At 41.8% G+C, this 72089-nt stretch overlaps 1 protein-coding gene across 1 annotated transcript; it reads right to left on the bottom strand.

Annotated features, from left to right (window-relative positions):
• Positions 1-30229: 30229 nt before the first annotated feature.
• On the bottom strand, positions 30230-70905 carry LOC112245188 (C-Jun-amino-terminal kinase-interacting protein 2-like). Its single transcript, XM_024413181.2, is given in 15 exon segments — positions 30230-36842; positions 38643-38741; positions 38854-38924; positions 39386-39508; positions 39626-39735; positions 39907-40079; positions 40757-40832; positions 41490-41698; positions 41940-43211; positions 43214-44201; positions 44203-44246; positions 44697-44796; positions 44987-45293; positions 53626-53731; positions 70406-70905. Coding segments are annotated over 15 exon segments (3816 nt in total). The 5' UTR covers positions 70471-70905; the 3' UTR covers positions 30230-36769.
• Between the last annotated feature and the right edge of the window lie 1184 nt (positions 70906-72089).

Below are 72089 nucleotides of genomic sequence, written 5' to 3'. Positions count from 1 at the left end.
ACATCTACAGCCACAGTCATATAGCATTTTGAGCAGGCTAGTTGTGTTATTCAAGACATTCAATTTCACTACCAAATTATGATTTTACAAACATACTCATTGATGTTATTGGACTATCATATCCATTGACTCTAATCTGTATTGCCATTCCATCTCAGCCAGAGATAATCTAATAAACCTGATATACTGATGAATTACAGGTAATGAGTTTCCTCATTGCTGTCATCGAGCTATATCACAACACATTAATTGATTAATTGGAAATGGAAAAAAATATTTCTGGACAATGTATTGTCTTGGCTACTGGTACTGTTCCTCTGCCACATCCAATGATACTTTGACAGTTTTAACTTCAGACACCCAGAGAGAGGGAAGCAATTAGCATAAATATGGAAATTGCCCAATGAGCTGTGTTTTTTTACAGTCTTAACACTGAAATCTGATCACGGAAAGGGAAGAGGGATACGTAGTCAGTTGCACAACTGAATGCATTCCACTGAAATGTGTCTTATGCATATAACCCAAGTGTGTGTCTTCTGCATTTAACCCAACCCCTCAGAATTAGAGAGGTGCGGGGAGGTGGCTTAATCATTGAGATCAGAGCAGGTCTCATATGGAAGTGGATCTACAGTGTCTGCACTAGAAATCTAATGGAACTCACTGAATGAAACTATGGTAAGATTTGGCTTCCACATTCAGGATCACTTCCTGGTATTTTGTATTACATCACAGATAGCTCACTCTAGTCTTGTCTTGCCAAAGAAAAGCCAAATTATCTAAACTCTGTAGAGTATATGAATTGCTCTGGTTTATCTCATCTCCAAATGGTAATATAGCATGCTAACGTGACGCAATGTACAATAGCTCAATGTACAATAGCAATAGCTCAATGTACAATAGCTTAATGTACAATAGCTCAATGTACAATAGCTCAATGTACAATAGCTCAATGTACAATAGCTCAATGTACATTAGCATAGAACATATACAGTGGCAATAAAAAGTATGTGAACCCTTTGGAAATACCTGTATTTCTGCATAAATGTGTCATATAATTTGATCTAATCTTCATCTAGGTCATAACAATAGACAAACACAGTCTCCTTAAACTAATAACAGATGAACAATTGTATGTTTTCATGTCTTTATTGAACACACCGTGTAAACATTCTCAGTGCAGGGTGGCACTGTGATAGACTGCATCCAATTTGCTGAGTAGAGCATTGGAGGCTATTTTGTAAATGACATCGCCGAAGTCAAGGATCGGTAGGATAGTCAGTTTTACGACGTTACGTTTGGCAGCATGAGAAAAGGAGGCTTTGTTGCGAAATAGGAAGGCAATTCTAGATGTAACTTTGGATTGAAGATGCTTAATGTGAGACTGGAAGGAGAGTTTACAGTATAACCAGACACCTAGGTATTTATAGTTGTACACATATTCGAAGTCAGAAAGGGCGGGTGCGGGCAGCAATCTTTTGAAGAGCATGCATTTTGTTTTACTAGCATTCAAGAGCTGTTGGAGTCAATGGAAGGAGTGTTGTTTAGCATTGAAGCTCGTTTGGAGGTTTGTTAAAACAATGTCCAAAGAAGGGCCAGATGTGTACCTAATAATGTCGTCTGCACAGAAGTGGATCAAAGAATCACCCGCAGCAAGAGTGACATCATTGATATATACAGAGAAAAGAGTCGGCCCGAGAATTGAACCCTGTGGCACCCCCATAGAGACTGCCAGAGGTCCGGACAACAGGCCCTCCGATTTGACACACTGAACTCTATCTGAGAAGTAGTTAGTGAACCAGGCGAGGCAGTCATTAGAGAAACCAAGGCTGTTGAGTCTGCAGATAAGAATGCGGTGAATGACAGAGTCAAAAGCCTTGGCCAGATTGATGAAGATGGCTGCATAGTACTGTCTTTTATCGATGGCGGTTATGATATTGTTTAGGACCTTGAGTGTGGCTGAGGTGCAACTGTGACCAGCTCGGAAACCAGATTGCATATCGGTGAAGGTATGGTGGGATTAGAAATGGTCGGTGATCTGTTTGTTCACTTGGCTTTCGAAGACTTTAGAAAGACAGGGCAGGATGGACATAGGTCTGTAACAGTTTGGGCTTTCCAATCTTTAGGAATTTCAGAGGTTGAACAGACTAGTAATAGGGGTTGCAACAATGGTGGCGGATAATTTTAGGAAGAGAGGGCCCAGATTGTCTAGCCCAGCTGATTTGTAGTGGATTTATCAGTGGTGACAATGTTTCCTAGTCTCAGTGCTGTGGGCAGCTGGGAGGGGGTACTCTTATTCTCCATGGACTTTACAGTGTCCCAAATCCTTTTGGAATTAGTGCTGCAGGATGCAAATTTCTGTTTGAAAAAGCTAGTCTTTGCTTTCCTAACTGACTGTGTGTATTGGTTCCTGACTTCCCTGAAAAGTTGCATATCGCGGGGACTATTTCATGCTAGTGCAGTTTTTGTGCTGGTCAAGCGCAGTCAAGTCTGAAGTGAACCAAGGGCTATATCTGTTCTTTGTTCTACATTTTTTGAAAGGGGCATGCTTATTTAAGATGGTGAGGAAAGCACTTTTGAAGAACAACCAGACTTCCTCTACTGACGTAATTGAGGTCAATATCCTTCCAGGATACCCGGGCCAGGTTGATTACAAAGGCCTGCTCGCAGAAGTATTTTAGGGAGCGTTTGACAGTGATGAGGGGTGGTCGTTTGACAGCGGACCCATAACGGACGCAGGCAGAGGCAGTAATCGCTGAGATGCTGTTTGAAAACAGCAGAGGTGTATTTAGAGGGCAAGTTGTTTAGGATGATAACTATGAGAGTGCCCATATTTACAGATTTGGGGTTGTACCTGGTAGGTTCCTTGATCATTTGTGTGAGATTGAGGGCATCTAGCATAGATTGTAGGACCACTGGGGTGCTTAAGCAATTTAGGTCACATAAATGTAGGTCACCTAAAGATAGCTTCACATTCTCCTGCAAAATGTCTTGATAAACTTGGGAATTCATTTTTCCGTTGATGATAGCAAGCTGTTCAGGCCCTGATGCAGAAAAGCAGCCCCAAACCATGATGCTCCCGCCACTATCCTTTACAGTGGGGATGAGGTTTTGATGTTGGTGTGCTGTGCCTTTTTTTCTCCACACATACTGTAGTGTTGTGTGTTCCTTCCATTAACTCAACTGTAGTTTCATCTGTTGCCAGAACTCTTTTCCAGTAGCGCTGTGGAACATCCAGGTGCACTTTTGCAAACTTCGGACGTGCAGCAATGGGTTTTTTGGACAGCAGTGGGTTCTTCCGTGGTGTCCTCCCATGAACACCATTCTTGTTTAGTGTTTTATGTATCATAGACTCGTCAACAGAGATGTTAGCATGTTCCAGAGATTTCTGTAAGTCTTTAGCTGACACTCTAGGATTCTTCTTAACCTCAATGAGCATTTGTGGTCTTGCAGGACTTTGCAGGACGGCCACTCCTAGGGAAAGTAGCAACAGTGTTGAACTTTCTCCATTTATAGACAATTTGTCTTAGCGTGGACTGATGAACGTCAAGGCTTTTAGAGATACTTTTGTAACCCTTTCCAGCATTATGCAAGTCAACAATTCTTAATCTTAGTTCTTCTGATATCTCTTTTGTTCGAGGCATGGTTCACATCAGTGAATCCTTCTTGGGAATAGCAAACTCAAATGTTGTGAGTGTTTTTTATAGGGAAAGGCAGCTCTAACCTTCATCTCCAATCTCGTCCCATTGATTGGACTCCAGGTTAGCTGACTCCTGACTCCAATTAGCTTTTGAAAAAGTCATTAGCCCAGGGGTTCACATACCTTTCCCCCACCCTACACTCTGAATGTTTAAATGATGTATTCAATATAGACAAGAGAAATACAATCATTTGTGTGTTATTAGTTTAAGCACACTATGTTTGTCTATTGTTGTGACTTAGATTAAGACTTCGATGAAGATCAGATCAAATTTGATGACCAATTTATGCAAAGAATCCAAGTAATTCCAAAGGGTTCACTTACTTTTTCTTGCCACTGTACGTACTTATTCTTTTTTTGGGGTAAAAAAATTTTGGGATAGTCTGTAGATCATCTACTGATGGACCTTCAACTAGCAATATACTAACCCTAACCCTTATCCTAACCCTTACCCTACCACTAGCCCCAAACCTAACTTTAACCATTACTCTAAACCTAACCCTAACTGTAACCTTAGCAAGCAGCTGCTTATCAACAGATAGTTTGTTGATAGTATGACCACCTGTAGAGCATCTACAGATGGACTATCCAGACTATCCAAATAAAGTGTGACCTACAAATCAAACACATTGTTGCTTCTCAAAACGCAGTGCAACACTCGTCTTGTTAGTGCAGTATAACCAATGTAGCGTGTTGATTGAATGTACCGTATGTAAATTGACCATGTGATATTACAGTAATGTAGCATGTTAAGCTTGTTAAAATTGGTTATATTTATTCCTGAGTATAATAGGTGATATAAGCATTAATGTAGTAAAGGGAAGTTATATTATCTATCCTGAGTGATTCTGCAGGGAAATGTTTGAGTTATGTCCACTGAACAATTTACAGGGACGTTTATGTATATATGTAGAGTGTAAGTACGCATCTACTCTGCTTATTATTCCAGTGTGTATTGAGTAAAAAATACAACTAAAGGTGTGATTACATGATACAATATCTTGTGTAAGTTAATGTAGTTGTGATATGTGAGGCCATGATCAGTTTACTTGCACAGGCACACACACAGGCACACACAAACAGTTTAACAGCTGGATGCCATGTGGCAGCCTCTGACTAGTCCATTCATCTATTCTTCTTACATACTATCCTCTGGAAAAGATCCATATTTGTCACTAGAGATCTCTGGGGTTGTGGGTAGCGTCCATCGCTGTGGGTGAGGCAGGGTAAGACAGTGGAGACAGGGGAGAGTCCAGTAAAAGGAAAAAATCACATTTTAAGAGAGTCGTTTTGTTCAGGTAATAACAGATTGCTGGGTTAGATTGGTGAGTGGACAGGACAGAGGCTGTCCAGAGTGGTTTATAAGATTACTTGGCAGAGGCTGGACCTCTCCCACCCTTCATTGCTTCTCTCTCAAACACACACACATACACACATGCATGCATGCATGTACACACACACTAGGGGCGGTGAGGTTTTATAAGATTACAGGGCAGAGCTGGACTCGGGGGGGTACTGAGGACTGGTACTGAGGACTGGCTCAGGCAAGAACTGTGAAGCACATGTAACCAAGTATTCTTGAGGAAGGAAACCCCTGTGTATATACAGTGAGAGTAGGGGGAATAATTCTGTATGGGGAATAAGGGGACATGGGGGGTTTGTGGAGAGACGGAAGGAAGAGACTGGGGGAGTGTACATGTGTGTACAATATATAAATAATATCACCACTATTACTGCAGTGAATAATAGATTCATCTAATGTTTTGACAAAAAGCAACTCCTGAATCCTGCTGTAAGTACGCAAAGTGGGACTGGGAGATGTGCCTCAGCCAAAGTCTGTGAGTAAATACAGCAAAACACTGTCTCACCCTATTATGAAGGACTACTTTTGGCTTTCATCATGATTTCCTTACAGTTGAGCTGTGGATTGCATTTGCTTTTGTCAGGCTGTTTGGGACAAGGTTTGAATCCTACCCAACTTGCCCAGTGGTGAGTAGGCCTACATGCTGTGTGAAGGACATTAACATGACATACAGTAACTACTATAGCAGGTTAAAACCCTTGTCTGTGCATAGGTGAAGTTAGAAGGTAGTGGTGATCCTGTCTTTTGCGGGTAACTTTACTAAAATAGTTTGACTATGCATTGACAATGCACCACTATGCATTGACTATGCACCATATAACTGGTAAAACACAAACCAATGAGAATATTGTGATGTCTGAGAGAGAAATGTCAGCAGCTCCAGTACAGTAACAGCAAGAGTAAAGTATGTGAGCTAAGCACCACTACAAAGGTGCAAGTTACCCAAAAGAGGCTTTAAACATGTAGGAGTTCTCCAGCTCATGTTTCACTAAAAGCGGTTGTTAGATTTCGATACATAATTATATTCCGTGTTTGAGCAACGCCAGGCAGTTACCAAGGCAATGGATTACTGCCACTATATTAGCCATTACATTTATAAAATGGTGTGTACTGCTGTATGTACTTTATAAAAGGACAATTCATTTGATCAGATATACAGTTGAAGTCAGAAGTTTACATACACCTTAGCCAAATACATTTGAACTCAGTTTTTCATCATTCCTGACATTTAATCCTGGTAAAAATTCCCTGTTTTAGGTAAGTTAGGATCACCACATTATTGTAAGAATGTGAAATGTCAGAATAGTAGTAGAGAGAATGATTTATTTCAGCTTTTATTTCTTTTATCACATTCCCAGTGGGTCAGTGTAACGGTTTTCTTCATCTGAACGAGAGGCGGACCAAAGCGCAGCGTGGTTGTTTTGATTCATGTTTTAATAAATCCCTTTACATGAACAAACTAACAAAAACAAGAAATGTGAAAACTCAAAACAGTCCCATCTGGTGCAAAACACAAAGACAGGAACAATCACCCACAAACACACAGTGAAACCCAGGCTACCTAAGTATGATTCTCAATCAGAGACAACTAATGACACCTGCCTCTGATTGAGAACCATACTAGGCCGAAACATAGAAAACCCCAAATCATAGAAAATCAAACATAGACTGCCCACCCAACTCACGCCCTGACCATACTAACTAAACACAAAACACAGGAAATAAAGGTCAGAACGTGACAGTACCCCAAAGGTGCGGACTCCGGCCGCAAAACCTTGACCTATAGGGGAGGGTCTGGGTGGGCGTCTGTCCGCGGTGGCGGCTCTGGCGCAGGACACGGACCCCACTTCACCATTGTCTTAGTCCGCCTTATTGACCGCCTCCGTGGCTTTCTCACCATGGCCACCCCTCTCAATGACCCCACTGAACAGAGGGGCAGCTCTGGACAGAGGGGCAGAAGCTCTGGACAAAGGGGCAGAAGCTCTGGACAGAGGGGCAGAAGCTCTGGACAGAGGGGCAGAAGCTCTGGACAGAGGGGCAGAAGCTCTGGACAGAGGGGCAGAAGCTCTGGACAGAGGGGCAGAAGCTCTGGGCTGACGGGCTCTGGCGCCTCTGGGCTGACGGGCTCTGGCGCCTCTGGGCTGACGGGCTCTGGCGCCTCAGACTCCGGCAGCGGCGCCGGACAGGCGGGAGACTCCGGCAGCAGCGCCGGACAGGCGGGAGGCTCCGGACAGGCGGGAGGCTCCGGACAGGCGGGAGGCTCCGGCAGCGGCGCCGGACAGGCGGGAGGCTCCGGCAGCAGCGCCGGACAGGCGGGAGGCTCCGGACAGGCGGGAGGCTACGGACAGGCGGGAGGCTCCGGCAGCAGCGCCGGACAGGCGGGAGGCTCCGGACAGGCGGGAGGCTCCGGACAGGCGGGAGGCTCCGGCAGCGGCGCCGGACAGGCGGGAGGCTCCGGCAGCGGCGCCGGACAGGCGGGACCACCTGCAGGGAGGAGACAGAGAGACAGCCTGGTGCGTGGGGCTGCCACAGGAACCACCAGGCTGGGGAGACCTTCAGGAGGCTTGGTGTTAAGAGGAGGCAACTGAAGGACCGGGCTGTGGGGGAGCACTGGAGCTCTGGTGCGCAACCTTGGCACCACTTCCCCAGGCTGGACAACTACTCTAGCCCGGACCCTCCAGAGTGCAGGCACAGGTTGAACCGGGCTGTGGATAAGCACGGGAGATCTAGTGCTCACTACACGCATCTCTCCCCTAGGCTCCACTCCCACATTTGCCCGGCACGAGCGGAGCGCAGGCAGAGGACGCACTGCACCCTCCCAGCGCCCCGGAGACACAGCACGCAGAGCCGGCGCAGGATAACCTGGACCAAAACTGCGTACCGGCGACCAGACCCGCTGAGCAGGCACCATACGCCCTGGCTCAATGCCCACACTCACATGGCACTTTCGGGGGGCTGCCCTATAGCGCACCGGGCTATGGGCACGCACTGGCGACACCGTGCGCTTAACCGCATAACACGATGCCTGACCAGTAATGCGCTGCTTATAATAAGCACGAGGAGTGAGCTCAGGTCTGCTACCTGGCTTAGTACCACACCTCGTCTGCCCCCCCCAAAAAAATTTGGGGGGCTGCCTCTCGTACCTGTCGCACTGCCGTGCTGCCTCCTCATATCGCCGGCTCCTCTCTCCGGCTGCCTCTGTTCTCCTAGCTGCCTCCACCTGTTCCCATGGAAGGCGATCCTTTCCCGCCAGGATCTCCTCCCAGGTGTAGCAACCCTTGCCATCCAATACATCCTCCCATGTCCAGGAGTCCTGTGATGCTGGCCGCTGTTGTTGCCGCTGCTGCTGCTGTCGTCGCTGCTGTTTACCACGCCGCTTGGTCCGAGTTGGGTGGGTGATTCTGTAACGGTTTTCTTCATCTGAACGAGAGGCGGACCAAAGCGCAGCGTAGTTGTTTTGATTCATGTTTTAATAAATCCCTTTACATGAACAAACTAACAAAAACAAGAAATGTGAAAACTCAAAACAGTCCCATCTGGTGCAAAACACAAAGACAGGAACAATCACCCACAAACACACAGTGAAACCCAGGCTACCTAAGTATGATTCTCAATCAGAGACAACTAATGACACCTGCCTCTGATTGAGAACCATACTAGGCCGAAACATAGAAAACCCCAAATCATAGAAAATCAAACATAGACTGCCCACCCAACTCACGCCCTGACCATACTAACTAAACACAAAACACAGGAAATAAAGGTCAGAACGTGACAGTCAGAAGTTTACATACACCCAATTAGTATTGTCACGTTCGTTATAATGATTGGACGAAAGCTCAGCGTGATCTGGGTTGCACATCTTTTTATTTCTAAGTGAAACTCACAGAAAAACAAAACAATAAATCTCAACAGACCGTGAAGCTAACAATAGTGCTAACAGGCAACTATCCATAGTCAAGATCCCACAAAACACAAAGGGAAAATGGCTGCCTAAATATGATCCCCAATCAGAGACAATGATAAACAGCTGCCTCTGATTGGGAACCATACCTGGCCAACATAGATGCATAAATCACCTAGATAACCCACCCTAGTCACACCCCGACCTAACCAACAGAGAAAAAAAGCTCTCTATGGTCAGGGCGTGACAAGTATTTGGTAGCATTGCCTTTAAATTGTTTATCTTGGGTCAAACATTTCGGGTACTCCCTGTCTTAGGTCAGTTAGGATCACCACATTATTTTAAGAATCTGAAATGTCAGAATAATAGAGAATTATTTATTTCAGCTTTTATTTCTTTCATCACATTCCCAGTGGGTCAGAAGTTTACATACACTCAATTGGTATTTGGTAGCATTGCCTTTACATTGTTTAACTTGGGTCAAACGTTTCGGGTAGCCTTCCACAAGCTTCCCACAATAAATTGGGTGAATTTTGGCCCATTCTTCCTGACAGAGCTGGTGTAACTGAGTCAGGTTTGTAGGCCTCCTTGCTCGCACACGCTTTTTCAGTTCTGCCCACAAATTTTCTATAGGATTGAGGTCAAGGCTGTCTGATGGCCACTCCAATACCTTGACTCTGTTGTCCTTAAGCCATTGTGGAAGTATGCTTGGGGTCATTGTCCATTTGGAAGACCCATTTGTGACCAAGTTTTAACTTCCTGACTGATGTCTTGAGATGTTGCTTCAATATTTCCACGTAATTTTACATCCTCATGATGTCATGAAGTGCATCAGTCCCTCCTGCAGCAAAGCACACCCACAACATGATGCTGCCACCCCAGTACTTCATGGTTGGGATGGTGTTCTTCGGCTTTCAAAACCCCCCCTTTTCCTCCAAACATAACGATGGTCATTATGGCCAAACAGTTCTATCAGACCAAAGGACATTTCTCCAAAAAGTATGATATTTAATGGCTGTGTGGTCACATGGTGCTTTTACTTACATACTATTGTTTGTACAGATGAACGTGGTACCTTCAGGTGTTTGAAATTTGCTCCCAAGGATAAACCAGACTTGTGGAGGTCTACAACTCTTTTCTGAGGTCTTGGCTGATTTCTTTTGATTTTCCCATGATGTCAAGCAAAGAGGCACTGAGTTTGAAGGTAGACCTTGAAATACATCCACATGTACACCTCCAATTGTCTCAAATGATGTCAAGTAACCTATCAGAAGCTTCTAAAGCCATGACAACATTTTCTGGAATTTTCCAAGCTGTTTAAAGGCACAGTCAACTTAGTGTACGTAAACTTCTGACCCACTGGAATTGTGATACTGTGAAATAATCTGTCTGGAAACAATTGTTGGAAAAATGACTTGTGTCATGAACAAACTAGATGTCCTAACCTACTTGCCAAAACTATAGATTGTTCACAAGAAATCTGTGGAGTGGTTGAAAAATATGTTTTAATGACTCCAATCTATGTGTTGGTAAACTTCCAACTTCAACTGTATACACATGTATCAGGTTTGAATGTAAGGTCCAAATACAGACTGTGTCGAAGTAACAATGTTTTTTTACAGAAACAGAGGCAGGCAAACGACAGGTCAAGGTAGGCAGGGGTTGATAATAACAGAACTCATATGAGTTCTGTTATACTCACAGACATCATTCAAAGAGTTTTATAAACTTCAGAGTGTTTTCTATCCAATACTAATAATACGCATATATTAGCATCTGGGACAGAGTAGGAGACAGTTCTGTCTGAACACGCTATTCATCCAAAAGTAAAAATGCTGCCCCCTATTCCAAAAAGGATATACTTGGACAACATGATAATATACTAGGCAGAGTAGGACAGCACCGTGCAGGATAGAATAGATTAGAGGGGATCCAGAGAACCCTAGCTTATTATCTAGTGGCGAATTTAGCATGTAAATCTTGGTGGGGAAAAAAATTTATAAACTGGGATGCATGCCAGCAAAGCCACAGCACTAAACAATACATTAATTTCCCTATAACGGTTCCCACAAACTGTTAGGGCCTACTTAAAGCTGTCCCAACAACAGTCCCAACATCTTACCACTGCTCCACCTGGCTGTCAGTTTGGCAGTGAAACAGTTCATTCAGACTCATTTACTTCCGTTTAAAAAAACATTACTGATATTGCTGACTTGCTTAAACAAATGTGGTTTTTAATGACAATTGAGATGTACAAACTATGGCATAAGGGGATGACAAGCGGATAAGAGGCCACCCATAATTTCGATTAAGAGCGAGCTAGGATGGACGTAGTCAATACAACTATTTGTTTAGCACTTTTGAAATGTACAGCGACATAATTCCGAACAGGGGCCGTTCTTAGTGTTCCTGTACACCAAGTCAGACCAATACCATAAATAAAGAGGGCATATAAGCAGACAATGAAAGCTCTTACAATAGTCAATGATTACATTTCTCTAAAACAGGTTATAGGCCACATGTGCACCACCAAGTCAGAACAGTAGACAAAATTAAGAGTGGTAATTAGACCAAATTATTAGGGCACATGGGCTATCTTACTACACAACATACAGTTAGTATTACTTTCTTAGCTACAGTATACATATCTCCTAGAAATATTACATAATTTATGCAGCAATACATTTTTGGACTCGCCTTGTTGTGCAGTTCTCACTTGAACAGGAAGGTGGCGTGGCAGTCCTTTGTGGGCAAATTTTGTCATCAAAGTCTGGCATTCTCTGGATTTATGGTGCTTTCAAAACAACTGGGTACTATAAATCTTCAGGTCGTAGCTCTAGAAAGAGGCCGGATTTACTATTCAGAGTTGGATGACCGTTCAAAATGTATTTTCCCAGTCGGAGATTGGTATTCCCTACTTCCCAGTTGTCTTGAACTCACTGAAGTCAAGCTTTCGCAGTTCCAAGTTAAGAATTGATTTGAGCGTGGCACAAATCATGCTTCATTGACAGCATGGCCAATGTTGAATGATTAGAATTTTAAACTTGGAAAAGAGCCCCTTAATCCCAGATTTGGGACCACACAGCCACTGTCACTGATTCCTTCCAAACAACTCATTGTTGAATTTGCGATTTCCAACTTGTTGCGTAATGTTTATGTCCAATAGCCGATGAGCACCAATATGTTTTATCTATAATGTCTCTTCAATATTTAACTTAATATGACAAGGATTAAAAAGGATTTGCCAGTAGATTTCAGACTTGATTCATGATGATGACCGCTAGCTAAGATTGTGAAAGTATGATGTTGACATGATCAGTCCAATCAAAGCTACAGTACACATAGCGTGATTTGACGTAATTTTATCTGTGGCTAATGACCTTGAGCCTTCTTGGATGGGTACTTATAATGTAACTCTATGGTGGCACCCAAGGGGCTAGAATTTTTTAAAGTCTACCCTAAAACTTGGCGGTGAGGTAGTGTCCTCATGAATGACAGAACACTGAGCCAATCACGGCGCAACACTTCGTATTTTCTGCTGGCTTGCCCCACCACCACAGAAAGCACTGAGCTAGGCTGAAACACCTGCATTTTGATGCTGCCTTACTCAAGATAACTAAAAAGAGACCATGTTTGTACGCGGCAATATTAACTCAATGATATATATATTTTGTATATTGTTTGATATATTAATGCCAAAATAACATGCAAAACAGGCAAGCCCCCCAAAAATGTGGGGCTCAAGCAGGTGGGGCTCTGCCACTGTTATTATCACTCCTGTAACAACCACAAAACATCTACTGCAGTCCCAGTGAGTGAGAGTGAAGGTGAGAGTGAGAGATGGAGAGACAAAGTGAGAAAAAGGGGGTAGAAGAATGTTGCCCTGCAGGTATGAACAGCAGTCTAGATCATCTTTCTCCGTCCCTCTCTCATCTCATTCCTCTCTGCTGTGTCCTGAGGGAGTTTGGATGGCGCGATTCATTTTCTAGTGGTTCTGGGGGTGTTATGGTGTGTGCTACACCTCTGCAGCTCCCTTTCCCCCTCCCCTTCTTACCTCACTCCCTGCAATTCTATAAGAAAAGATGCTGTCTGACGGCAGCATGCCCCCCTCCTTTCAGGTATGTGCGCATGTGTGTAGGTAGGCACTGCGCAGGTTCTGATAACAGGTTGGTCTGGCTTCATCCCCTGAGCCCTAGGAGTCTCTAAACCTCACTACACAGACACAAAGAAAGAGAAAGATAGAGCAAGTGAGAGAGAGAGAAAGAGAGGGGGGGTGAGAGGAAAGGGTGCTCCATAATGCAACAGGCTTCTCTATCCTCCAGCACAGCAGTGTGAAAGGTAGTCTTCCTTTCATCTCCCTTTCCACTGTCTTAATCCTTCCCCTCTTCTTTTATCAGACCCTTCCCATATATTCCACAGCATTATAGTACTTAACATTACAGGCATGCAAAATCTTCCCACTTACCTCTGTCCATCCATACCCTTAAAATCATAAAAATCCATCAGGACTGGTTAGTGGACTAGAGGTGGAAGTGAAGTACCAGAGGACAAAGAGAGCGAGAGAAGACAGGAGAGATAGAGAAAGGAGGCCAGAGAGCAGTGGGTAAAATGACACAGAGGGGCATGGAGGAGCCCAATTCTCTGCCTCTCTATCGCCCTCCCTCCTGAGCCAGAGTAAGCTCATGCATTGCAAGCACACACAGAGTGATCTGAATGTAGGCCAGTCCTGCAGAGAAAAGTGAAAGTGAATGGTAAATCAAAACAATCTATCAGCTAGTGCCACGGCAACGAGTCCCCAAGTCACAACACTAGTGCTTGGCAGCAGGCACGCTAACTGACAACGACGCACACACACATTCTCTAATTAAGACATGGTGTAGGCTACACAAAGGTGGAACTCCTGCATAATTGAAAAGGACCAGTTAAAGAAAGACATTCTTTGAATTTTTCAGCAGCAGCCCACTTCACTTTAATATCCTTCCAATTTAGCATATTTCTTACATTTCCAGCACTGTCCTGAGACTGCTGAGTGTAGAAGCTGTGCCTGCAGGATATATTACAGCCAGGATACATTAGAATAGAATACCTTTATTCTCTGCTTAGTCTCTGACTTTTTTTAATGATAAAAAAGATCTTCAGTCAACCTGTTACTAGTAGGGAAGTAATCCAGAGCGACAGATGGTGTACGCTCTCACACACACACAAACACACACACAAACATGCTTCAAATGCAGGTAGTACACTCCCTCCCTCTCCACACCAGTGAAGCGTGGACCTGAAATAATAGATAAATAAATAACTACCAAGCCGGTGGGTGCTGAGTCTCAGGCTAGTCTTTACTTTAGAAAATCAACTCTGACGTTCTCTTCTCTCAGCCGGTGACTCGCAGGCCACTGCATCAGCAATCTATTTCTCTTCCAGTTTAGTTCATTGACTGGGTGTCAGGTCGAATCAACGCAGAGTGTGCGCAAGGGCGCTGCAGAGGACAGTGGTTTGGCTATACCTAACGACACTATAAGGCTACTTTTCTCCTAGAGAACTATAGACGGTTTAGCTGAAATCACAAAAACGATGTGCATGCTCAAATTGGTGCAGAAGGCCATATGTTGTTATGATTCTGGTGGCCAGATAGCCTGCAAAAATAGTTGTTTCTATTAACTTGTCCAGTCATTTTTTGTCAAAATTTCAAAAGTTCAATTGCCTGCTAGGGTGAGTTTCCATTGAGTCGATGAAAACAGCTGGACATAATGACGTCACACACTTTTTTTGCAAAACCCTCAAATAAATTGTAGTGATAGAAGTGTTTCCATTACCAATTTAGGAAAATTGCATATTAATACATTTGCGACAGCCTGTATGCCCTCCCACCTACAGTACAGTGCATTCAGAAAGTATGCAGACACCTTCCCTTTTTCCACATTTAGTTACAGCCTTATTCTACAATGGATTCAATAAATAAATAAATCCTCATCAACTCAATACCCATAATGACAAAGTGAAAACAGGTGTTTAGAAATGTATGCAAATTTATTAGAATAAGCCCTTTGTTTGAGACTCGAAATTGAGCTCAGGTGCATCCTGTTTCCATTGAGCATGCTTGAGATGTTTCTACAACTTGATTGGAGTCCACATGTGGTAAATTCAATTGATTGTACATGATTTGGAAAGGCACACACCTGTCTATATAAGGTCCCACAGTTGACAGTGCATGTCAGAGCAAAAACCAAGCCATGAGGTCGAACGAATTGTCCGTAGAGCTCCGAGACAGGATTGTGTTGAGGCACAAATATGGGGAAGGGTATCAAAATAATTCTGCAGCATTGAAGATCCCCAAGAACACAGTGGCAACCATCATTCTTAAATGGAAGAAGATTGGAACCACCAAGACTCTTCCTACAGCTGGCCGCCCGGCAAAACAGAGCAATCAGGGGAGAAGGGCCTTCATCAGGGAGGTGACCAAGAACCCGATGATCACTCTGACAGAGCTCCAGAGTTCCTCTGTGGAGATGGGAGAACCTTCCAGAAGGACAACCATCTCTGCAGCACTCCACCAATCAGGCCTTTATGGTAGAGTGGCCAGACAGAAGCCACTCCTTAGTAAAAGGCACATGTCAGCCCACTTGGAGTTTGCCAAAAGGCACCTAAAGGACTCTCAGCCCATGAGTAACAAGATTCTCTGGTCTGATGAAACCAAGATGGAACTCTTTGGCCTGAATGCCAAGCGTCACGTTGTGGCGAAATCTGCTCGGAGCCTTCACCGTGCGCTGCCACTTTAAGAGCGCATGAGCATTAAGGAAGGAGGAGATAAAGAGAGCTCGTTCAGCTCTTTGGGGAGGGGCTCTTGGGTGGCGCGACAGTTTGATTGTGTGTGCTGTGCTGCAGAAGTTTTGTTTGTTTTCAGCGTGTGTAGTTTATAGAGTATTTAACTCAATCATCGGTGTAATCGCTCTAGGTCGTGGTTGTTTTCGTTTGGGACCGGGCCTGTTATGGATCGCATGGATTAGTAGCAACATTGTTGCGAAGCTTTAACATACAAACCAACAAACCATCGGACAGTCAGACAGTACACCTGCACGCCTGAAGACCACAGCTAAGATCTCTTTTGTTATCTTTTTCTCTCTCTTTCTCTTCCCTCTCATTCCAGTGCTTTACCCTGCAACAGACTCTCTATTTTTCAAATGCACTTCCCATTGAAGTTCATTAGAGTTGGACTATTATTTCCCTGCCAGAAGTATTTGGATGGACATTTTAGTAAGTTGCTTGCAAGTTGTATATTATGTGAACTGTATTGAGGTGGGGTGTACTAATGACATGTGGCCGAGAAGACTGTGGACATTTTTAAGGCCTTTGTTGTGTCGATGAACACCCCCCACATTTATACCCTCTGCACTCATCCACTAGAAAATAATACAGATTATTGCAAATCCTATGTTGATGACTGGGTTCGTTCTTGTATGAAGTTGCTGTTCAATTGCTCTGCCATTATTAGTATTAGTATTATTGTATGAGGTATTCTTGTTTGGGTTACCCCTGTGCTGTGATGTGGGTTTTATATGGTGTGTATTCTTTTTTCTCTCCACTGGCTATCTGGTAAACAGGCTACCCTCTAGGCAGTCTCTTCTGCTGATGTGTGTGGGTCTGGTAGTGGTACTCTCTCTATTCTACTATTTTCCTTTTGGCATGGTTAATACCTGCCTGGCGCCCGAACAAAATCTTTCTTTACCCCTCTCTAATAAATACCGCTATAACGTCTGGAGGAAACCTGGCACCACCGTTACAGTGAAAAGCATGGAGGTGGCAGCATCATGCAGTGGGGATGTTTTTCAGCGGCAAGGACTGGGAGACTAGTCAGGATGGAGGGAAAGATAAACGTAGCAAAGTGCACTGAGATCCTTGATGAAAACATGTTCCAGATCACTCAGAACCTCAGACTAAGGTGAAGGTTCACCTTCCAACAGGACAACAACCCTAACCACATAGCCAATGCAGGAGTGGCTTCGGGTAGCCCAGCCAGAGCCTGGACTTGAACCCGATCTAACATCTCTGGAGGAACTTGAAAATTGCTGTGCAGCAACGCTACCCATCCAACCTGACAGAGCTTGAGAGGATCTGCAGAGAAGAATGTGAGAAACTTCCCAAATATGGGTGTGCCAATCTTGTAGCATCATACCCAAGAAGACTCAAGGCTGTAATCTCTGCCAAAGGTGCTTCGACAAAGTACTGAGTAAAGGGTCTGAATACTTATGTAAATGTGATATTTGTGTTTTTTATTTGTAATACATTTGCAAAAATTTCAAAAATCTGTTTTTGCTTTGTCATTATGGGGTATTATATGTAGATTGATGAGGAGAAAAAATGATGTAATCAATTTTAGAATAAGGCTCTAATGTAACAAAATGTGGAAAAAGTCGAGGGGCCTGAAACTTTCCGAATACACTGTATAGTGTACTTGGTGAGAATCACAACATAGGGTACAAAATCAAAGGGGCAGTATCCTACATTGGGTGTACACTATTCAATTATAGTATTATTAAATCTGCAGTCATTCTTTTGCCATTTATTCTGTTACCAATAATATTTACATGTTAATAGTATCTTCTGATTACAATTATGTCTTATCATTTAACTAAATGCTATCTATTAGCTTCCAAAATATAAGTACAGTTGAAGTCAGAAGTTTACATACACCTTAGCCAAATACATCTGAACTCAGTTTTTCACAATTCCTGACATTTAATCCTAGTAAAAATTCCCTGTCTTAGGTCAGTTAGGATCACCACTGTATTTTAAGAATGTGAAATGTCAGAATAATAGTAGAGAGAATGATATATTTCAGCTTTTATTTCTTTCATCATATTCCCAGTGGGTCAGAAGTTTACATACATACACTAGTATTTGGTAGTACTGCCTTTAAATTGTTGAACTTGCGTGAAACGTTTTGGGTAGCCTTCCACAAGCTTCCCACAATAAATTAGGTGAATTTTGTCCCATTCCTCCTGACAGAGCTGGTGTAACTGAATCAGGTTTGTAGGTTTAAATGTATTTGGCTAAGGTGTATGTAAACTTCCGACTTCAACTGTAGGTATATCTAGCTGTCCGATAACACATTCTGATGGAATGGCTTGTCCTGCACACTAAACCCAAAATGCATTGAGTGAATGTTTGAAAAAGGTCCTGGTTCCTTTCTAAACATAGAAATGTGAATGCAAAGAGGACTCAGTCCACAAAATAGGCGAAGTGAACTGGCAAAAGAGTCAAGTCGTCATTCAAAGGCAAGGACCATGTGAATACAATGAGAACAGTTATTTAGCTTTTTTTACTCCAAAGAAAACACCCTTAATGTCAAACATAACTTCTCAGAAAGTAGTTACCATGTTCTCAGAATGTAAGATATTAATATTTTAGACATGTTTCATGGGACATTGCAAGAACATTACTGTGTCCAAGAACATTTAAAATATAGGACATTCTGTCATTGTCCCCTGGAGGTTTATGACTAGTTCACAGTCCTTACTCATCACTGCAACTTTCCTATGAACACGTTAGGTAATGACCTAAAGAGACCCCTAAGGGAACGTTCTCTAAAGTTGTGGTAACATTTGTTGTTAGCTGGGGTAAAGCTAAAACTTTAAATTTGGCTCCATACTCCAGCATTTTGGTTTTGAGAAATTAATGGTAAAAAATTTATTGGGTCATTTTGGTAAAATATGTTTGTTAAGGATGCTAACATGATTACATATAATCATGAATTAATCTTGAATAAGGATGAGTGAGAAAGTTACAGATGCACAAAGATCATACCCCCAAAACATGCTAATCTCCCACCATTATCAATACAGGGGAGGTTAGCATTTTTGGGGGGATACGATATTTATGCCTCTAACTTTATCTTTATCTGCATAGCTATAATATTTTTTTGTTATGCTATTATTGAAAGAGTTGTGGCAATGTCAGACCAATCCAATTAAAACCAATGGAGCTGGTTGGCAGACATATGTGATTAAATCTTTGTTTATACTTTAGGCCTATGTAAAGTTTGGTGCACTCATTATCAAGGGGAATTTTCATGTAAAAAGCCCAATGAGCATTAAAATGCAAACTTCATAGGAGCACATCAAATTTGGTGTCCAATGAAAGATAAGCCTATAACTTTTTTTAATTAAGGCATATTTATATGCCCCTTTCCATCCTAAAAAGTAGGAATAAGCACAGGCTTTGATTTCAAGTCAAACAGATGGAAAGGGGGTCTTAGAAAACATCTGGCTGAAAAAGTCTTAAAAGGTATTAGAAATACACCCATCTAGTATCGGGTCGGACCCCCCTTGGCCTCCAGAACAGCCTGAATTCATCAGGGTATAGATTCTACATGGTGTTGGTCAACTGGTATCAAGGGACTGTAGATGTGCCAGGAAAACATTCCACACATCATTATTCCACCCCCACCAACCTGTACCGTTGACACCAGGCAGGATGGGGCCATGGACTCATGCTGCTTACACCATATCCATGATGCAACAGGAACCGGGACTCGTTGGACCAGGCTATGTTTTTCCACTCCTCAATTGTCCAGTGTTGGTGACCACATGCCCACTAGAACCGCTTCTTCTTGTTTTTAGCTGACAGGAATGGAACCCGTGTGGTCGTCTGCTGCAATAGCCCAGGACGGATGAGTTGTGCGCTCCAAGATGCCGTTCTGCACACCACTGTTGTACTGTGCTGTTAATTGTCTTGTGATAACTGTCCTGTGAGGATCAAAATGGGCAGATCAGACTGATGGGGGGTTGACAAAAACCAGGCCTCTCTCTCTCTCCCACAGAGAGGAGAGGGGGAGCTGCTGGATGGGTACCTTCACACCCTGCTATAATTCTTTGGAGGGGGAACTTTCTCTCTCGACCCTTTAGTATTGGTATTGTAATGTATTTTGTCTAGAGAGACTATTGCCAGTCCAAAAACACGAATGTTCAAAAAGTGAACTTTGGAACAATATTTCTAACATCCGAATGTGGGAAATTGTCAGTTGGGAGATGTGGAAAACGAATGTCTTCATTGTGATATCTTTAGAAATGGTATAGAAATGGTATAACAAAAATACTGAAACTGTTTATGTCAAGTTTCCATCCAAAATGTCTATGTGATACTAACAATTATGAAACTATTTTTGTTAAGATAGGATTGCTATTTTAGTTTTATAATAAGATAATTTTTTCTGAGAATAGCTTGCACAGTAACTAGCTACACCCCAAATGAGGTCAGAGCTTGTCAGCATGATGGAACCGCCCTTTTCAACCAGAGTGCTTAAAAGGACTGGGTAAGAATTAACTTGTCATTCCAGAAGATGTGAGATCATTGTCCACACGTTGAAATGGTTAGAAACTCTGAAACTCTCAACACTAGATGGGTAGATAACCTCACCGACCAGACCAGGAAATGTGGAGCGTTAGCTACATGTAGGAAATGGTTGAAACAACACGAGGTGAAGAAGATAAACACACCAGACTATACCCGAACATGAACAGGCTGCAGCTGTCTGTGTAAAAGTGGTTCAAGAAGGTTTGGTTTCAACAGAGATAGTTGACAAACGACGGCATTCAAACATGTAAATACATTCATTGCTTCTTATTCCAAAACGGGCAGCGGTTCGTGTACAAGGTATATGATTAATTTGAAGACAGTCCTATAATGTATTCACAATAAATGTCATCTCTCTATTTTCCCGACACCTTTCTCGCTCTCTGTGTAATAAGCCATCATATCTTGTCAGTCCACTAGGGACTTTTGTCTCATGTAAGTGTGTATGTGTATTCTGTGTTATTATTTTGTTAGTTAGTAAATAAATAGTTCAATACATTTGTGAAGTACTGAATGATGAGAAAAGGTTGGGGTTCTTGTGGATCCAAGAAGGTTACGACTGTTCAGAATGAGACTGATATGAGGTAATGATTAATAAGTGACTGTTATCGATATATAGCTTATATCTTCTAGAGTTTCATTCAGGAGATGGTAACTTGTTAACTTCTTGGATATAGGGGGCGCTATTTTACTTTTTGGATGAAAAACGTTCCCGTATTAAACAAGATATTTTGTCACGAAAAGATGCTCGACTATGCATATAATTGACAGCTTTGGAAAAAAAACACTCTGACGTTTCCAAAACTGCAAAGATATTGTCTGTGAATGCCACAGAACGGATGTTACAGGCGAAACCCAGATAAAAATCCAATCAGGAAGTGCCACATTTTTTGAAACCGCCTCATGCCAATGACTCCTTATATGGCTGTGAATGGGCCACGAATGAGCTTAGGCTTTCTGTCGCTTCCCCAAGGTGTCGACAGCATTGTGACGTATTTGTAGGCATATCATTGGAAGATTGACCATAAGAGACTACATCTACCAGGTGGTGTCCTCCGTTGCAACTATTGCGCAATCTCCAGCTGCAGTATTTTTCCGTTCGCTTCTGATGAGAAACCAACTGTCATGACTGATATATTATCGAATAGATATGTGAAAAACACCTTGAGGATTGATTCTAAACAACGTTTGCCATGTTTCTGTTGATATTATGGAGCTAATTTGGAAAAAAGTTCGGGGTTGTAGTGACTGCATTTACGGTCTTTTTCTTAGCCAAACGTGATGAACAAAATGGAGCTATTTTGCCAACACAAATAATATTTTTGGAAAAAATGAACATTTTCTATCTGAGAGTCTCGTCATTGAAATCATCCGAAGTTCTTCAAAGGTAAATTATTTTATTTGAATGCTTTTCTTGTTTTGGAGAAAATGTTGCCTGCTGAATGCTAGGCTTAATGGTATGCTAGGCTATCAATACTCTTACACAAATGCTTGTGTAGCTTTGGTTGAAAAGCATATTTTGAAAATCTGAGATGACAAGTGTTGTTAATAAAAGGCTAAGCTTGTGTTTGAATATATTTATTTCATTTAATTTGCGATTTTCATGAATAGGAAACGTTGCGTTATGGTAATGCGCTTGAGGCTATGATTACGCTCCCGGATACGGGATTGCTCGTCGCTAGAGGTTAAACAACTTCTTCCGTGGTGCCCCAAATTACTAATGAGTTAATTGGTACATGATTAATTTAATTGGGAAACAATTAAATATAGTTAGTGGATTAAATAAATAACAGTCAAAAGTCACGTCACAACAGCCTGTTGCTGCCTGCCTGTTAGCTTGCACAATTGTTGCCATTTTCCTTCGGCCTCTCATCAAAGAGCTGACTGCCGCTGACTGGATGTTTTCTGTTTTGCACCATTCTAGGAGACAACAGGGTGGTATACCTAATAAACTGACGACTGAGTGTACATCAAACCACAATGTTGAAGTAGAGAACTTCATTCATATTTAGTTTTAGTTATATTTTAATTCTGCAGAAGTTTAAGAAATATTCCCTAGTGTCTTCTCATTCTGTCACACCAAAAAAAACATATCTTAATCTTGACGCTACCCATCCCTGTCGCGGGATCATTTTCGTCAGCAATCGCTGAATAGCATAGCACAACAGTCAAATAATATTACTAAAAAATATTAATATTCATGAAATCACAAGTGCAATATTGCAAAACACAGTTTAGCCTTTTGTTAATCCACCTGTCGTCTCAGATTTTGAAATTATGCTTTACAGCGAAAGCAATCCAAGCGTTTGTGTAAGTTTATCGATAGCCTAGCATAGCATTATGTACACTTAGCATCAGGAAACTTGGTCACAAAAATCAGAAAAGCAATCAAATTAACCATTTACCTTTGATCTTTGGATGTTTTCACTCACGAGACCACCAGTTACACAACAAATGTTCCTTTTGTTCCATAAAGATTATTTTTATACCCAAAATACCGACGTTTGTCGCGTTATGTTCAGAAATCCACAGGAAAGAGCGGTCACGACAACGCAGACGGAAATTCCAAATAGTCTTCAAAATGTCCACAGAAACATGTCAAATGTTTTTTATAATCATTCCTTGGGTAGTTTTTAAAATATAAATTTGATAATATATCAACCGAGTGTGTAGGTTTTTCAATAACAGCGGGAGGAACAATGGCGGCACAAAAACTCACTCTGAGAGCCCCCACCTATCCACTTATGCAATGTGATCTTTCACGCTCATTTTTTAAAATAAAAGCCTGAAACTATGTCTAAAGACTGTTGACACCTTAGGGAAGCCAGAAGAAAAGGAATCTGGTTGATATCCCTTTAAATGGAGGATAGGCATGCATAGGAACAGAAGGGTTTCAAAATAAGAGGCACTTCCTGATTGGATTTTCCTCAGGGTTTCGCCTGCAATATCAGTTCTGTTATACTCACAGACAATATTTTGACAGTTTTGGAAACTTTAGTGTTTTCTATCCTAATCTGTCAGTGATATGCATATTCTAATATCTGGTCCTGAGAAATAGGCCGTATACTTTGGGATCGTTATTTCTCCAAACATAAAAATAGTGCCCCCTAGCTTCAAGAGGTTAAGATATATTTAAGTAGGAGTTGAACTCACTGTAGAGTTTGGATAAATGTGAGCTTACTATTTGCACCATAGGAGCTCTGTCAACATCGCCTGTAGAATGGTAGGTGTCACGCTGCTGGTAGGTGTGGTAGGTGTCACGCTCCAGTTTGATCTTCTTCATGAATCCACACACTTTGTCATAACTGTTTAGAATGTGTGTGTGTCTTTACAGAGTTAGATTCAGGTTGTTCAGTTTTCTGAACACAGCAAGATAGGCAAGGCGGGCTCTCCAGTCTGTGTCCTCGAACACAGCCACAAGGGGGTGTGAGTGCTCAGACAGCAAATCACTTTGGACAGGCGGGCGGGCAGAGGCCAGGTAGACAGTGCAATGCACGCACACAGTTACTAAAGTAAAAAGGTAGGCCTATAAATATAAAACAACTAGAGATTTCACATCAGTGAACTCAGTAAATGTTTTCCTGCCTATTAAGATTTAAAAGACTTGAGCATATTTTTTTGGTAACATTTTTCCCAATATATTTTTCTTCGGGCCTGTCCTGCACCACTTCTATCGAGAGACAGCATCCAGTTGAAGCTATCTACTGCCTTTTCTCATATGCCTTTTCACTCAGGAGCGAAACAGAAGTCCACATGACGCCACCTGTGTGTCAGAAGAGGGAAGGAGAAAAATAGTTGAGTGTCATCCACAAAGCAATGATATGCAAATGTCTATTGGTTAGGTTGGCGCCCCCCTGGGTTGTGCCGTGGCAGAGATCTTTGTGGGCTATACTCAGCCTTGTCTCAGGATGGTAAGTTGGTGGTTGAAGTTATCCCTCTAGTGGTGTGGGGGCTGTGCTTTGGCAAAGTGGGTGGGGTTATATCCTTCCTGTTTGGCCCTGTCCGGGGGTGTCCTCGGATGGGGCCACAGTGTCTCCTGATCCCTACTGTCTCAGCCTCCAGTATTTATGCTGCAGTAGTTTATGTGTCGGGGGGCTAGGGTCAGTTTGTTATATCTGGAGTACTTCTCCTGTCCTATTCGGTGTCCTGTGTGAATTTAAGTGTGCTCTCTCTAATTCTCTCTTTCTCTCTTTCTTTCTCTCTCTCGGAGGACCTGAGCCCTAGGACCATGCCTCAGGACTACCTGACATGATGACTCCTTGCTGTCTCCAGTCCACCTGGCGGTGCTGCTGCTCCAGTTTCAACTGTTCTGCCTTATTATTTTTGGACCATGCTGGTCATTTATGAACATTTGAACATCTTGGCCATGTTCTGTTATAATCTCTACCCGGCACAGCCAGAAGAGGACTGGCCACCCCACATAGCCTAGTTCCTCTCTAGGTTTCTTCCTAGGTTTTGGCCTTTCTAGGGAGTTTTTCCTAGCCACCGTGCTTCTACACCTGCATTGCTTGCTGTTTGGGGTTTTAGGCTGGGTTTCTGTACAGCACTTTGAGATATCAGCTGATGTACGATCGGCTATATAAATAAATAAGATTTGATGATTTGATTTATTGATATAATGCAGTGATACCCACATATTGGAGGAGCTAATTGTGGGTATCATACCAAAATGTAACCCAAAGACATGGACCTTAATGGAAAATCATCATTATACTTTGCCACCCCAAAATGGACAAATATGTCAAGTTTGACTGCTGGCCCATGGACAATTAGTCATTATCATAGCCCATTGGTCACATAGCTGCCAGTGGCTAGATCCGTGGTGGTGGTATTCTTACTCAGTAACTCCAACTAGATCCTCACACAGTTTTCTGAATTGAGTGTAAAATGTGATCATAGACACAGTGCACAACATCTGTTTTGTGTTCATCATCCATTTGTATCAGGGTATATTGGAATTCAATCTCTTTTTGACAGCACCCCTTTTGATTTGAACAAAACCTCACATACTGTACATATTTTCCCATTGTAGAAGTGCTCAGAAAGTGACTTTTTGGACCTGAATAGCAAGACATTTAAGAGATAAAGGTGCTCAAAGTTAACCTATTTTGCATACCCCACTATACCGTGAGACATCAATCTTCATCAATGGAAAAGATAAACAATTGAGTTTGATTTAAAAGCTTATAAACAGGGTTGTCAAACTATTTAATCATTTCTTTATAAAAAAATGTTTTATTACAAATATAGAATTTTGTTTAAATCAAAAGGAATACTGTCAAAGGGTGATCGAAATAAAACGTTTTTACCAATCAATGTTTTAAATAAATACAATTATGGTTGACTTTTCTGATTAGGGTGTCTTTGCTGAGAGGGCGTTACCATCCCACTGATGCACAATGATGTCATCAAGCAGTAGCCTGAGGACTTCTTGGATCTCGAGAGGGCTTACAGCAACTTCGCCACAGACTTCATCAATGGTACATCCAGTTCCACGAGTGTCTTATCTACACATTCTAATTCTATGGATGATGGCACCATCATGTGGACAAACCCTGCAATTCAGTGACAACAACACCTAAAGACTACTGTATTGGCTAGTTTCAGGAAATACAGACCAAAAATACATTGTGTGTATTCTTTTTAAATACAGGATTGTATTAATACACTTTTATAGTGAGGGCACCCAGAGGAGTGGTAGCCAAATTTAAACCTCTCTCTACGAACTAGACCCACATGAAAAATACTACAGTTTACTATGGAATACTGCAGTACTTACTATATAATTCTATAGTAAACCATAGTATACTGTAGGATACTATACTACACACTATAGTATCTCTCAATCGTATTATAGTAAATACTGCAGTATTTACATTCCCCTCCCCCATAAGTGAGAAACCTACTACATGCCAAGTAAAGACCACATATTGTGTTCCCTACAGGTTATATAAGAGGGCACAACCTCCACTTATATCTCAAAGATGATAAAACAAAAACACTATTATAAGTACTACACTAACGTCTGCAAAAACACTACAGTAAATACTATAGTATAGTACAATTCACAAAAACACTATAGTAAACACTATAGTATAGTAGTCTGCAAAAACAGTACAGTAAATTATACAGTAAAGTACAGTCCGCAAAAAAACTACATGAATTACTATAGTATATACTACAGTTTTCTTTTACTACAGTATTTAATACTGAAGTTAACTGTCAATACTAGATTATATGAAAGGAAATACTACAGTATTCACTAAAGTCCACAAAACACTGCAGTGAATACTATAGTAAAGTCTGCGAAAACACTACAGTGAATACTAGTATTAATGCTATTTAAGTATACTATAATACTTTTTCATGAGGAACAACTTCATGTAAACAAATTGTACAAAGTCAGAGAGTGAATGGAAAATCTAAGGAAATGGATTTTACAGAATTCCACAGCAGCTCGTAAGGTGTGCTGCAGTATGAAGCTAATTTTACAGGAAGAACCACTGTATGTTATTGTGTGTTTATATGCATGTGTCTGTGCCTATGTCTGTGTTGCTTCACAGTCCCCACTGTTCCATAAGGTGTATTTCTATCTGTTTTTTAAATCAAATTTTACTGCTTGCATGAGTTACTTGATGTGGAATAGAGTTCCATGTAGTTATGGCTCTATGTAGTACTGTGCGCCTCCCTTAGTCTGTTCTGGACTTGGGGACGGTGAAGAGACCTCTGGTGGCATGTCTTGTGGGGTATGCATGGGTGTCCGGGCTGTGTGCCAGTAGTTCAAACAGACAGCTCGGTGCATTCAACATGTATTTATGCTGCAATAGTTTATGTGACGGGGGGCTAGGGTCAGTCTGTTATATCTGGAGTATTTCTCCTGTCTTATCCGGTGTCCTGTGTGAATTTAAGTGTGCTCTCTCTAATTCTCTCTTTTTTTCCTTTTTCTCTCTCTCTCTTTCTTTCTTTCTCCCGGAGGACCTGAGCCCTAGGACCATGCCTCAAGACTACTTGGCCTGATGACTCCTTGCTGTCCCCAGCCCATCTGGTCGTGCTGCTGCTCCTGTTTCAACTGTTCTGCCTGCAGCTATGGAACCCTGACCCGTTCACCTGAAGTGCTACCTTGTCCCAGGCCTGCTGTTTTCAACTCTCCAGAGACAGCAAGAGCAGTAGAGATACTCTGAATGATCAGCTATGAAAAGCCAACTGACATTTACTCCTGAGGTGCTGACCTGTTGCACCCTCTACAATCACTGTGATTATTATTATTTGACATATTGGCCATGTTCTGTTATAATCTCCACCCGGCACAGCCAGAAGAGGACTGGCCACCCCTCATTGACTGGATCCCCTCTAGGTTTCTTCCTAGGTTCCGGCCACACCCCCACCTTTGGCATTCCTGTCTTTTCTGTAGATATTATAAACATGTATTGCTACCACTGTATCATCAAAGGTACTATCTAAGTGAGTTTCAGAGATTGTCAGAATATGAATGTCATCTGTTACTAGCAAATTATTGATTTCATGAACCTTGTTTCTTAAGCTACATATGTTAATGTGGGCTATTTTTAACACTTTTCTGGGATGCTTGAATGTTTTTATTGCTTTACTGGGAAGCTTAGCAGAGGTAGACATGCTCAGGTTGTTTATGTTAGTGCAGGATGAGCTGCACTCAGTGGACTTATTTCTTGGGCACACCACCTCAGTGCTAGCAGTATAACTCAGGTTCATAGTCATATGATTACTGCACACAATAGCCGTAGGATCAGCAGAGTTATTCAGGGCAGTAAGAGGGACATAAATTAGGTTACTTACATTGTGTCTTCCAACGCCCCTGGTATAATATACATTTGCTAAAGCATTATGATAACTCAGCGACACAATGGTAGGGATTAAATGAGCTGGGATTGGGTCATTGATAAGTCATTGTCTCAACGCAGCCTTATAATGCTGTGAAAGGATCCAGGAACCCAAATAACTGTCAATAAATGTTACACCCAATGAGCTGCAATAGTCTCGTAGACAGTTATGGAGGGCTAAAAGTCTGCTGAACCGTCCAAAGCCACGATATATGGAGGGCAGAGGGCTGGAGGGACATCCACAGCCATGGAGGGAACACCCAAGTCCCTGTCAGAAAACAGGTGGTACAGGGGCTCAAAGCTATTTGAAAGTATTAAGTCCAGACGCGGGAAGAAGGCAGGCGTGCAGAGAACGAATCTTCTCCTTCTTTCTGGTTCCAACAAGCATTCCATTTATGCTCACCTGGAGTCGAACAACGAGCAGAAATTTTCTGGTCCAGCTAGTAGAGGGGTGCAGTGGCAGAAATTGATCAGAGTCCGGGAATGTCCCATTATCATCTTCTTGAATGTTTTGATAGGAAGCATTTGATAGTCTCATGGAATCCTTATTCGGTTCAAGGTGCTTGGTCAAAGATTACAACACAGTTGTGTGGGGCGCTAGTTGGGGCATCCGTTGCCATGGAGGGAGCATCTAAGTTCCCGGCGGCACCAGGAAATGTTTGTTCCCTTGGAGTGTCAACGTTCAGCAGTGAAAACTCCTTTGGATCTGCTGGGGACTGCCATGCTAGTAAGTGTTTGATCTACAAGATGTTCGGAGTTGTCACGGGGAAAGGTCCAATGGATACCTTCATTTGTGAAAAATGTTTTGAACTTGATGCAGCTAAAGAAAGGATTATTACTCTTCATGAAGAGGAGTTTTCACTGCTGAACGTTGACACTCCAAGGGAACAAACATTTCCTGGTGCCGCCGGGAACTTAGATGCTCCCTCCATGGCAACGGATGCCCCAACCAGCGCCCCACACAACTGTGTTGTAATCTGTCTCTCGTTGAATGTGGAGAGCGAGAGAGAAGCGCAGGGAGATGGGTGATGACTGGGTCGGTTGTCAGTGGCAGCTCGTTCCTTGCTACGCACCGGCCCGGCTGTGTGTTAATGTTTGGTGTAGCCTCTCAGAGCTGTGTTGGGCATGTCCCCAGTGTCTGTAGCCGAGTGGGATACAAAACATACAATTACAGCATGTACTGGCCAACAATTGGAGTCACACTCACACTCTGGAAATAAGGACTTTCCTTAAGTAGTTCTATAGAGAGCGTTGTATGAGTTGAGCTCTTAGTAGCCTGGCTCAGTTGTTGGTATCCAGGTACTAACGTTTCCAGGGGTAAAAAGTTGAATGAGAAAAGTTGAGCTAGGAAAAAAATGAAGAAGTTGGTAATTAAATGCAGAGTTTTGATTAAATGGTTATTAAAAGTACAACAACGACAAACAGCACAGCAGAACAACAACGCGGATGTGTGACGTTTTTCAGGAAAACAGTCACGTGTGCTGTACGATGGGGTTTTCTTGTCAGGTCATGTTTCTACTTGCACGAATGCACACACACACAAACAGAAAAAAGATTGTAACTTGGACCTAAATCATGCATTAATGTTGACATTTGAATTACAGTGGCATATTTAAGCAATAAGACCCGAGGGTGTGTGGTATATAGTATGGCCAATATACCACAGCTAAGGGCTGTTCTTAGGGACAGTGAAGGGCTGTTATTAGTGCCTAGATACAGCCCTTAGCCGTTGTATTTTGGCCACCACAAAACCCAGAGGTGCCTTATTGCTATTATAAACTGGTTACCAATGTAATTAGAGCAGTAAAAATACATGTTTTGTCATACCTGTGGTATACGGTCTGATATACCACAGCTGTAAGACAATCAGCATTCAGAGCTCGAACCAACCAGTTTATTACTGGGGTTGGGATTTTACTCTATAAATGCACTTTAGACAGATGATTTCTAGAAATTGTGATCCAGCAGCACAGTCACACAACCACAAGAAAGAGACAGTCAGACGCATCCCGACATCAAGCATATAGTTTATTCATAAGATCAAACCCATGACAAGGCAGTGTTTTTATTTGTTTTTATTTTACATTTTGACAAGTCCCCCTAATGATACAAGATAGATTAATGTGTTTTTGTCACATACTGATGCTCTAGTTATACAGTGAATAATATTGTTTATGGATTTTTAAAAAAGTAGATTAACTGTTAACTGGATATCTGAGCTGCTATACATGACTAGGGGATACTTGGTGGTTGGTTGGTGTACTTTAGCTATCAGGGAAGTTCAAAGGACTTCAATTAAGCTGTTACAAGACAGAAAAAATACACAAAACAAACTGGTACAGTTAAGAGATGACACACAACTGGAGCTCAAAGCCATGGGCTACATTGTCAAGATGCGATAGGTTCCCGTCAGAGGTGTTGGACTCGAGTCACATGACTTTGACTCAATTCACAAATTTGATGACTTGAGACTCAGCCTGATAGAAAATAAAATACCTTGATTATCTGGCCAGGTTTTGGAACGATTTGACTACGTGGAGAGCCAGAGACAGTATCGCACTTGCAAAAAAAAAAAAAACATATTGGCTAGTGAAACGCACACATGGACCTATGATTGGACCAACAAAGTCACCCAACACTGGGTGAGCTAACGTAGTGAGAAGGTTTTAGGGAGTTGAAACTGAATGGGCAAAATATATTTTTTTATACATATTTTAATAGAATATATATAGCCTACCATTTGTATTGTATATTTATACAATTGCTTATTCGATCTGGTCATTAACATAGGTCTACGACATTGAACAATTATTTTTAAAACATATCATCTGTGCTTCAGAACCAAAAAGCTGCGGGTCTTGACTGTTGACCAATGTCCAGTCATCAGCATTGGTGCGCAAAGGCCGTCGCACACATCCAAATAGTGACCAAAAAGCACTTGTTTAATTTTCTCCGATTTTGTCTGGTAACAACAGAGTAGCCTGCCTACATTAATATGATCCATATAGAGTACCGTTTAGCAATGGTGATTTCATTTACACTTTTCAAATTTCTGATATGGCTTAGTTTGGGTGGGTTATAATTATACAGCTCAGTGGTAACGTCACACTACCTTCAATACTTATGGGATGGAGATGTAACATATTCTGGCGAATTAATTACTTATTTGTGAGGAAGAAAAAGGCTAGACAGATCATGCTTTCCATCCGATCCCGCAGCCTCTGCTGCATACAGGTAGGTCATTTGATCCTGTTAGCTCTGGACTCCAGCGAAGTGACAATGACCACGTTTATATGCGCACAGTAGTCCGGATAGGAGCTCATATCCCGCTTAAAATCGTATTCGGCTAAATTGTTTACATGCACCTCTGATATCCCGCTCACGAGTAACCGTGAATAAACAGAATATTCCTCATTTAAATGAATATGGGCTAAATGGGATAGTAAGTGAAATATGGACACTGACTGTAAGCCTATTACCTCTCACATGTAGCGGGGTGAGTATAATTTGTGGAACGTTCCAACTTTGTAAATAACAAGAAACAACGCATTCAAAGTTCTATAGTGGCAGAATAAGATACCGGGTAGGTTGTTGGCAGTCTGGTTACGTTTTTCACTCACCACGTTTATTCAGAAGAATGTCTATCCTTGATCTGGTAGCCTATGGACAAACATTAAGAATAATCTATGTGGTGAGTTGATGCCTATTTAGCAGCTATATAGCTAGGTGAATTGATCATGCTACTTTGTATGCGTTGAATGTTGGCATCCTTGTACTTCACGAAGTTTTTGGAACAGATTCATGTTGGAAGTGGAACGTTCCACAAATTATACCCACAACATATAGCATAATAAAATATGAACTCCTTTGGAATTATGCATTTATTGCAGTAAAATTATACAACAAATGTTAATTTCGTCATGGGAACAGGAATGGAGAAATATTTATTTATTTCAGCATCTCAAGAAAATACAAATGCCAGGGTAGTGTGTTATCTTTGACACTGTAATGCAAGCAGACATATGCACCCAAGCCAAACTGAAGTCTTATCAGAAATGTGTTTAATTGTTTTCTCAGCTTTTCTTTTCCTTAAAACCAGTCAAACTGATTACATTTTGCAAAGGACCAATCTTTCCACTGTTTTGGAGTTGTTGCATTTTCTTTCAGGTCCCTAAACAAAACAGACAACTTTACCGGTATTTACTAGATTACTAATGCATTCATTCTATCAATGTAAGACATTATTCTGGTCTGCACTACTTTATTTAGTCTTCTGGGGCAACAATTTATGACAGGCCTACATGCAGCTTTTCTTCTATCTAACCATAGTTGACAAACAATTGGCCTACCAAATGTAGTAAATTATATGGCCTACCAAATGTCAGAAGTTATAAGCAGAAAGTTGTCTAAATTAGTGGTGAATGTAGCTAGTCGGCTATACGGTCCAGTATGGAGTAGCGGGAAAATAAATGATTATGGAATTATGGTGGATTGAATTTGACAGGTAGCCCATCCTTTGAAGTGATTTGACAATCTGACGAAAACGTCATCGCAGAACCCCATGGACTGCACAACACAACATATGTGCAACTGAGCCTGCGCAGACAGCGAAAAACAACAGTAAAGGGTATAAGTTGTTTACATCCCGTCTAAAATCAGCATATCCCAGGCATTTTATCTGCGTTTCTCATAACCGGGACAAAAGCTTTTTTGGGTTAATGTAATTGGGATATGATGTTTATATGCACCATCTCAAAAACAGAATACTTGAGTATCCTGAATAATAACGGGATATTGGTGTGCATGTAAACGTGGTCACTGTGACATGATATCCCTAGTTGATAGACAGCTAACATGAATGACTTTCAGCTCAAAATGCAGGTGTAAAAGGGTTCTGACTTATGTTTATTTGTGTATCTTTTGTTTTGAAAATGCATCACCGTTTTTTGGCCGTAATGATAGGCTAAATTTGAGCAGCGATTGTGCGCACCTTTGCGTGGGGGCTCGAACTTTGAACCATTCCTTTTTGGGGGTTGCGGGTCAAAAATTTAGAAAACCACTGAGCTGGCAAACAGATTGCTGATTTGCTGAACAGCTATAGGATCGTGTGCAGCGCAAACGTCAAATTGTAGGGACAGAGGATTGTCATAAATGAATACACATCTTTTTTTTTTGCTGATGATCAAGAATATGAACCGTTTACTTTGCAAGCTCATCAGCAATGGGGCATCAAGCAACAATTTCTAGCATAGGCCTACTGGTGTTTTGGTATGTCAAAATTGCTTGAAATGTATAATTTACTTATAAGACTTGCATTTGGAATTTAGTAAAATAAATGATTACATAATCAAAATGTGATGTTGACAAAATAATGAAAAGGGCTGTCTGGTAGCCTAAAGAAAACGGACAAAGATTTGTAGTTAAACAAGCCTTTGCCTGTATATTTTTTATTTTTTTACTTGATTTGAGACACACAAAAAAACTTGCGACCCGACTCGCTCTTAGAATGCAAGACTAGGACTTGACTCAAGACTCAATCCGTTCTACTTGGGACTCGATTTGAACCTTGTGACTTGAGATTTGCAGTGACTCGAATAATAGTGACTTGGTCCCACCTCTAGTTCCCGTGTGAAAGCAGACTCTGAAAGCTATTTTAATTGGTTAATCTTTACTACTCTGCTCTATCAGGAGATTGGCCAGCACTTGAGTGGGTGTGGCATTGGATATCAGCAAGGTGACACTTTACGTGTGTCCCCTAATGACAATGTCACAGATTTGCCTAAAAGCAGTGCTGCTGAAGCCTGTCTGTGGGGTGAATGTCTGAGTTAGCAAGAACTTAGTGGTTCACAAAACATAGTGGTTTGATGTAGACAGTGACGTGTATGGAAACGCAACACGCTCAAATTAAAACAAATAATAAAAGGAAATGTACAATGTTCTCTCTTTCCATTGTGGTTTTCATGGTTCTTTTTTGAATATGTCTCCTTTTATTTGACATATTCCATTTCAATAACATCCTTAACATAAAGGACACAGCACTATCTTGTTGACACTCTATAGTATTTACAGGATCTAACCGACAGCGATACACATTTAGATTATACCCTCTCTCCCCTCCTACTGACACCACTCTCACAAATAATAAACTGGTCACCATGGAGGTTCCATGACTCCTCATCGCCAGCGGATCAACAATGCTCTCCTCTACAAGATCTTCTTCTTGCCGTTTGATACTTGTTGAAGAATAAAAGCAGTAGACGAGCATCCCTCGTCTTCTACACTCAACCTGATATTGGGGATTGCAGTATGACACCTGTTTCAATTCATTCTGTGTTGGCCACCACTCTACTCCCTTCATATGTTTAGATGTTATACTGTAGGCTACAGTATGCTGTGTGAACTGGAAAGGACAACTGTAGAAAGTCAAATGTCCTATTATAAGTACGCAAACGATGTACTGTATATTATCCATGATAAGAGTGAAATCAAGGAGTACATGTGGAAAGGTCAACTTCTCAGGACATTTATCAGGCAGAATATGAGCCATTAGACATTGTAAAGTCAACTTCTAAAACTGTTGGTCGGACCAAAGCAAGCCTATTATATCCAAGAAACTACCGGTCTTTCAATGGTGGCACTTCAATATCAAACCTTTTTCTAACTTAAAGAGGAACTTTAACTCCTCTCAAAAACTATCTTTTTGTATTTTTCCATAAATGATTAGCATTTTGCATCATCATGATGGTGGCCGGTGACATCTTGAAAGTCTAATATCTTGAAAACTTAAATGCTTAAACTATCTATCCTCATTTTGACTTGATCCACCTTAAAGAGAAGGTAGAAGGACACAGAAGGCACCACTACTTTCTTAGTCAGCATTATCGATGTCATGACTTTACTTTCCTTGTCGCCTTATGGACAGTCAACCAAGGCCAATCTGGCCTTATTCTCAGTGGACTCAACTCAAACAGGGACCGACACCCACCTGTACAACAGTGCTTCCTGTGAGGGAGTAGTGTTGAACAGTCAGAACCGTGGGATTATGGCTTCTCCTGAAGAGGACCTTCAACTGTCCTCAACCTGATATTCAGACTGATTATCTCTGTACATGTACATTAGGACACTTCACAGTTGGACCAGATGGAAAGGAATATAACATTGGATTGTTTCTGTAATACTGTATTTGCATCATTAGAAGTCCAGAAGCTGAATGATTCTCTTTTTTTTTTGTATCTTTCTCTCTGTTCCCAAAGCACTGACAGTTATCGCCCCATTTCCATAGCAACCTCTTCCTGCCACTGCTGTGTTTGGAGATTTGATCAGAGGAGCTGTTGTCCAATGACAGATGACTACTAAGACAGGTATGGACCATGGTGGACAGGGCTTACTATCAGGTCAACATCATCAACATAAGTCAGAACCCTTTCAATGTCAAAATGACCAATATGATGAAGAGCCTCCATTTGCAAAACTGAGGCTTCATTCCATTTTAGCCCCTAGTCCCTTCCCCTAGCTCCTGCTCAGTGTTCACACCCACAGATCTGAAAGGATCTGGATAGGTGTAATAAATATGATGGCAACTCCATTTAGCTCAATTGAAGGGCTAACTGTGGCCATCCCCACGTCGCTTACACCTGCTCGGTCCTTTCAGATCTGATGCCAGTACATTTTCAAACTATGAATTCAAAAATGGTGGACTTCAAAGCTGGGGAAGGAACTAGAGAAGAGAACTGGAACCAGGCATAAGCCACATAACACAACCAGTGAAAGGATAAGCTCTCTGAAATAGGTCCAAGTCCCACCAATTGTTCCTGACCCACCATTTGGTAAACACTGGGCTAAAACATCATCCCTCTCTTCCTTTCTATTTCTTTATTTTTCCTTTCTTCACTTCCTCTTGTTTGATTATTGGTTGTGGATGCTACTTTCATAGTTTGTATGAGTCATCTGTATTTCTCTACTGCCTATACATAGGTGTTCCAAATGTGTATATTTACAGATCACACTTTCTTGTACACGATACAGGTGTTAGCTCAGACCAATCACATCAATGTACTCTCTCTCTTCTTCGATCTTTGAACAAAAACATATTTACACCAAGCCTCACCTGACCAAATAATATGCTTCATGTCCTCTTGATTTTTGCGCTATTTGTGTGTCCTAATTTTCTGTGTGTGATTGTGTGTGCATTACCCTCCTAGCCATGCATTGGAACATGTGAAATAGCAGTAGTAGGAATTTCATTGTTGTTATTGTTTTTTAAACCGAGGAGGATACATAATATCTAAAATACGGTACCAAGACTTAATCCTAGAACCGTATCATAGAAAAAGAAACAGGCAATCCATCTAGAAGATGGAAAATAAATGTATAAACAAATGAATCAATAAATAAGTCAATAATTGAATAAAACACGTCGCATACTGTAGAACAGAAATTAACATTCCAGTTTTAGAGGGATACTGTATATATGGGGTATTTTACAATGGAAAGAAAAGCCACCAGTACCCCCTGGTGGTGAGATTGATGAACCTACACAAGCAGCAGCAGGAAGAAGAGGATATGGTTGTCATGGCAACATTTCCTACTTCCTGCCTGCTTTACTCCAGGTAGATGTCTTCGGTGGGGCAAGCGTACTCCAGGTGCTCCTGGTAATACTCCTGGAAAGCCCGTCTAGAGAGCAAGACAGAGAACAGAGGCCTTAGCTTAACAAACAGATGTCTACAATCAAATCACCCTGCAATAATGTCTCAACCAGACTCACATCATGGTTCTAGCCCAAGATGAGCATCAGCTTAGTAAACATTTACCCATACCATTAATTAATGTCTGAAGCCTTTCTGTCCACTAACCCTGACTCCCCAGCCCATACCGTCCTGCTCTGCCCTCTGCTTTGCTGTGTCGACCTTGAACCATGGCCATCTTTAATAATTCAAACCCAATTTGCCTGATTCAGACAAGACAGGACAGGAACTACAGACATTATAAACCCCAGCTCACACACACACACTCCCTCTGTCTTTCTCTGTCTCTCGCTGAGAGAATGACTCATTACTTTGTAATGACTTTTCTTCTCCTCTCCAGCATGCCAGCTGAACTAAAGGGCTTGATACTATAGGTATAGTAGTCTATGGTTTCCAACCTTCTTATTCAGACCACAGTATAACAGTTTGTCATATAAGCAGTAATGACCGAGATTGGGAGATAAAGCAGTGCTAAAGCATTGTTAGGCTCAACCCTAATACACCCCCCCCCCTTAGCCCTGCCTCTCTGTTTTGCACTATCCCGCAAGCCACATCGAGTCGGAGGGGTCTTCCAATTCAACTCTGAATGAAGGGTAGTGCCTTTTCAGTATTCTAGTTGGCCCTCCACACTAAGTAAATTGACATGCAGACTTCCTTTCGCGTGGTTGTCAAAACTCCCAAAACTGCAACCCAAGGGTCTAAAGTTGCTTCAAGAAGATGGCTGGCAAAAATACGAGGATGGAAACACATGTAAGTAATCCTAACTTTAAAAAACAAATTACGCAAGAAATGTAGTTCAGAGGAATGTGTTCGTTAATGTATAACTGAACACAAACATACAATGCAACATGCAACAATTTCAATGATTTTACTGGGTTACAGTTCATTTAAGGAAATCAGTCCATTTAAATAAATTCATTAAACCCTAATCTATGGACTTTACATGACTGGCCCAGCCAATCAGAATGAGTTTTTCCCCACAAAAGGGCTTTATCACAGACAGAAATACTCAGTTTCATCAGCTGATAGTCTCATATGAACCAGCAGGTGAAGAAGCCAGAAGTGGAGGTCCTGGGCTGGGGTGGTTACACATGGTCTGCGGTTGTGAAGCCGGTTGGGAGTACTGCCAAATTCTCGAAAACAATGTTGGAGGTGGCTTATGGTAGAGAAATGAACATTCAATTCCCTGACAACAGCTCGTGGACATTCCTGCAGTCAGCATGCCAATTTCACGTGACAAAACTGCACGTTTTAGAGTGGCTTTTTATTGTCCCCAGCACAAAGTGCACCTGTGTAATGACCATGCTGTTTAATCAGCTTCTTAATATGCCACACCTATCAGGTGGATGGATTATCTTGGGAAAGGAGAAATGCTCATAAACAGGGATATAAACACATTTGTGCACAGAATATGAGAAATATACGCTTTTGTGCGTATGTGATCTTTTATTTCAGCTCATGAAACATGGGACACACAGTTAACATGTTGCGTTTATATTTTTGTTCAGTATAGACAAACATGATTATGCATATTTTTTGGTCATCACTACGGGGGCACAGCCAATGCCTTACTGCAACTTCAATAAAACAAACAGTGCTGTGGAGAGGCTCTACATGCCTAGGTTTACAAGCACAGCTTAAAGGGGATTGAGAATCATACTCCAAAGTGTGTCCTATAGCAGAGATGGGTGTGTGAAAGGGAGACTCTGAAGTACTGTGTGTGACTCACCCAACACTCTCGGCCACACGCCGCATTGACTCCTGGGAGACAAAGACGTGGCAGGCGAACCTGTTCAGCATGGGGTGTTTAGTGATGAAGCCAAAGTAGCTGAGGAGTGAGAGAGGGGGTTAAGTATAAACAAATAAAGTTGAATGTTCTACCTTTATTCTTTGGTGTTTTATTGTCTAATGAAATGTATCCTCAACATTAACTTTCATACCAATTGTTTTTGGGGTGGCATCCACAGAAAGAGATGTTCTTCATCTGGAAGAAGTGACTACATCTGTCAAACTGGAGAGAGAAAGGGAGGGGGGAGAGAGAGATGCTCATATTATGTGGTAGTTTCAGCATCCTTTTGATTGCACTACAGTCGCTTAAGAGTCTCTGCCAAAAACATATATGTCCCTGTTACGTCCCCAGTTTCTGTGTTGTGGTTTGTCATGTGTGTGTTTCAGGATGGCTTCCTGAAATCCTCCAAGCAGCTGATTGGTCGACTCCATGGCTAATTCACTTTCTTTGTTTTGGTTCTGTCCAGCCCCTTTTCCCCATATTACCGTGTGAAGGAATAAATTCCTATTAAACGGTAAAATCTCTGACTTTTGTCATCCTTACTCGCACCTACAGTCCCATATTCACTTGACGGGGAGTTGAGTTGTAGCAGGGAGTTGCGTTCCCTCTTCATAGAGGCGTGCGTAACAGTCCCAGTTTACACTCGTCTCTTACCCTCACTTACACCTCCCCATATCTCTCACCTCATCCAAAGTGTCATATTCGTCCTCCAGGCTCATCACCAGTTTAACCCCTTGTAAACTAATCTCCAGCTCACACAGAGAGGGGGGTCTCACATGGACCGTCCGCTTCCGCGCTATCGCAATCTGACAAAGAGAGAGTTCAATACAGATCAACTTTGTTAATTGAACACTGTTTCAGACTATTGAGCACTCTATGACCTGTTAGTTTACCCAACCCAGAGTTGTGCATTTCCTGTTTACCTTCTGCATGGCGGCACAGAGGATACCATTGCCTTGGTGATAGGGCACCTCCACAGAACCCAGGAACTGAACACTGAAACTGTCCATCCAGGCTGGGTTCCTCTTCACTCCTACCGGAAGTACACACACAGGAGGTGACATCAGACTGGAGGCATTTATGTACCGTCTATTTTATCTTATTGACATCCAGGTTGACATACTCTGTATAGAAAGGGAACTTTCCAGTAAAACTGTGCTCCTACCAGAAATGAACGTAACGTTTATGTCTCTCTATCACTCACCCATTATCTCCTTGAACTGCCCTATGACCTCATGGGCATAGAAGGCAGGGAATATCCCCATCTCTCCCGTCCGCATGTTGTAGCCTCTGTACCAGTAGTCATCCTCCTCCTCCTCGACATACAGAGGGTCATCCACATCCAGCTCCAACTCATCAACATGTCTAGGGATAAACCTGTAGGAGGCAGGAGACAGAGGGTATAGATACACACACATTACTTGGTTTTAGTGAGGAGGAAGCAGCATCTGTCTGGGTATCAGGTGACTCCCCGAGGAGAGGCTGTTAGCTGAAGAAACAGCAGACACATTTAGGGATGGAGAGAAGAGGGAGGGTGGTAGGAAGGGGTGAAGGGGGAGGGGAAGTGCTGAATGATTTAGGTTTATAAAGGTTAGGGAGAGAGGAATGATTCAGTTACTGAGGAAAGGGGAAACAGTGAGCACACACACACACAGTGAGGCCCAGGTGGTGGCAGGCTGGTGTGTGTATAGCTGTTCCCCCTGCAATTTCACTAGGGCCATGACACCTGCCCCCCTCTCACTCTCTCCTTTCCTCTCTTCCTCCCTCCATCTCTTCTTCCCTCCCCCTCTCCAGACCACTAGTGATTCACCAGAGTCACGTCTCCTACTGCACACAACCATCCTTTATCCCATATCACCTACAACCCATAGTGCATGTGTGGGACTAAGAACAAAGAGTCAAACAGATGAGAGATTATAATATACTCTTGAAATGATAACGTTACAATAATTACAGTTTTTTGTCTGATCATGATTTCAGATTGCTTGTTGTGTTGCTCTCTGTTTATATAACACGGTATGTCTGTAAATGATGTTCTGAATGCTATGACTCACCTGTATACAGCCCTGTGTGTCTGGTCCCTCTCCTCTCCGTTGATGGCACAGGAGAACAGCCCAAATGACTCTGTACCTGCACAGGTAAACACAAACAGTGAGATCACTGATACACACGTTGGGAGGGACATTAATATAACCCATAGGACCTCTCTGAATTATAACTGCATCGGTCAAAATAACTCATTATGATGAAATTCTTCTTCTTTCCATTTGTAATAGATCCTTAATTATGTAGACGATCCTTCAGTGATCTTTTATCATACTACAGCTTGGGAGAGCTAACATGAACACTCTGGACTCAGTAAATGAGACATATTCAGTTGGGATCTAACTTGGTACAGGCCTGAACATGAATGAATACAACAACCACGTCTCAGTCACTAGTAAGCAGTCATCGGTGGTACTGATATCTCAAAAATGTACTCAAAAGGCATATGTGAAATATGCAAATAAGCCTTAACACAGCGTTTTAAAAAAACACCCAAAATAAAACCTCTATCAACGCAGTTCCACAAAGAGCCATAAACTTATTTTTGTAGAACCTTTTATGATAGTTCCTTTTGGAATCAAAAATTGTTTTTGGCGCTCTTGATTTTTCTATGGGTCTTCAAAGAACCATCCCATTTAAAGTTTGTTCAAAGAACCTAAAATGGTTTTCCCTATAGCATCACTCTGAATAACCTTATTTGGTTCCAACTGGAACCTGTATCTTTAAGTGTAGGATACCTACTAGAGGATCGTGAGGTGCTGTTGACAAATACGTTGAGGAACTTCTTGGAGAAGTGCATGTCAGCATCAGGTGAGGAGTCTTCTGACGAGCTGAGGAGTTCTGGCCGCACCCCTCCGTTCCCCCGGAAGTACCCCACCTCCCCCATCCCCAGAGGGTCATCGTCACACAGTGTAGACAGCTCACTGTCATCACTCAGCACAGAGGTACATCTGGGAAGGGCACGGTTCACACAGGTTAGTCATAATAGCTTAATAGAAGAAGACAATATAAAAGCATCCATAATGCACTATAAAGTTGACTCGTGATAAATCAGCTTGGGACTGTTGTGACAGCACTGACTAAACAGGAGTAATTAAACAACTTGATGTAAATGACTTTTAAATTGCCAATAGAATAAAATTCAACTAAACCCTTCCATAACAAAGATGGGCCCTTTCTCCATGTAAGTACCTCCTTAGGCTGACCAGCTCCAGTGTAGTGTTCTCATCCACCACCAGAGTGTACTTCATGGAGTCGTATGCCAGACCGTCGTCATCCGGCTGGGACCGCAGAGGGAGGTCTCTCTCACACAGGGTGCGTTCCTGCTCCAATAGGGTGAGGTCCCGGACACTCTCGTCGATGGGCGGAGAGCTATCCAGGTACTGGTGGCTGCCACCGTAGGATGACTGCTTCCTCAGGCAGCTCAGGAATGGGGAGGAGTCTCCCTCTTCCTCTTCCTCATCATTGTCAGTGGAGTAGGTGAGGCTGAAGCATCGGTTGGTCTGGGCCGTGGGGATATCCAGGGTCACGCTGTGTTTGACAGTGTTGATGCGTTCCAGGGAGGCCGTAGAGTGTCCGTTGGGCTTGGCCTCTGTCTCGCGGCCCTCGTCCTTGTCAATCGTCACGCTCTCACTCAGAATGGGAGAGTCCAGCTCCTCCGTACCCTCCAGCATCATCAGGTCGTTATCGGGCTCCACAGTATCATCATCTTCTTCATCCTGCCTCTTGGTGTTTTTGCCTGATTTAGGGCTGGTGATTTCTTTCTCAGAGTCCTGAGTGTGATTGTTGTTTGTGGATACCCTGTTGCCATAATGCTCCACGATCACCGGTCTGATGGTGTCAGCTGTGGGATTGCTCTTGTACAGACAGGGGCCAAATCTATCGTTGACTTTCCCTGTATTCCATTTGGGCAGCTCTGCACTCTTCTCCATCTTCTCGCTCTCCTTCCACTCCTTCCTCAGACCCTTCCCTTTTTTATCCTTCGATTCCTTCGTCCCAGATTTCAGCATTCTTTCACCCGCAGCGTTGGTGAACGTGACTGGCTCGATGTCTGAGGAGGGTGAGATGGTGTCCGAGACGGACACTGACCTCTTGAAACAGTCCTCGGGACAGCTAATTGGATAAGACCCCTCCAAGATCATCTTGTTCACCAGGTTGTTAAGCAACCAGGGTGAGTCTGAATTCTCGCTCAGCTCGTCCTCGCTCTCCGACTCTGACTCTCCCTCACTGTTACCGTCGTAGTCGTCAGCGTGAGTGGGTATGAGTCTGGGTCCCACTGGCAGGTAGAAGGAGTGTTTGAAGCTCTCCAGGCTGTGGTCGGGTTCTATCTGGAGTACCATCTGTTTGGACCTTCTGTCCTCCTCACAGCGTGGGGGTGGGGGCAGGGCCTCATCTGGGTCAGCCTGGTGCTCATAAGGCAATTCATCATAATCATCTACACTCTGTAGGCCCATCAGAGCCTGGCCGTCATCATAGGGCTCTGGGGGCAGGATGGGGAGTCAGCAGGGGGGGAGGTGGCTAGGCTGGGGGAGGGTAGTGGTGAAGGTGAGGGTAAGGGTGAGCCCACTTTGATGGGGTCTGGGTGGCCAAGGAGGAGCGATACCTTCATTCCCACAATGCTGCTGTCCTGTTCTAAGTCGTTGTCAGGGCCCAGTTCCTGGTCGGAGGTGGGTGAACTGGCCTCTTCGATGGAGTTGGTGAGGTGGGAGGAGCGTCCACTACTACTGTCATCACTGGTCATGTCCAGCTCTGTCTCTGAGATGGAGGAGATCATATTGGAGACCAGGGGTCCTCCGCAGGAAAACGCTGCCTCCAGCTCCCCCTCAATGTCTGATTCTGACCCGGGAGAGCTCAGGTCATGCTCTTGGTCTGAGGTGGCGTAGCACCGCTTGGCATTCATGTCAGCGATGCCAGGGTCCGAGGACGGAGATGTGGAGTCATTGGCCGCCTCATTGGCTGTAGCTGGAAGCTCGCTCTGGTCAGTGTTTCTGGATTGGTCGAGAACATCAGAGCGGCTTGATGGCATATAGCTGGAGAAAAAAGCCAGCTCACAGGGCTCGATGGAGGGGAACTCAACGTAGACTGAGCTCTGGTTGTCCTTACACGCCATGTCATAGGTCTCCTTACACATGAATTCTACGTCAAAATCTTTCTCCAGCTCCTCACCTGACAGAGGGGTGTCAGCTCCGTCATTCCCCCCAATGGGAGCAGTGGAGGACAGGCATCGGCTGGTCCCGTCTGGGTCGTTTTCCAGTTCCCGGTCCAGGCCTGACTCAGTAGTGACCGTGTAGGTGTCGGTGGGACGTCGCTGGGTGGACATGCAGGACCGTGAACGTTTATGGTTGTGGTCAGCGTTGTTGAGGTCGTGGTCAACCTCGGTGTCAGAGCACTGGGAGTGGTCATCCAGGGATGAAACTCTGGAGGTCAGAGTTGAAGGGTCGGCTGAGGAGTTAATGACCTCGTCAGAGCCCAGGTGAGACTTGTGTTGACCAAAGGAGCCTGTTGAAGAGGGAGAGGAGAGGGGATAGAGAGAGAACAGAACAAGTAGAGATAAAATGAAGAGAGATGATAGAGGTTGAGGGAGATGAGAATGCAGAGAAGAAAAGAGAGATTAGAATGGATCATGAGAACATTATTGCAATAGCCACTTTAAACCAGAAGTCACCAGAGTAGGGATGGCAGTGATAGGTCTGTTTATCTATTGCTCCCATCTAAACTATGCTCTGTGTTGGGCCCAAACACACAATAACAAATTAATTCTCACCAATTGGACTTGGAATGTTTGGTGTCAAAATGGAGCCCATTCTTTAGAATCCCAAACTATGTTTGCCAAAGTCTATATCTACAGCTCTGGCCAGTGAGGACAGGACGACTACACTTTTACAACACGTCACTAGATGTTTATGGGGGATGACTTCTGGAGGGCGGCCATTTTGTTTGGGGGAGTACCTTTGCTCTGGGGGCTGGGGCCTGGGGGCTGTTTGGGAAGGGCACTGGCCTGTCACGTGGCTCCCATCTTCCAGACATGAGTGGGTTGGAGACAGACGGCCTGCACGCAAAGGACAACAGCTTACAGTAACATTTAAAGACACAGCATAAATAGACAATACTAGGTAGATAAATTATCATACAAACATTTGTAGAAAACCTTAGAAAGCTAAGGTATTTGAGAGGAAATAAGCTGCTAGGTGTTGGTAGTGGTTTATTATTGGTAAGTAATAAGACAGCACAGTATTCACCTTGTGAGGTGGGCTTGCGTAGAGAGTGCTGCCAGCTGCCCTTCTTTGGAGAAAGACTGCTGTTGTTGTTCAATGAGTCCTGAGAGAGAGAGAGAGTGGTGGTGAGGTTAAGGGTGGTGGGCCGGCTCTTCAGAGTGCCCAGGGTAGGGGAAGGAGGAAGGGAAGCGGAGGGGGAGGGTGGAGCATCAGGGTCCACCTCCTCTTCATCCTCGTCATCTTCGTCATCGATCATCTCAAACTCCTGGAAGTCGTCCTGGAAGGAGCAGACCGGGTGGTGAATATCGCTCTTCTCCAGAATCAGACAGTCCTGACAGAGAGAGAGAGGGAGGATATGAAGGGAGGGGGAGAGAGAATGAGTGACTGGTGGTATGGCAGAGATTGCTTTAACAATATTTTAACACTGTGAGAGGCTGAAATGCAATGCTGTCAGCAAATTCTCAAATGCTAGTATGAACAAAAGCAACAACCCCAGAGTCACCTTCCTGGGCTCATATACAATAGTTTTCAGAGAGCTGTGGGACAGTTAAACCCAGAGCAGCCTACAAGAAGAATATAACACTGCAGTATCCCATCAGCACACAAACACACATCAAAGCACTGTGGTAGGCTGGGGCTCAGGTGACTTGTCCACTCTGCTCCAAAGTCTAGAAGGGGGGAGAGAAAGAGACAGAGAGAAGAGAGGAGAGAGAGGGGTGGATTGATGATGCCTCAGGTTTCAGCTGTTTTACAGTAAAACTCAATTTAAATTAGATTCAGATGTGTGTGTGTGTGTGTGTGTGTGTGTGTGTGTGTGTGTGTGTGTGTGTGTGTGTGTGTGTGTGTGTGTGTGTGTGTGTGTGTGTGTGTATGCTTTTGTCCAGGCTAAAAGCACTCAGCACATCTTTGTACAGTATATCTTTGTACATGCAAAAAGTATGAGGAAATAGTCACTGTACCATTAAGTTGTTTTTTTTTACCTTTTATTTAACTAGGCAAGTCAGGTCTGGCCAAACCCAGACAACACTGGGCCTATTGTGTGCCGCCCTATGGGACTCCCAATCACAGCCAGTTGTGATACAGCCTGGAATCGAACCGGGGTGTCTGTAGTGACACCTCAAGCTCTGAGATGCAGTGGCTTAGACCGCTGCGCCCCCCGGGAGCCCTAATTGCAGTCTCCAAGTGAAAAGTTGGTGGCAATAATTATAGATGATATTTTTATTTATTGTCTTAGTCGCTACAATGTGAATAGACACGCTGTTACATCACTCACTACAATCAACACAACACTATATTGCTTTTGACAGGGAGAACACTGGATTTAATATATTCTAGCTATCCACTTTGCATTTGAACAGCACAGCACTTTCCTCATCAGTCTCTCTTTCCCTCCTCTCTCTCAGCATCAAAGCCCACCTTCTTGTCCCCTTCACACAGGACTGCTAACGCCTGCTAAACCTTAACACCAGAGAAACTAAAATCAACCGTCAATCTAGAACCCAGGGGAAATCTAGAAGATACACGTACAGCACAGTTTCTCAGAGAAAGTCAAATGACAAAGCCTACTGTACAAGAAACATGGATCGATTGCTTTTTATTAGTATTGAATTTTTTTTGCGTGTGATCACAATGGTAGATCATCTATTAATCTTAAAAGTCATACTGATAGTGTTGTGTATTGGTAGTGTATTAATATTGTAATGTACTCATAACAGTATTACTCCATAGTGGACATTTAAACATTGACATTTATCTACAGTTAAACATCACCAAATCAATAAGAATGTAATGACTACATTCTGCTCCGTGGTGGCAGTGGTGATAGTGGACAGCTATAAATATGAGTGTGTGTGTGTTTGTAGATCAATCCCCAGTTCTCAGGTACTCAGGTACCATGTTGGTCCAGACAGAGCTGACATTCCCTCCCTTCTACAGGCCAGGCAGCCAGCCTGGCGGAAGCACAACCCTTCTGCTGACAATGAGTTTCCCCTCTCTCCCTGTCTCAACGATAGGAGCCAGCTCCATTATATCCAGAGGAATTAAATTGATAGGAGGGAGAAAATGTTGCTGTACTGTTTGTTAATGTGACATTAGTCTGTGTTACATTATCGGTTCATTACATTCTACTTGTATATACATCCAACAACAGGAGACCAAACTCACATACTCCTAATACATCTGTTAATCCAAAAACAGATAGATTAATAATGAATGGTCCTGGTTTATCAATACCATTTAGTGATTGATTAATAACACTAATGGCTCCTCTCCATGCCCTAATTATACAATGCAGTCGGAAAGTGTTCAGACCCCTTGCCTTTTTCCACATTTTGTTGCGCTACAGCCTTATTCTAAAATGGATGGGAAAAATTGAAATAGCTTATTTACATAACTATTCACACCCTTTGCTATGAGACTCGAAATTGAGCTCAGGTGCATCTTGTTTCCATATCATCCTTGATGTTTTTAAAACATCAAGCAAAAACCAAGCCATGAGGCCGAAAGGAATTGTCTGTAGGGCTCTGAGACAGGATTGTGTCGAAGCACAGATCTGGGGAAGGATACAAAAACATTTCTGCAGCATTAAAGGTCCCCAAGAACACAGTGGCCTCCATCATTCTTAAATGGAAGAAGTTAGGAACCACCAACACTCTTCCTAGAGCTGGCCACCTGGCCAAACTGAGCATGGACTGGGAGACTATTCAAGATCGAGGGAAAGATGAACAGGGCAAAGTACAGAGAGATCCTTGATAAACCTGTCCAGAGCACTCAGGACCTCAGCCTGGGGTGAAGGTTCACATACCAACAAGACAACGACCCTAAGCACACAGCCAAGACAATGCAGGAGTGGCTTGGGGACAAGTCTCTGAATGTCCTTGAGTGGCCCAGCCAGAGTCCGGACTTGAACCCGATCGAACATTTCTGGAGAGACCTAAAAATAGCTGTCCAGTGATGCTCCTCATCCAACCTGACAGAGCTTGAGAGTATCTGCAGAGAAGAATGGGGGAAACTCCCCAAATACAGAAGTGCCAAGCTTGTAGCATCATACCCAAGAAGACTTGAGGCTGTAATCATTGCCAAAGGTGCTTCAACAAAGTACTGAGTAAATTATCTGAATTTCACACCCTGATCAATTTCACCTGTCCTCGTTATTGTCTCCACCCCTCCAGGTGTCGCTTGTTTTCCCCAGTGCATTTATTCCTGTGTTTCCTATCTCTCTGTGCCTCTGTGTCTTGTATGTTTCCAAGTCAACCAGCGGTTTTCCCGATCTCCGGCTTTTTGCATGCTCCTTTTTCTAGTCCTCCCGGTTTTGACCCTTGCCTGTTTCCGGACTTTGTACCTTCCGGCCTTGACCACGAGCCTGTCTGCCACTCTGTACCTCCTGGACTCTGATCTGGTTTTGACCTTTTTGCCTGTCCACGACCATTCTCTTGCCTACCCCTTTGGATTAATAAGCATTGTAAGACTCCAACCATCTGCCACCTGTGTCTGCATTTGGGTCTCGCCTTGTGCCTTGATACTGAACCCTTATGTAAAATTTCATTTTTTATTTTTTATAACTTCGCAAAAAAAAATTCAACCTGTTTTCGTTAAAGTATGATACTGAATTACAGAAAATTACTGGCTGCACAGTAGCCAGTTAATTACTGTAGATTTACAGGAAAAAATATGGTATGGTACTGTATTCTGTGGGGGACAGCATTGTCACTAATGGGTGCACCAAAAATAGCCTCTTACAAAGCACGCCTCAAAATATGGTAATGAGACATTTTGCCGCCCACAAAATTTTCCTACAATGCAGCATAATTCATAGTATGCTTCTGTAAATATACGCAAAACAGGTAAGTTATTTACTTTAAAATTGTATTGTAAAATTACAGAAGTGTAGCAGAATGACATTGAGCCCCCATAATGTATTGCTCTTTAGTACTATAATATAGAATTACAGTAGCTAACTTAGTTTTTCTGTAAATGTACAGCAATTTGTTACAGTGCCGGTAAAGGAGAGAGCTACAAGAGTATCTGAGACACACAGACCCACAGGCCCCATTTGTCTACTACCCCTTTGCTATGGCATATTATGAATAATATATAATGTGCAGGGGCATTAATCACTGTTAGAGAGAGAGCAAGAGAGAGAAAGAGAGAGTGAAAGAAAGGATGGAGGTAGAGTGGGAGACTCACTTCACCTGATAGCTCAGTGATTTATGCCTGAGTCTGACTCAAGGGACTGAGTATCCTGTCTGCTCCCAAAATACTGACAGCCCTCTCTCATTCTTCCTCTCACTCTCTCTCTCTTTCATTCATTCATTTTGTATTTCTCTTATCATTTCTCTCTGGTTCTACTCCCAAAGATTGATAGATACCAACAGGAAAATAAGCCATTTGCTTCCACCCAACCAGGCTTTCACTGAGACTCATTATACACAGCAAACAGAGAATGGAAGACAACTCATGCTCATTTATAGCTCATCTTTTGAGCTCGTCTGTAGCTCATATCTAACTCCCAGACACAGACAGGTCACGAGACTGAAGGGAAAAATGCAGAAACTGTCAGAGTCAGGAGTTAACCTCCCTTTTCTCTTCACTGAAGCATTATGGAAAATATAGGCCAGTGTTCTCTCCTCTCCATCTGCATAGGAATGACAGTGAGGACATGTGGGAGGACCAAAGTCAGTAAAAATCATCATCATGATATTCAGAATGTCAACATTAGGAATAACAGAATTGGAATTGCTTCTTTGTGCGTAATGGGGAAATTAACCATTCCTAGGTTGATTATTTATGTGTGTACAGTAACATTCAAAAGTTTACCTCTACATGTACTCATTACAAGGTTTTTCTTTATTTTTACAATTTTCTACACTGTAGAATAATAGTGAATACATCAACACTATGAAATAACACATGGAATCATGTAGTAACCAAAAAAAGTGTTAAACAAATCAAAATATAGCCACCCTTTGCCTTGATGACAGCTTTGCACACTCTTGGTATTCTCTGAACCAGCTTCACCTGGAATGCTTTTACAACAGTCTTGAAGGAATTCCCACAAATGCTGAGCACTTGTTGGCTGCTTTTCCTTCACTCTGCAGTCCAACGCAATTGGGTTGAGGTTGGGTGATTGTGGAGGCCATATGATGTAGCACTCCATCACTCTCCTTCATGGTCAAATAGCCCTTACACAGCCTGGAGGTGTGTTGGGTCATTGCCTTGTTGAAAAACAAATGATAGTCCCACTAAGCACAAACCAGATGGGATGGCGTATCGCTGCAGAATGCTGTGGTAGCCATTCTGGTTAAGTGTGCCTTGAATTCTAAGTAAATCACTGACAGTGTCACCGGCAATGCACCCCCACACCTCCTCCTTGCTTAATGGTGAGAACCACACAATGCAAATATCATCCATCTGTTCACCTACTCTGCGTCTCACAGACACAGCGGTTGGAACCAAAAATCTCAAATTTGGACTCATGTTTCTTGGCCCAAGCAACTCTTCTGCTTATTTGTGTCCTTTATTAATGGTTTCTTTGCAGAATTTGACCATGAAGGCCTGATTCACGGAGTCTCCTCTGAACAATTGATGTTGAGATGTGTCTGTTACTTGAACTCTGTGAAGCATTTATTTGGGCTGCAATTTCTGAAGCTGGAAACTCTAATGAACTTATCCTCTGCAGTAGAGGTAACTCTAGGTTTTCCTGCCCTGTGGCGGTCCTCACGAGAGCCAGTTTTATGATAGCGCTTGACGGTTTTTGCGACTGCACTTGAAGAAACTTTCAAAGTCCTTGAAGTTTTCCAGATTGACTGACCTAGTCTTAAATTAATGATGGACTGTTGTTTCTCTTTGCTGATTTGAGCTGTTCTTGCCATATTGTGGACTTAGCCCTTTTTTGTAAAAGACCATCTTCTGTATACCCCCCTACCTTGTCACAACACACCTGATTGGCTCAAACGCATTAAGGAAAGAAATTACACTAACAAGGCATTCCAGGTGACTACGTCATGATCCTGATGGAGAGAATGCCAACAGTGCAAAGCTTTCAACAAGGCAAAGGGTGGCTACTTTGAAGAATCTGAAATATATTTTCATTTAACACTTTGGTTACTACATGATTCCATATGTGTTACTTTATAGTTTTTATGTCTTCACTACTATTCTACAATGTAGAGAATAGTCAAAATAAAGCAAAAATTAATAAAAACCCTGTAATGAGTAGGTGTGTCCAAACTATTGACTGGTACTCTGTGTGTGTGTGTGTCGCAGCTTACTACAGTTCAACCAAGTCAAAAAAATTAATTACACGCATGAAAACATCTGTTTTCCTCCTTCTCAAAGCATTCTGGGTCATCTTCAAAAATACATTAGTAACTGCAGCGGTTTACACCAATAGTATGGATGGAGGCGTGGGCTTGTAAAATCCTGTCTCAGAGCCCTACAGACAGGTTGTAAAAACATTATCACATTTTAAACATTTAAATCTTCTCTCCAAGAAATGCCCTTTCTGGTATATTAAAAAAATCCAATGATTGAAGACTAATATCTCTGCTCCGGGACATAATCAGTTTAAGTCAGTTTATGATGGTATGGGTGGATGTGCGTGTGTGTGCGTGTAACTCAAAGGGAGCCAAGCCTAATCTTGAAAGGGGTATGCAGATTAGGAAGTGAACAATGAATGGTTATTAATCAGAGATGGGGATTGGGCAGAGGGATAATCCCACTTTTCTGATTGGTTGTCAGCCTTGAAGATCAAAGAAAGTGCTAAAAGATGACCTCTACAAAATTATTTCAGTGCTTTATCACACACACATACAGCACACATATAAATACAGGCACATGTATAAACAAACAGAAACCATTTAACTGTGTGAAAGAGGCTTAATGGGCTGATGACAAACACCCAATCAAATACATAAAACAAACACACACGCACACACACACACACACACACACACACACACACACACACACACACACACACACCACTCTCCAGCTCTGTTCTTAATCCAGAGTGTCAGTCCGAAGTCAGCAGGATTAGTTCCTTTGGGGCTGGGCGACTTGGTGGGGGTGGGTTTGATGATGTAACATAACAAAGAGTGACACTGTCTCTGGCATACACCCACACATCTGTGGACTGAGCAGTCAGGGCCTGTTTGTTCCATTGGGTGATCTGCGTTTGATTGCAAGGATAAAAGTGTTTCCCTTAACTTGCTTTCTGAGGTTGTAGGCCCGGGTCGTCTCTACACACTGACAAATTGCTTTGTAGAAAGAACTTTGCATGTGACTGAAGAAATATAACTCAATTGCCCAGTTTTTTTGTTGTTGTGGGATTAATGAGGCAGAAGCAAAAACATATCTTATGGGGAAGAGGAGGAATTGAGGTAAAAAGAAGGGGGTTGAAGGTAGGATCTCTCTGAACAGAGCTCTGCAAAGCAGCTAATGAAGGAATGAGCAGTCAGGGGAGAGGAGAGAGAGAGGGAGGGAGGAGAGAAGGTGGAAAGGGATGATGCGGGAGGACTGTCTCTGCATAGCAGCAAACTGCACTGGGTTATTCACCCTTTTCTGCAGCTATGGCTCAAAGCCACATAAAACATTCACATCCCTCAGAAGAGAGAGAGGGGGGAGGGAGAGTGAAAATGGGGAGAGAGATAGAGGGAATGAGAGAAAGGGGTGACAGATAAATAATTAAAGAGGGAAACAGAGAGATAGAGAGAGAGGAAGCAGACACAGTGCTTCTCCAGTAGTTCAGGTCTGTGGATTATCTCCAGAGCTCGGTCACTAAGAGGGGATTTGAGTTGTACAGTACAGTACCATTCATATTCTACTCTGATGCTGGAACTGATGTTGATAGGATGGAAATGATAGGGCAGGACTGAGCTTAGTATAAGGTCACTAATGTGATGAGCTCTGGTAACACAGGTATTAACAGCAAGTTACACTGCCGCTTATATAAGAGATGAGCAGAGTACACACAAATTGGCAGTTATCACCTCCAATGGCTATACCGGGGAGTCTCTCTCTCTCTCTCTCTCTCTCTCTCTCTCTCTCTCTCTCTCTCTCTCTCTCTCTCTCTCTCTCTCTCTCTCTCTCTCTCTCTCTCTCTCTCTCTCTCTCTCTCTCTCTCTCTCTCTCTCTCTCTCTCTCTCTCTCTCTCTCTCTCTCTCTCTCTCTCTCTCTCTCTCTCTCTCTCTCTCTCTCTCTCTCTCTCTCTCTCTCTCTCTCTCTCTCTCTCTCTCTCTCTCTCTCTCTCTCTCTCTCTCTCTCTCTCTCTCTCTCTCTCTCTCTCTCTCTCTCTCTCTCTCTCTCTCTCTCTCTCTCTCTCTCTCTCTCTCTCTCTCTCTCTCTCTCTCTCTCAAAGCCCTGAGCACCATGTGTTGGCAGAGACACACACAGCCACACAAAGAAACCCAAACAGATTGACAGCCAAGGTGCTTTGCTTCAAATTTGTAGGAAGACCTTTGTTTTCTATCTGTACTTTAGTTTACACGACAGTAGTTTGAAGTCGTCTGCAAGCTAATCTATTTATTGATGAGAGCAGAATAGCCCCCAGAAAAGTTATTAATTACAGACATGCTGTTTCACTACATTACATTGGTGTATGTATGTGCCTGTGGGTTTGTGTATGTGTGTGCATCTGTATGCTTGCATGTGTATGCGTGTTCCACCTTCTCGTATGGATCAGAGTCGTAGTTGAGTCCTATTCCACAGTCATCTGTGATTTCAGACAGATCCTCATCATCAAACTCCTCCAGACTGATGTCATGGGAAGGCCTGGAAGAACGGGAGGGAGACCGTTAATATTTACACATAGTACACACACACCTACACACAAACACACACATTTGTGATTTCACCTCCAGTCCTCATGTACCTGACCACCACCCTTCAGGAGGTGAGCATATCTCTGAGTGATGCCCACACAGAGTGCTCCGACCCTGGGGACGACTGCTCTGAGATATGACCCATCACTATTTCGTTCTGTGCCTCACTCACCAGACACAAGAACCCACATATCCTCCATATTTTGCTTTGCTCTCTAAGCAGACAGAGGAGTTCAGCCATTACCCCCCCCCCCAGTTTGCAGACAACAGTTCATGAGCTCATCATCTTGTTTTCTATAAACCATCTGTATAACTGTGGTCCATTAGTTACAACAGAAGCTCAGCTATCTACTCCATTAGTAAGATACTTTTGTAAGGCTCAGAATGCTGCAATGCAGGTTTTCTAGTGAGGACAGGACATTCCAGACAGGGCTTAATACAGATGTATACAGAACTACTGTGAAGCAGTGTCAGAAAAAACATCAAAAAGGTGGAAACGTAAAACTAGATCATTGTCTAACTGGGCAAAATTGCATACCGTAATAGTGCTAAATCAGAAATCATGGCTAGATCATAAACACACACACAGAGCTCCTGACCAGCAGCAGCCTACAATGTGATACAGGGAAATTATTTGGGATGTCATCCAATATGAATTGCTGTCTGAAAAGAAACTATTTAGGCCTTTGTGAACTCTCCTTACTGTAATAAAAAAAAGCAACTTACAGGACTGTTGTCGCTGATATCACTGTGTGTACAAACTATCTCCAATTATGTTAACATTAGACATCTAGGCTGAGTTGCAATGAAAAAGCCATATCTCAGACTGGCCAATAAAAAGAAAAGATTAAGATGGGCAAAAGAACACAGACACTGGACAGAGGAACTGAGCATCCCGGAGTCGCCTCTTCATTGTTGACATTGAGACTGGTGTTTTGTGGGTACTATTTAATGAAGCTGCCAGTTGAGGACTTGTGAGGCGTCTGTTTCTCAAACTAGACACTAATGTACTTGTCCTCTTGCTCAGTTGTGCACTGGGGCCTCCCACTCCTCTCTATTCTGGTTAAAGCCAGTTTGCCCTGTTCTGTGAAGGGAGTAGTACACAGCGTTGTATGAGATCTTCAGTTTCTTGGAAAATTCTCACATGGAATAGCCTTCATTTCTCAGAACAAGAATAGACTGATGAGTTTCAGAAGAAAGTTATTTGTTTCTGGCCATTTTGAGCCTGTAATCAAACCCAGAAATGCTGATGCTTCAGACACTCAACTAGTCTAAAGGAGGACAGTTTTATTGGTTCTTTAATCAGAACAACGGTTTTCAGCTGTGCTAACATAATTGAAAAAGGGTTTTCTAATGATCAATTAGCCTTTTAAAATTATAAACTTGGATTAGCTAACACAACGTGCCATTGGAACACAGGAGTGATGGTTGCTGATAAATGTGATATTCCATAAAAATAAAAAAACATCTGACGTTTCCAGCTACAATAGTAATTTACATCATTAACAATGTCTACACTGTATTTCTGATCAATTTGATATTATTTTAATGGATGAAAAAGTGTTTTTCTTTCAAAAGCAAGGACATTTCTAAGTGACCCCAAACTTTTTAACAGTAGTGTAGGTCCTGGATGTCAGGAAGATTGGCCCCAGTGATGTACTGGGACGTACGCACTACCCTCTGTAGCGCCTTACGCTCAAATTCCGAGCAGTTTTCATACCAGGCGGTGATGCAATCAGTGCTCGATGGTGCAGTTGTATAACTTTGAGGATCTGGGGACCCATGCCAAATCTTTTCAGTCTCCTGAAGGCAGAAATGTGTTGTTGTGCCCTCTTCACAACTGTCTTGGTGTGTTTGGACCATGTTAGTTAGATGGTGATGTGGACACCAAGGAACCTGAAACTCTCGACCCGCTCCACTTCAGTCCCATCGATGTTAATGGGTGCCTGTTTGGCCCACCTTTTCCTGTAGTCCATGATCAGCTCCTTTGTCTTGCTCACATTGAGGGAGAGGTTGTTGTCTGACCTCCTCCCTATAGGGTGTCTCATCGTTGTAGGTGATCACGCCTGCCACTGTTGTGTCATCAGCAAACTTAATGATGGTGTTGGAGTCATAGTTTTCAAGCCCTGCCACATCTGACGAACGTCAGAGCCAGTGTAGTAGAATTCAATCTTAGTCCTTTGCCTATTTGATAGTTTGTGTAAATGCATAGCGGGATTTCTTATAAGCGTCCGGATTAGTGTTCCGCTCCTTGAAAGCAGCTCTAGTCTTTAGCTCGGTGTGGTTGTTGCCTGTAACCCATAGCTTCTGGTTGGGATATGTACATACGGTCTAGAGGTAGACATGGCCGATTAATTAGGTCCAATTTCATAACAATCGGTAATCTGCCTTTTCTGGACGCCGATTACATTGCAATCCATGAGGAAACTGCATGGCAGGCTGACCACCTGTTACGCGCTTGCAGCGTCAAAAGGACCTTGTGGCGGCAATGAGCCAAGATAAGTTGCTAGCTAGCATTAAACTTATCTTGTAAAATAAACAAATCAATCTTCACATAACCACTAGTTAAACTAGTAATATCAACCATGTGTACTGTAGTTAACTAGCTTGTCCTGAGTTGCATATAATCAATGCCGTGCCTGTTAAATGTATCGAATCACAGCCTACTTCAACTTTGCCAAACGGTTGATGATTTAACAAAAGCGCATTCACGAAAAAGCACATTCGTTGCACAAATGTACCTAACCATAAACACCAATGGCTTTATTAAAATCAATACACAGCAGTATATTTTTAAACTTGCATATTTTAATTAAGATAAATGCATGTTAGCAGGCAATATTAACTAGGAAATTTGTGTCACTCCTCTTGCGTTCAATGCAAGCAGAGTCAGGGTATATGCAACAGTTTGGTCCGCCTGGCTCATTGCAAACTGTGTTTCTTCCTAACAGAGACCGTAATTAATTTGCCGAAATTTTACATAACACACGTTAGATAAAATAAGGAATGGTTCTGTATTTCACTGAAGGAATAAACATTTTGTTTTCGAAATTATAGTTTCTGGATTTTACCATATTAATGACCAAAGGCTTGTATTTCTGTGTGTTCATTAAGTCTATGATTTGATAGAGCAATCTGACTGAGTGATGGTAGGCAGCAGCAGTCTCGTATGCATTCATGCAAACAGCACTTTCCTGCGTTTTTCCAGCAGCTCTTAGCAATACTTGAGGCACAGCGCTGTTTATGACTTCAAGCCTATCAACTCCCGGGATTAGGCTGGCAATACTAAAGTGCCTATAAGAACATCCGATAGTCAAAGGTATATGAAATACAAATGGTAGAGAGAGAAATAGTCGACGCGTCATAATTCATATAATAACTACAACCTAAAACTTGTTATCTGGCAATATTGAACCACCAGCTTTCATATGTTCTCATGTTCTGAGCAAGGAACTTAAACGATTGCTTTTCATTTTACATGGCACATATTGCATTTTTACTTTCTTCTCCAACACTGTGATTTTGCATTATTTAAACCAAATTGAACATGTTTCATTATTTATTTGAGACTAAATAGATTTTATGTATGTATTATATTAAGTTAAAATAGAAGGGTTCATTGTTCATTCAATATTGTTGTAATTGTCATTATTACAAATATATATTTGTAATTTATATAAATTGGCCTATTTATCAGTATTTGCTTTTTTTGGTCCTCCAATAATCAGTATCGGTGTTGAAAAGAACGTGTCAAGCAACATCTCAAGACATCAGTCAGGAAGTTAAAGCTTGGTCGCAAATGGGTCTTCCAAATAGACAATGACCCCAAGCATACTTCCAAAGTTGTGGCAAAATGGCTTAAGGACACCAAAGTCAAGGTATTGGAGTGACAATCACAAACCCTTACCTCAATACCATAGAAAATGTGTGGGCAGAACTGAAAAAGGTTTGTAGGTCTTGCTCGCACACGCTAAGTTACACAAGCTCTGTCAGGAGGAATGGGCCAAAATTCACCCAACTTATTGTGGGAAGCTTGTGGAAGGCTACATGAAACATTTGACCCAAGTTAAACAATTTAAAGGCAATGCTACCAAATACTAATTGAGTGTATATAAACTTCTGACGCACTGGGAATGTGAAATAAGAAATAAAAGCTGAAATTAATTACTCTCTCTTCTGACATTTCACATTCTTAAAATAAAGTGGTGATACTACCTGACCTAGGACAGGGAATTCTTACCAGGATTAAATGTCCAGAAATTGTGAAACTGAGTTTAAATGTATTTGGCTAAGGTGTATGTAAACTTCCGACTTCAACTGTATGGACGAGCGATGTCAGAGCGGAACAGACTGATACCGTAGAATAGTTTAGAATACAGTATATACATATATGAGTAATGCCAGATCTGTAAACATTATTAAAGCGACTAGTGTTCAATTCCTTAAAGTGGCCAGTGATTTCTAGTCTATGCCTATATTGTGTTAGTGAAGGCTGTTTAACAGTCTGCTGGCCTTAAGATTGAAAAACGGCTTCTGTCTCTCAGTCCCAGCTTTGATGCAGCTGTACTGACAGCGGGGTGAACAGGCAGTGGCTCAGGTGGTTGATGTCCTTGTTGATCTTTTTGGCCTTCCTGTCACATCGGGTGCTGTAGGTGCCCTGAAGGGCGGGCAGTTTGCCCCCGGTAATGTGTTGGGCAGACCGCACCACCCTTTGGAGAGCCTTAAATTGTACATCCAAGGTTGGCTACTGCCCCTTTAAAAGCTAGAACAGATTTTGTACCCTATGTTGTGATTCTCAAAGCGACGCGGGCAGTGTGGTCAGCATGTTGCGTTTTTACGATATCGATTTTGACTTTGTAGCTGTGGTAACTAGTGACAACAGCAAAGTAACCAAACAGGTTGACCACAATACCTATGTTGCGTGCATGAGCATTGCAAAATGAATGTACACATACAGGTAATTGAATTGTTGCATTGACATTGCTCGTGAGGCATAGCCAGGTGCTAAAATAGAACTTGGTTCTATTTGTGACACTTGACACAATGCAAGTCCCGTCTCTCCCATCTCCTCATTGGTTTTTAGGAGCATATACCCACGTAGGTGTTTGAAAGATGAACTGAGGTCCACACTCCAGTCCAGTTGGTTGTGGTAAAATACCATAAAGTTGGTTGCCAACCACCATATAAAGTCCAAAGAAGAAGCCTGAAGGAGGAGAAATTACTACAAATGAACTCAGTTGACCATTTTATCTGTGGAATAATTGTCAGAGTAGAGGAACTTGTGCATTTCAGGTAAAATAACGACCCAATGTTCATATCACAGGACAAATTAGCAAGCAACAGCAAGATAGCCATCTAAATTGCCATACATGTTTAACGCTTTCGACCTGTCCCAAATTAATATAGTTTCAGAGTTGGTTTTGAAATTTAAACCTGTGTGTCCTGATTGAGCCTGATGTAGGTGGACAAAAATCAACATCCGGCGATGGCGCACTCGGACACACGCACTCTCGCTCTCGTCAGCATGTTAGACTACACACACTGAGCATCATTCACAGGTGATATTGTCACCCATCAGACTAATCTAAATCAAAACTAATTTCACACATTATTTAGTATATGTAAAGACTATGTTAAATTTAGAATGGGCCATTATTATGCTCCTGTTGGAAGAGGGGCAGGGGAAATAAGTCATGTATGCACTTAAATAGCGAATGGCGGACGCCATTCCCACGGTTCATTTTCATGCCAGCCAGGTAGGCAGGCTACTCCGATTGTAAAGCAAAGCAATGTGCTTAGTATTAGGATTGTTGAGAAATACATTTAGCGTATAGAAAGCTGTTAGTATCCTCTTTTTAAGAGAGGCCATCAAAACTCTGTTCTCACGCAATTGCATAGCCTATAGTAAATTTTGCGCAACATGAGCTCATGAAGTGTTCGATTTGATTTTCGAATGCATTTGTATTGATGTCAGAGTGATTAGAGGATTACAGGAGCGCAGACTACCAGGCCAGTGGTGATGCCATTAGTGACTACCAGGCCATTTGATAGCCTACTATTGTCCATCAGCGGCATCAGAGCACAGTTTGAGAAGCCTAGTTACCATGACTAAACAATCACATGGAATTTGACTGCGGTCATGACTCATCAACGCAGATGTGGCAGTAACACGGCCACTGTAACAGCCCAAGGCGTGGCATGTGTGTTGCTAATGGGATTGCAGTCTACACTCTTAGCTCCTTTTTTTCTATCTAGAACCTAAAAGGGTTCTTCGGCTGTCCCCATAGGAGCACCCTTTGAAGAACCCTTTCGGGTTTCAGGCAAAACCACTTTAGGTTCCAGGTAGAACGCTTGGAACCAAAAAGGGTTATCCTATGGGGACAACTAAAGAACCCTTTCGTAACCCTTTTTTCTAAGTGTGTAGCTAGCTCTCAATTCTGGGAGGTGAATCTAGCGCTGCCAGGTCTCTAAAGAGTCCAACTCCACTCATGATTCCAGAACTCCACTCAGGAGGAGCAGCCTTAGAATAGAATGAACAATAGAATTAGTCCTGTGTATTCTTCTAAATTCTAATCATCAAAAGGGGGGGTGGCTTCTTTCAGCTCCACTCCCACTTTATCTTTCTGTAAGAGATTCCTGGTGATGTAGATGACTAATGACTCATCCCACTGGGCAAAAACTGGTTGAATCAATATGTCAGCGTAATTTGTCAACCTTATGTGATGTGGAATCTTTTTAAAAATACATTGGATTTGAAAAAGTAATTATAAAAATCATCAACTGTTGTTTTAAGGGTGAAATTTCAATCACAGGATTCTGTCATCATGTAAACTACATTAACAAAATATGTTTGAATTTTTACCTATAAAAAACAGATCTTCTATGTCATATCCACAATCAGAAAAAAAACATTAGGCTAGACAGCACCCCCTACTGGAGAATTGATTTACAGCTACCATTTGGCCTTCCATCCAGGGTTTTAACCAATCCCAGTCCTGCATAGCTATGAAATTTGACAGACTATTACCAATGAGATATCATGAGAATCATTGTTGAGAGATCTCCACTTAAACTAAGTTGATTCACTGTTGCTATTGAAGTCATTCCAAAGGGTAGGTTTAACAGATCAAATGAAATGTGACCATACTTTATCACTCATATTATCAACGATGCTATTTCAGCCTATATAGCATTTGCAATGTCATCAACCGCTATTGTTTCAATTCAACATAAAATAGACAATACAATTGGCCTAAGGTTTCAAGCTCTGGTTGATTTAAAATGTCATGATATTGAATTGTGTTTGGTTGTCAACGCAACCAAATAACATTTGAAGGAGATGGAACTATCCAAGCAGAAGATGCATCTGTATCACTGACTTAGTCTGGATTTAATTGCACTTTGTCTACAAATTAATAATTGATATGTTGGCTTCAAATCATTCAAATCACTCCAACATTTTTAATTAAGGAATAGGTATAAATCAAATCAAACTTTATTTAAAGTGCATTTCAAGTTTGATTTTATTTAGTCCTATTCTTTAACATAGATTTTTGGTTGAGATGGAGACCAGCATATGATGAATCCAACATGTAATTGATTAAATTTGTAGACAGACTGGAATTAAAGCCAGCCAGTAAGTGGCACAGATGGAACTATCCAAGTAGAAGATAGATATCCTTCAAATGTTGATATTTGGTTGCATTGAAACACAAATCAATGTCACTTTTGAAATATAATAAATAGCCTGCAGGGGAAAAAAAGTGTTGAAAAAAAGAAGGGAAGCGCTGCTAAGGTACACAATAGTAGGTGTTGGTAGACAGAAGGTACACTTTGATAAAAGGTGTAAATCGGTCATCAAAAAGAAAGGAACAAGGCACTCCTCATAATTAATCAAAATGCCTTCATTTGTATGGCATGTTCAATGGAAACAAAGTTTTAAAAATGACACGTTTTGGCTGCATGGCCTTCGTCAGGGAGTACAACATAATAAATACACTAACTTGTCGACAAGTTAACAAATTATATGTTGGATTCACGTCTCCCAACAAGTTTAAGAATAGGATTAAGCCAGTGGCTCAGATTGAACTATCCAAGCAGTACGTATATCTAAATATCTCAAATGTTGATATTTGGTTGTATTGTCAACCAAATACAATTCAATATTACTTGCGTAATACAGCAAAAAGCCTCGAGTTAAGGCTATCTTACAAATTAATGTAACATTCATCCTTAAAATGAGTAACACATCCATGGCCACATTTTGCAGTTACTGTATACTTTTCTTCTTATGTAAACATATAGGAAGAAATACTGACACCAACAGGTTGATACCAACAGACTCGGAGACCATTTCTATCTACACGCCATCAGACTGCTGTACACTTGAACTGGACTGACCACCTGCTAGGATTCTCTGCACCTTGGCACACATGCACTCACTCATATGCATACACCCACACACATCACAACTGCTGCTACCAGAATCCTATTATATTGCTCAGTTTATACACTGTCCCCATCCCTCAATACACAAGTAAATATTGGACTATATAAAAAAGTGTGCAGGTTCAAGGTAGCATGCTTAGGTCGTCACAGGTCTGTGGAGCGCTTTGCAATTGCTGTAATAATCTGTGCAGAACCACGAACGGAATTGATCACTTGCATCATGTACTTTTAATATAATCTCAACTGCAATCCAGGTCATTTGGTTCTGCTATTAGATGAAGCATAGCGATAACACATTAATCTGTTGTTGGAATGAACAAAATATCTGATATTGTATTTTCATTTGAACTTTGCCGTGCTTTTACATGGTTGAAAGCGCATTGATAGACATTTTGGTGACAACAAAAATCCGACATTGCTTTTCCAATGGAATTTGGTTGTGCTTTTAAATGGTTGAAAGAATAGTGATAACATTGAAAATTCAATTCATGTTTGGCTGACTTTTTGAGTGGGTGAGTGCCTTCAGAAAGTATTCACACCCCTTGACCTTTTCTTGTATCACAGGCTGAATTTAAAACCGATTAAATAAAATATTATTTTGACACTGACCTACACACATTACCCCATAATGTCAGTGTAATTATGTTTTGTGAAAAAAATTGAAATTAATACTATCTAAAGCTAAAATGTCTTGAGTCACTAAGTATTCAACCCTTTTGTTATGAAAAGCCTAAATAAATTCAGGAGTAAAAAAAAATTGCATAACAAATCACATAATAAGTTTCATGGACTTTCATGGACTGTGTGCAATAAGTGTTTAACATGATTTTTGAATGACTACCTCATCTCTGTACCCCACACATACAATTATCTGTAAGGTCTCTCAGTCGAGCAGTGAATTTCAAACTTCAGTCTTTAGTCTCAAATAAATAATGATGAATTATGATAATGAAATGATAATTAATGATAATGAAACATGTTCAATTTGGTTTAAATAATGCAAAATCAGTGTTGGAGAAGAAAGTAAAAGTGCAATATATGCCATTTAAAAAAGCTAACGTTTAAGTTCCTTGCTCAGAACATGAGAACTTATGAAAGCTGGTGGTTCCTTTTAACATGAGTCTTCAATATTCACAGTTAAGAAGTTTTTGGTTGTAGTTATTATAGGACTATTTCTCTCTATACCATTTTGTATTTCATATACATTTGACTATTGGATGTTCTTATAGGCACTTTAGTATTGCCAGCCTAATCTCGGGAGTGAATAGGCTTGAAGTCATAAACAGCACTGTGCTTCAAGCATTGCTAAGAGCTGCTGGCAAATGCAGGAAAGTGCTGTTTGAATGAATGCTTACGAGCCTGCTGCTGCCTACCACCGCTCAGTCAGACTGCTCTATCAAATTCTAGACTTAATTATAATATAATAAACACACAGAAATACGAGCCTTAGGTCATTAAAATGGTCAAATACAGAAAATATCATTTCGAAAACAAAACATTTATACTTTCAGTGAAATACGGAACCATTCTGTATTTAATCAAATGGGTGGCATCAATAAGTCTAAATATTGCTGTTACATTGCACAACCTTCAATGTTATGTCATAATTATGTAAAATTCTGGCAAATTAATTACGGTCTTTGTGGTTAGGAAGAAATGGTCTTCACAGTTCGTAACGAGCCAGGCGCCCCAAACTGCTGCATGTACCCTGACTCCGCTTGCACAGAATGCAAGAGAAGTGACACAAATTCCCTAGTTAATATATTGCCTGCTAACATGAATTAAAGTAAATATGCAGGTTTAAAAATATATAGTTGTGTATTGATTTTAAGAAAGGCATTGATGTTTATGGTTAGGTACATTGATGCAACGACAGTGTTTTTGCGAATGCGCTTGTTAAATCATCACTCGTTTGGCGAAGTAGGCTGTGATTCGATGATAATTTAACAGGCACCGCATTGATCATTTGCAACACATGACAAACTAGTTAAACTAGTAATATCATCAATCATGTGTAGTTAACTAGTGATTATGTTACGATTGATTTTTTTATTTTTTATAAGATAAGTTTAATGCTAGCTAGCAACTTACCTTGGCTCCTTGCGGCACTCACGTAACAGGTGGTCAGTCTGCCACACAGTCTCATGACATGCAACTTAATCGGCGTCCAAAAATGCCGATTATCAATTGTTATAAAAACCTTAAATCGGCCATGCCGATTTAATCAGTCGACCTCTAAAAGTAATACTGCAAAAAATACATTTTTGTCCTGAATACAAAGTGTTATGTTTGGGGCAAATCCAATACAACACATGACTGAGTACCACTCTCCATATTTACAAGCATAGTGGTGGCTGCATCATGTTATGGGTATGCTTGTAATCATAAAGTCTCTTAGGATAAAAAAAAACAGAATTGAGCTAAGCACAGGCACAATCCTAGAGGAAAACCTGGTTCAGTCTGCTTTCCACCAGACACTGGGAGATGAATTCACCTTTCAGCAGGACAATAACCTAAAACACAAAGCCAAATCTACACTGGAGTTGCTTACCAAGAAGACAATGAATGTTCCTGTGTGGCCGAGTTTCAGCTTTGACTTAAATCTACTTGAAACTACTATTGCAAGATCCGAAAATGGTTGTTTAGCAATGATCAACAACCAATTTGACCGAGCTTGAAGAATTTGAAAAGAATAATGGGCAAATGTTGCAAAATCCAGGTGTGGAAAGCTCTTACAGACTTACCCAGAAATACTCACTGCTGTAATCGCTGCCAATGTGTTTCTACAAAGTATTGACTCAGGGGTGTGAATACTTATGTAAATGAGATATTTCATTATTTATAAATTAGCAAACATTTCTAAAAACATGTTTTCACTTTGTCATTATGGGGTATTGTGTGTAGATGGGTGAGGCACTTTTTCAACAATTTTGAATTCAGGCTGTAACACAACACAATGTGGAGTAAGTCAAGGGGTATGAATACTTTCTGAAAGCAATGTCTCATTGATCAACATCTCAACCAAATATTATCCACATTGAAATGGTGTGCCCAGTGGGATAGGACCTCACACACACACAGTTTCAGCATAAACTGGATCCAGATTTTGATTTGAAAATAATACCTACATGTGTCTAATATTAGATCCATAACTGAATCTGCTCCTTCATGGGTTTTGAAACAGAATAGTATCATAATCTAACATTTCTGTTCATATTATCACCTAGTCATATTTTATAATGTTTTTCCAATTGAAGAGAAATGTATGTGGCAACAGCCTAACAGTGGATTATAGAGGTGAAGGCTGCATCTTTAAGAATGCATCAAATCTAGAAATGCCTGACAGAACGCACATGTAGATCTATACTGCGTTAAACTAAGCTTATACTGTGCTGCTTCAAAGTATGTGAACCACTTGTGCAATTACAGATTTATTTTAGTTTCTACCATAATCTTAATTTAATCAGAACCAGTCTTTTTGATCTGACATAACAGGTCTATATTTACCAATACCATATGTTGGTGTACAGGAAATCATGTGTGTAGTAGAGAAACAACATTAAAAGAATTGGTGCAGGTGCAAAAATAAGTGAACCCAGGGTTGCATTGATTAAATCAAGTAGGTAAGTAGAATCCAGTGGGGAAATAATTTGGTACCAAATGAACCAATCAAAGGAGAGATAGTTAGGAAAGTGTTTGAGCGGGACTAAGAAACCTGAGCTGTGTTCAAATACCCATACTAACATACTGTATACAAAGATCGTACTTTTTGAATAAATGTCCTCTGGTCTGATATAAACAAATTAGAGGTCAACCGATGTATGATTTTTCAACGCCGATACCGATTATTGGAGGGCCAAAAAAGCCGATGCCGATTTAAAAAAAAAAATTTTTTAAATGTATTTAATAATGACAATACTGAATTAACACTTATTTTAACTTAATACATCAATAAATTCAATTTAGCCTCAAGTAGATAATGAAACATTATTATTACAATAATTATTGTTATTATTATTATTATTATTATTATTATTACAATAATTATTATTATTATCATTCAATTTGGTTTAAATAATGCAAAAACAAAGTATTGGAGAAGAACGTAAAAGTGCAATATGTGCTATGTAAGAAAGCTAACGTTTCAGTTCCTTGCTCAGAACATGAGAACATATGAAAGCTGGTAGTTCCTTTTAACATGAGTCTTCAATATTCCCAGGTAAGAAGTTTTAGGTTGTAGTTATTATAGGACTATTTCCCTCTATACCATTTGTATTTCATTAACCTTTAACTATTTGATGTTCTTATAGGCACTTTAGTATTGCCAGTGTAACAGTATAGCTTCCGTCCCTCTCCTCGCTCCTCCCTGGGCTCGAACCAGCAACACAACGATCACAGCCACCACATTGAAGCAGTGTTACTCATGCAGAGCAAGGGAAACAACCACTCCAAGGCTCAGAGCGAGTGAAGTTTGAAACGCTATTAGCGCGCGCAAACTAGCCAGCCATTTCACTTCGGTTACACCAGCCTCATCTCGGGAGTTGATAGGTTTGAAGTCATAAACAGCGCAATGCTTGACGCACAACGAAGAGCTGCTGGCAAAATGCACGAAAGTGCTGTTTGAATGAATGTTTACGCGCCTGCTTCTGCCTACCACCGCTCAGTCAGATTATATGCAACACAGGATAAATAATAGATCATATCTAGTAATATCATCAACCATGTGTAGTTAACTAGTGATTATGATTGATTGTTTTTTATAAGATAAGTTTAACTTACCTTGGCTTACTGCATTTGCGTAACAGGCAGTCTCCTTGTGGAGTGCAACGAGAGAGAGAGGCAGGTCGTTATTGCGTTGGACTAGTTAACTGTAAGGCTGCAAGATTGGCTGCCCCGAGCTGACAAGGTGAAAATCTGTCTTTCTGCCCCTGAACGAGGCAGTTGGCCTAGGCACGCCAAGGTTGTCATTGAAAATAAGAATGTGTTCTTAACTGACTTGCCTAGTTAAATAAAGATTAAATAAAAGGTGTAAAAAATAAATTAAATAAAAAATACAAATCTGCGCTCAAAAATACCGATTTCCGATTGTTATGAAAACTTGAAATCGGCCCTAATTAATCGGTCAACCTCTAAAACAAATAGAACTGTTTGGCCATAATGACCATCATTATGTTTGGAGGAAAAGGGGGATGCTTGCAAGCTGAAGAACACCATTCCAACCGTGAAGCACGGGGGTGGCAGCATCATGTTGTGGGGGTGCTTGGCTGCAGGAGGTACTGGTGCCCTTCACAAAATAGATGGCATCACGAGGGAGGGAAATTATGTGGATATATTGAAGCAACATCTCAAGACATCAGTCATGAAGTTAAATGGACAATGATGCCAAGCATACTTCAAAAGTTGTGGCAAAATGGCTTAAGGACAACAAAGTCAAGGTATTGGAGTGGCCATCACAACACCCTCAATACCATAGAAAATATGTGGGCAGAACTGAAAAAACGTGTGCGAGCAAGGAGGCCTACAAACCTGACTCAGTTACACCAGCGCTGTCAGGAGGAATGGGCCAAAAATTCACCCAAGTTATTGTGGGAAAATTGTGGAAGCCTACCTGAAACGTTTGACACAAGTTAAACAATTTAAAGGCAATGCTACCAAATACTAATTGAGTGTATGTAAACTTCTGACCCACTGGGAAAGTGATGAAAGAAATAAAAATAAATTCTCTCTACTATTATTGTGACATTTCACATTCTTAAAATAAAGTGGTGATCCTAACTGACCTAAGATGGGGAATTTTTACTAGTATTAAATGTCAGGAACTGTGAAACTGAGTTTAAATGTATTTGTCTAAGGTGTATGTAAACATGCGACTTCAACTGTAGTTAATATACTGCCTGGAAAGTTTAATGTATTAGTAGCCAACTAACGTTAGGTAACTAGCTAACATACCAGTACATACTGCTGTAATGCTATGCTGTTCATAAGGATAGCGTAGCTAACACATATTCAGCCAACAATGTGTAACGTGACTTATTTGAAAAGGCATTACTTGATTAAATGTTTCAACATTTTCTTAACATTTGTCATAATTAGTTAAAGCAAGAATTTGTATCCGCTCTCGACGGACTTCACATGCATATTTTCCGCCATTTTCTTCAAATCTGAAACGTTATGACACGCCCATTTTCTGAAGAATTGCATTATGGTCCCTAAAAGCATAGAAATAGTGTCCACTACATGTATGTTTTGGCTAATTTAGTATGTCATCCGGGAACTTTTGGTATACTAACTATGACCAATAACCATACTATATACAAAATTTACATCACAAATAGTATGGTTAGTATGAGTATTCGAACACAGCTCTGGTCAGTTTGGTGTTACCCATTCAGGTGAATGCAAAGCACACCATGCTGAGAGGAAAATAGATCCCAGAGGACATCAGGACGAGGGTAATGAGAGCACATCGGTCTGGGGAAGGCTATAAAATCATCTCAAAAGAAGGTTTGCACTCAGTCCACTGTGAGGCTAATAATTTACAAATGGAGAGCATTTAACATGACAGCAATTCAGTCTAGAAGTGGACTCCCTTCCAAATTATCCCCAAAAGTCACAAGAACAATAATAAATCAGGTAAAAGCCAACCCAAACATATAATTTACAGATTTGCAGACCTCCCTTGCTGCATATCAGGTAACTGTGCATTCTTCAACAAGGAAAAACACTGAATCACAATGGGAGGGTTGTTAGGAAGAAGCCTCTACTGGCAAAAAAGAACCAAACTGGTCATCTTAACTGCCAGAGTCCAATTGACCTTTTTGGTGGCGAAAACACTGTCTATCACCAAAATAACCTTATCCCAACAGTCACGCATTGTGGTGGGAATGTCAAGATCTGGGGCTGCTTTTCCTCCTCTGGACTTGGATGATCCACATCATTAAGGGAACCATGAATTCTGAGGTATACCAGGAGATTCTTGAACAGAACATCAAGCCATCAGCTGGGACGAAAATGGGTCTTCCTACAAGGCAATGAGTCAAAGCATTCAAGGAAATCTACCAAAGAATGGCTCAGGAGAAAGACAATTTGTGTTTTGCATTGGCCAAGTCAAAGTCCTGACCTAAAATCCAATCGAGATGCTGTGGCAGGACCTGAAGCAATGCAGTTCATGCCAGACACCCCTCAAACCTCACTCACTTGGCTGAGCTCTGTAAGGACTGGGCAAATATTCCTCAAAACAGATGTCAGGGACTGATTACTGGCTATAGGAGACGTTTACTCCAAGTTATCGCTGCTAATGGAGGTGCCACAAGCTATTGACTGAAGGGGTTCATATTTTTGCACACATCAAATCTGAATTTCTGTTAAATAAACAATGAAAATATAGATTTTTGGTTTCTGTCATTTACTTGGAATGTTTTGGGGTTGGGGTTTAGATAAGGATTGTATATGCTTATGTTATAGCAATATGTTATAGCAAAATAATGACCAGCCCTGTAGGGTTCACGTGTTTTCAAGCAGCACCCCACCACCCCAAACCATGAACACAAACCTGAAGTGTTAAACTATCCAATCAACAATAGGTGGATACACATTGTGGCTATTGACATTAAAGCAAAAGTGTAATCTTATAGCCTATTGTAACTGAGCTCACAGCACCCATTTCGGGCTGTTTGCCTCAACAGGGCGTGGGCCTCATTCCCTCCGCCTCTGAGGTAATTGAATCTGAGCTGGAGAATGCGCCAGCCAGGCGGGCAAACGACATGACCGCCAAAAATCTATATATTGTCCTCTCTGTGAACATTCCTCCTCTCTCCCCTTTGCTCTTAAAGGCAGTTATGTGTTGTGTATAGCTCAAGGGTATTTTCTAAACGAACTCACATCAAGCGAGAGACAAAAACATAAGCAACCAACACAGCATCAGCTACGCGCTGCACGTAGTGATACACCTATATAACGACGTAGAGCAGCATCATCAGCATTCAATAGTCCTATATGTCTCATGTTGATAATAATACAATGCGGTAATATCAACAAAACTGGCAAACATACTAACGGTTCACCCCATCCTCGCACATCCGCCTGTATCACCTCCTCCCTTCAGTATTGAGCGCTCGAGGATAGCCTACCAGCCCAGCCACCCTTCATTGCTCCGTCTGTGGGTTTGATGTCTTACCTGCAGCCTGGAGGAGAGAGGGAGTGAAAGGTGGAGAGTGAGAACATCTCATCCCTGTCCGCCATCTTCCTCCAGAAACGACTCGAAGTGACTGCAGATAAACACTGAGGGAGCGCAGTCCATTCACAACCGCGGAGCGCGACAGACGGACGCAATACGGACAACGCGGTTTTTCTCTCTTTCCCTCCCTCTATCCTACTCCCACGCTGTTAAAGATGCTCCTGGCCTCGACCTAGCCAAATCAGATACACGTACTCAACATCACCATCAAATCTGACTTGAGCTGCTATCCACTCTACGACCCGGAAATGGCAGCGAACAGAGAAAAATAACAATGCGGTAATCACAAAAACAAATCGTATCTGCCCCCGATGCGGCCAGCCCAGCCAGCCAGCCTGTCACACACACGCAGACTGCCTTGTCAAATATATGCTGTTGTGATGTTGCCTGTGAAACAAAGCAGCGGTGCAGAGGGGGGAGGTTTGGGGGGTGATAAGTGCCAGAATTAAGCCTCGTGAAGCTACTGATACGTCTTACCAAGTCACCTAATGTCTTCCTAGCGCCATAAAATACCACCATGAATTAACATGGATGTCAATGGAGCCAATTGTTTTCTACAGCATCAAACTGTTAACGACACAGACACATGACATAGTGTTCACATCCTGTGCCAGTTGAACTGCTTAAAAACGTCTACCTGTGTTAAGGGTTAGTTTAAGTGTCTGTTTAGTTTATTATTAATGATCTCACCATGAACGCCTTACAAACATGTACATGATTTTGTAAAAAATATTTTAATTGCCAGATTAATCCATTTCATTTGTTGATTTAGCTAAAGTAGGCATATCACATTATTACAAAAATTATTAGGCTAGTTGATATCGCAGCCAGCCACCATTACTGTGTAGATGATGCCTATTTCTCACATCAATATAGACATGGGCTTCTTTGTTGGAGGTAGCCCAATTAAAAAATAAGAGGTAGCCTGGTGAATTCAACTCCGACTTCAGTGCATTCAAGACAACTGGAAACTTTTAAAAAAACGAGCTCAGACTGGGATGATATTTTTTTGAACGGTCATCCAACTCAGAATTCCAATTCAGAAACTCTGGCATTCTTTATTTGCCCTGAAAATTGCAGATGACATGATTTTACCTTGTTTTTTACCCAGAGTTCCCAGTTTACCAGTTTAACAGACCCAATCAGTCACCATGCAATCCTTAGGCTATACATTTCTGTGGAGATGTCTTATGGTTAAAAGAAGGACTCGAATTGAGGGGCTAATTGAGGATATAGGCCTAACCCCTGTTATGGAGTCAGGCAAAAAGCATATGCTACCTCTTGTTTGCTTATCCTCAGAAAAAATAATGGACCAGAATATATAAAGCGATCTAAGCTACCACAATTATTAACTCCACAATTATTTCCGCATAGTCTACAAGCCTATCAAAGGTCTTGCTCAGCCTCAACATCACAGGAAAATGTGGTTGGTTTATTAAATGCTCCGCAATGTAGAATATTAGTGGTAGGTTATGCTTACCGCAAAAGACCAGAAATCTAGAATCGGTATGGGTCAATGCATAAACCAAACAGTTTAACACAGAACTTTTTATTCAGGAGAATCGCATTGAATCAGGCTATTTCATCTCAAGACATCAGTCATGAAGTTAAAGCTTGATCGCAA

Source organism: Oncorhynchus tshawytscha, linkage group LG06 (genome assembly GCF_018296145.1).
Source record: "Oncorhynchus tshawytscha isolate Ot180627B linkage group LG06, Otsh_v2.0, whole genome shotgun sequence".
In the NCBI taxonomy this organism is placed as follows: domain Eukaryota; kingdom Metazoa; phylum Chordata; class Actinopteri; order Salmoniformes; family Salmonidae; genus Oncorhynchus; species Oncorhynchus tshawytscha.
Note: the sequence above shows the minus strand (reverse complement) of the source record. Positions and strands in the feature narration are given on the sequence as shown.